Below are 72,089 nucleotides of genomic sequence, written 5' to 3' on the forward strand. Positions count from 1 at the left end.
GAGAACACACCCCTGAGGGGCACCAGTGCTGAGTGACCGGGTGCTGGATGTGATGCTTCCCAGCCTTACTTGCTGCTTCCTGTCAGTCAGGAAGTTGGTGATCCACTGACAGGTGGAGGCCGGCACTGTGAGCTGGGTGAGTTTCTGGTGAAGGATGTCTGGGATGATGGTGTTGAACGCAGAGCTGAAATCCACAAACAGGATCCTAGCGTAGGTCCCTGGGGAGTCGAGGTGATGCGGGATGTAGTTCAGTCCCATGTTGACTGCATCCTCGACCGACCTGTTTGCCCGATAGGCAAACTGCAGGGGGTCCAGCTGGGGTCTTGTGATGTCCTTCAGGTGGCTCAATACCAGCCTCTCAAAGGACTTCATGACTACTGACGTCAGGGCAATGGGTCAATAGTCATTGAGTCCTGTGATGGCAGGTTTCTTTGGGACTGGGATGATGCTGGAGCTTTTGAAGCAGGAAGGTACTACACACAGCTCCAGTGATGTATTGAAGATCCGTGTGAAGATGGGGGCCAGCTGCTCAGCACAGGCTTTCAGGCAGGAGGGAGACACTCCGTCTCGTCCTGGAGCCTTTTTGATCTTTTGTCTCTTGAATAGCTGGCACACATCTCTTTCATTGATCTTCAGGGCAGGTGGGGGAGTCAGAGGGTGAGGTAGGGGGGGAAGTGGGGGGAGCAGGAAGGGCAGAGCCCAGGTGATGGGCTGATGCTAATTAGCTGGGGGGTGGGTGTGAAAACCTGCAGTAAAAGCTATTCAGGTCTTCAGCCAGTCTTTTGTTACCTGCAGGGTGGGGGGAGGATTTCCTGTAGTTAGTAACCTCATGCAGGCCTTTCCACACTTCTGAAGGGACTTTGTTTGAGAAGCTTTGTTTTAGCTTCTCAGTGTAGCACCTCTTGGCTACTCTGATCTCCTTGGTTAGTGTGTACTTAGCCTGCTTAAACAGGACCCAGTCCCCACTCGTGTAGGCTTCCTCCTTAGCCTGACGTAGCATCCTAAGTTGAGGTGTGAACCAGGGTTTGTTGTTGTTGTATGTGCAGAAAGTCTTGGTCTGCACACACATGTTCTCACAGAAGCTGATGCAAGATGTCACAGTGTCAGTCAGTTCATCGAGGTTGTCTGACGCAGCTTCAAAAACACTCCAATCAGTGCATTCAAAGCAGTCCTGTAACTCCTGCTTTGACTCCTCTGTCCACCTCTTACCAGTCCTTACTACAGGTTTAGCAGATTTAAACTTATGCCTGTAGGTCGGGATGAGGTGAATCAGACAGTGATCAGAGAGCCTCAAAGCTGCACGGGGAACAGAGTGATATGAATCCTTTATTGCAGTGTAGCAGTGGTCCAGTGTGTTAGCACCCCTGGTGGGGCACTTTATATGCTGTCTGTATTTAGGGAGTTTGTGGGTTAGATTTGCTCTGTTAAAATCCCCGAGAATGATAAGCAAAGAGTCTGGATGTTTTTTCTCCACGTCTGCTATCTGGTCGGCCAGGTGCTGTAACGTCTCTGTTACGCGACCCCTAGGTGGGATGTAAACACCGACCATGACAAACGAAGAGAACTCCCGCGGAGAATAAAACGGTTTACAGTTTATGAAAAAACTCTCCAGATTAGGGCTACCCGTCTGCTTCAACACTGTGACATCTGTACACCAACCTTGGTTAATGTAAAAGCATATACCGCCTCCCCTCGTCTTCCCAGAGAGCTCTTTTACACGGTCCGCTCTGAGGAGCTGAGAGTCCGGTAGATGTAGAGAGCTGTCCGGGATGAGTTCACTGAGCCAGGTTTCAGTAAAACACAGGGTGGCGGATCTGCAAAAGTTCGAGTTTCTGGTGTTTAGGAGCAGCAGTTCATCCATTTTATTTGCCAGAGAGCGGACATTCGCCAGGTGAATGGATGGAAGCGCAGTGCGTAATCCACGCTGCCTCAGTTTAACGAGCGCGCCTGCTCGTTTACCCCGTCTGCGTCTGCGGCGTCTCCTGCAAATCCATAGAGAGCTGCTGCTCCTCCGGTGAGAATCTCCGCATAACTTTCTGGTTCAATGAGAACCGGTGAAAAAAGATCAGCAGAGGACTGTCCTCCGTTTATTAGTTCTTCTCTGGTGAAAGAGACCAGAGGAGGGGAGCAAGAAACTACAAAAAAAAAGAAAAACACAACAACTACGAGGGAGCGCAGTACCGAGGCAACCATCCGCGGCGCCATCTTGTAAAGATACAAGATAGCTTATTTGAATGAAAAGTGGGCAAAAAAACTTGCAAAAATTGACAAAAAAATAGGGAATAAAGGGATATTTATTGGCAACAGGCAGCTGAACAAAGTGTCAGAAAATTTTGAAAATTAGACAAAGGAGGTTGCAAAATGGCCAAAAAATATAGGTCAAAAAGTTAACTTAAGACATTATGAGCTACATGTTGAGCATCACTGACTTAATAACAGCTTCTACATGGTGTTTGCTGATAATGTAGTGATAATGTAGTGGGCTGGTCTGAATAGAAAATGCAAGGGCTGAATTTTTGTCCCAGTCCACCCTGACCAAAACCTGTCCCCTATTGTAAAACCTGAATTTATTGATAGCTACACTTCCCCAAAAGCCAACGCTAACTCTCTCTCGTTTACTTTCAGGCCCTTTCACTTTCTTTCCTTGGTTTTTGCTTCCTTTCCTTGTTTCTAATGTATTCTCCCCTTCTGGTGGCCTCCAGCCTATCCCTTCCCTTATGTTCTTTAACAATGGAGAGAAAGAGAGCCATGTCTCTCCATGCAGCTTCACAGCTCTCGTTTACTCTTCTTATTCCCTAAAATTCCATTCTTGTTTTCCTGTCATCCTGTTCTCTCGGTGACCACCCCGACCCCCCCTCGCCTCTCCAGCCCTCTGGCTCAGGTTGTCCCACCAGCGTTGTGAGTCAGTTTGCTCACTCACCATCTCACTCCGCCTCTCTGGATAAAAGAAAGAGCTGACACGAGCCACACACAGCAGGCATGTTCTTCACTGGAAGTCTGGATTCTGACCAAAAGGATGTTTAAAATTCCTCTGCCCTGGTCTTGTTTGGACAGAGACTTTCGAAGCAAACATGACAACACTGTGTGAAGATAAACACGTCTAATGAATGAATGAATGCTTTTATTTTGGTTTAAAAAAATAAATAAAAATAAAAACATGTTTTTACAAAGAAAGGAAAAGGCTGAAGCCCCAAGGCTTTTTTTTTGCCTAAATAATTCACAATAAAACATCAGACACAAAACACATAATAGGTTAAACTGAAGAATCGAAAACAATCATATTTCATTGTAACCTTGAATAATTTTAAGGTCTTCTTAAAAACGAACATAGAATTACACATCTTTATTTCATCGTTTAGGCCATTCCATAATTTTAAACCCAAAAATGACACATATACAATATCCTAAATTTTTAACGTGTGAGATCTTATAAAAAGCTGATTTGTAGAATCACGGTATTCAACTTCATTTACTATCCCAATAGCTCTTTTCTGCCATTTAAATATTGGATCTAGGTTTGTTTTATATGCATTTCCCCAAAAGTACAGCAAATGAAGGCAGTTCTTATTCAGTAGTCCTCTTGTTTTGTAAAGAATAGAGATAGACCTGGATAATTTTGTTTTACATGTTTTATGTGAGGCTTCCAACAAACTTTAGCATCAATTATTACTCCCAAGAATGGGGTTTCATAAACTCTTTCAATTTCAACATTGTTTAAGTTCAGTTTTACCTCAGTATTAGTCCTTTTACCACCAAACAGCATAAATTTAGTTTTCATTTCATTCAACGATAACTTATTTAAGGTAAACCATTTGTTTAACTTCTATTTCAACAGTTTTTAACAACTCCTTTTTGTTCTCTCCAGAACAAAATACATTTGTGTCATCTGTCAACATAAAATTTTATTGTATCACTGTGAAAATATCGCTTATATAAAGTATAAATAACTTCGGTCCCAAAACTGAGCCTTGTGGAACTCCACGTTACCTGTTTAAGATGAGATTTAATATCATCAGTGCTCACATATTGAAACCTATTATATAAGTAACTTCTTAACCAAAGTTGTGCTATACTTCTTATGCCATACCGTTCACATGTCTGTAGAAGTAAGGAGTGATCGATCACATCAAAGGCTTTACGCAAATCAATAAACACACCTACTCCAAACTGCTTATTGTCTACAGCTGTTGCAATGTTTTTCCAAAAATTCCATCACTGCTAATGATGTTGAGCAATTGCTCCTAAACCCATACTGGTGGTCATTCAAGAAATCGCATTTCTCAATAAAGTAATCTAATCTCTTTACAAACAGTTTTTCGAGAATTTTAGAAATTCAGTAAATAAACTTGTCTGTGACACAAATTGCTTCTCTCCATTTTTATAGATTGGCATTACTTTGGCTGTTTTCATCTTATCTGGAAAAATACCAGTGTGAAAAGATTTGTTACAGATATATTGTATGTTAATGGTTCAAGGACGTAGAAAATAAAATTTTTAGTGACATATTTAGGTCATTGAAATCAGTAGATTTTTTGCTCTTGAATCCTCTACTTCTAAAATGTCACTTTCACAAACTCCCCCTAATGTACAGTGTGTGAATGTAAGACTAAAAAACTGAAATGAAAACTTGTTTGCGAGGAAGTTCCAGACCATCACAGACACTAATTTTAGGATTTGACTTTCATATCAGTCAAATCTTCATGATCTAGTGTAGCCTGCATGTCACACAAAGCCAGCTGGGATAGACCAGACAGAGAGAAGTGTTGGTATTTATTACCTCTGCCAAAGAGGTCATATTTTCAACATTTAATAATTTATTTGTTTGTCTAAAATATGTCAAAAGAATTTTACAAATTCTGACAACATTATACCCAAAGCTAGACCTTATGCCATTGAAGATTCTATTAAATTGTGGAGGGAATCTGAAACAGAATACTGATTGTGAGTAGCTAATATCTCTCAGTATGGACGACATTTCAAAAATTCATATCTCGGTTTGTAATTGATCGATCGTCATGAAATTCGACTCAATTATGTTGAGTTGGTTCCTCAATTACCAAACCAAGTTTCATCCAGAACAGATCCAGATTGTTCATTTCATTGTGATTCTTCGAAAAACACAGGATTTTTTAAAGTGTGAATGATCATGGTACCATGATCAGGATCATTAATCCAGATAACTGCCATTATCTGACAATGAGGATATTTGTTTGTGTAAGTTCATTATTATTTGAGCCATAATACTGTAAAGATCCTCATGTTAAGGATGTAAATACTTGTTATCGGGGGCGGATCTAGAAAAAAATCAGTGGGGTGGCAACAGGGGGGCAGGAATTTTTTTAGAAGTGGCAACATATAACAGACGTACATAAAGTATACTGAATTACAGGGCTGGGTATGGCCAGGTACCTCGCGAAGCAATATATATCGCAATATTTTTTGCCTGCGCTAACAATATTATCGCGATAATTAATATATTGCGGGAAAATGAATGACGGCAGTGGAACGTCAGTCACGGAAGGAGGGGGCAGAGAGTCCGGGGCCGTTACTCCGTTTGGGAACAACTCTTTCTTATTGGAGTGATACAAATGTGCCCTCACAGCAAATGTGTAAGGGTTGGCAGCTATGTTTTTACCTCTTTCCTCCCGTGCGCTAATGTAAACAACGCCCTTTCCGTGCCGCTCTCACGATACTTCCCCGTCTTTGTCGTTGATGTTTTAGAACTTTGGCTCCGCAGTCAGGAAGCGGCAGCGGGGCATTACTGGTCGGTGTACAAATTAGGGTGGCAGCAGTGGTGGTAAGGCTTTGTTGTGGGGTGGCATTTGCTACCCTATGCCACCCCGATAGATCCGCCCCTGCCTGTTTTCATCAGAAAGAAAATGGGTTAAACGTGACAAAAATTGTGGAAAATGGGATTTTAAAAACCACAGAAATTGGTTAAAAGTTACAAACTAGAGTAAAAGGTACGGTAAGTGGTAAACTTTATTTATATAGCACTTTATAACCCCCGAGGTTGTCCCAAAGCGCTTCACAATATCAGCTCATTCACACTCACGTTCTTTGGGTTCAGTGTCTTGCCCAAGGACACTTTGACACATTGACAGGTATACACTGGGATTGAACCCCCAACCTCTGGAACAGTGACAAACCTTTAATGTATTTAATGTGTTGACGATATAATGAACTTTTAATCTCAGAATATTCAGGCCTGACCAAGTTACACCAAGTTCACCAAAACTCATAGACTTGGATGAAATATTGCATTAGTGAGGATTTTCACCGTAACGTGTGATTCTCTGTTTTTTGTGGCGTCTCCTATACTTGCATCAGGAGCCAGAAGCTGCAGCTGCTGCAGATTGAAGGACGTGTGTGGAGTCAGCAGAGGAACTCCCTTCTCTTCCCAACCGCCCAGTCCTGGTCCGTCCTGGCGGCTATGATGAATGATTCATTCCTGCAGCAGAAACAGCTGACTCATCTCTGCATTTTAGCTCCATTTTTCAAAGTGAGCACCGCCTACCAAACAAGTACTATTTCTGTTTTTAAAACTGCACACGCCGTCCTTAAAAAAAAAACATCAAGAGTCGATTAAAATTGCCCGAAGCTCATTAAAATCTGTAAACTTTCCTTGACATTGAACATGCTTTTTATCAGTTGGACATTAGATGATTAAAGTCATGACCTATCCCTGACTGTTTATGAAACCCACCTCTTTAAAGTCTTGGTCATTTGATTCTCTGACCGTCGCCTGTCTGTCCCTCTGAAGATATTGGATTTGAAAACTAGTAAATATTCACATCTTTGTGCTCAAAGTGTGATATTCTGAGATGAAGGGCGTTTCAGTTCTGCTCTGCAGCAGTGGAATATTGGTCAATAACCCGTTTATTTGCATCACAGTGCATGTGTGTGTGTGTGTGTGTCCCTCACTTCCTTCTCTGTCAGTTATTATGGACATTTAAAATTCTGTGCCAGCTTCTAGATTGAGCGCGGATTACTCATCAGGCTCAGACATTGTGCTCATTGGTTTGCAGCTGATTTAATGAGAGTGGAAGGCTTTGTTGTTGTGAATTTCTCTATTCATCCAAAGGAGCAGGAAAAGGTGCTCCACTGAGGAGGAGGAGAAGAAGAAGAAGAAGGAGAAGAAGAAGAAGAAGAAGGAGAAGAAGAGAGGGGAGGGTGAGGCAGTGACTCCTAGCTTCTTTTCCTGGTGAAAAGGAATGACAACTAATACCTGAGGGCACTTCCTTATCTACAGCCTGTCAACACAGACAGGCTGTATCGTTCACCGGGAGCTTTTCTCAGCGGGGATAGAAAAAAAAAAACCTTCCTCCAATGAGAATAAGCCATTTCCTAAAAAAAAAAAAAAAAAAAACTCTGACGCTCTATCTTCTTCTGTGACTCTGTAACCTTTATCATAACGTGTTTATGGATGAATGGTTCCTCACCCTGCCAAATACTGAGACTTTCTTTCATTTCCTGATTTCAAAGTAAAGCTGAGATGTTCTCTCGGCTTAGAGGAAAACAGGATGAGGACAGAAGGCAGGAAGTGCAATGTGGGACAAAGATGAGATTATCGGCTGGGCGGGGGGGGGGAGAAGATTCAAGGTGTGATTCAAAAGAGGTGCTGACCACCACCAGCGCTAAAGATGGGAGTTTTTGTGCACGTGGAGGTTTATAAGTACATTTTGACGTAGTTTTGAAACTCTGCTTGGACACAAAATGTGCTTTTGAAACATGATAACTGCACTTCTGACAGAAAGGGAGGGACAATTTTGCTACAATAGAACTGACCTCAGCAACCATGACTTTTTAAAAAATAAAACTGGGCAGAAACCCAAGCAGCAACATCCTTCAACAACTTTCACAATAAGAGAAACACTTAAAATACTCAACAACAAGGTAAAACCTAACAAAACATCTTAATAAAAGATTGGGGCCTGGCTGGGCCCCTCAGTTTCTTTGTCAGTTTGGGGGACCTGTCGATATATCGTACTGTTTATTTGTTCATTGGATCCCCATTAGCTTCTATAATCTTCCTGTGGTCCATAAAAATAAATAAATAAATCAAGATTCTAGTACATATCAAGACACATTATTAATACACCAACAAATTAATTTAGAAAAAAAAAACACGATATATACAATAAGGTTGGACTTTCTTTGTCTTGTATGTTAAAAAAAAAAAAAAAAAAAAAAAACAGTAATAAAAAACGAATTACTGTAGTAGACCATATTTAAATCTAAGATTATTTGATTGGACTGATTTAAGGTAATTTTTTATCCATTATTTATTAATGGAGAAATTACTATTCTTTTGAGGGTACTTAAATTTCTTGAGCATTTAATTATGAGTGTTACAATTCAAGTTTCTTCCTCTAACTCAGTGATTTTCAACCTTGGGGTCATGACCTTAAGTGGGGTCGCCTGTAACTTAAATGAGGTATCCTGAAATGTCTAGTAATTGATTAAAAATAATTACTGATTGAATACAAATATAGTATAATATTTAAAAATCAAAACATGACAAATCTTAAACAACTGTATTCTATAATTTCACTTTCTCAAATATAAATCTAGTTCAAATAAAGTACAGTATAAAAATATCTGAGCTGGTGCAATTTGTCGCTAATCCTGGCAACACATGATCAAAAAATAATTGAAGAAAAAAAAAATGTCTGGGGTCACCAGAAATTTGTGATATTGATCAAAAAAGGTTTGTAACCACTGCTCAAACTCATCTTCCTCAAGTAAATAATTTAAAATTACAAAACTTTCACTATGAGCTGAGCTGCTAATAGGCAAATTTAGAGCTTCAGATTTTTGAGTTACATTTTTGAATGTGTTGGATCATTCCCCCAAAATGTAAAAAATGATGTTTTTCTAATTAACAGGGGCTTAACAGTAAGAACAATAGGAAAAAAACATTTAAAAAAAAAAAAAAAGTAGAATATCATGATTATTTAGGTTTTGTTTGAGGTTTCATCAAATCTATCTTATTGTTTCAAGAAAGTAGTGTGGACGTCAAAAACTGGTGATAATGTTGTGGTTTGTTTTCATATATACAAACATGATTTCTTTAAAAAAAAAAATAAAAAAAATGACATTTCCTCTCTTGTATTTAGTGCTTCCCTTCTGTTTTTTTTTTTTGCTTCCCTCAGTCCATTTCCTTCCACAGAAACCTAACATCACACATCCTAGAGGTCAATTCTGGGACAAAGGCCTATATAAAAAAAACAAAAAAAACCAACAAAGCTATAATCCCAGTCAGATCAAACCAGATGGTGCGTCTCTTGTGGTAGATTTGCAAATCACGTAAGATTTGAATTGTGAGTAAAGCTTGATCGTGTTCCTATAGTAAAGGACTCTCACATGGTGAAGTCTTAGCAGCATTCCCTACATGTGTGAGGTGCACACATGTCTTTTCTTCTGACCTCAACCACAAATACTCACAAAAAAAAACCCCTATTGGACTCATATCTTTGCTGCTGCCCACAGAAACCCTGAGACAAACACTGTCCCTCCCACAGCTGAGCTGACCCTTGGGCTCCTGTTTTCAGAGCAGAGAAAGAAATGGTCAGACTTGTACACCACGTGTGGGTGGTGACCTACAAATGAGGATTGATCAGACGCATTGAGTTTGAAACCAACACCTTTCGCTACAAACATCCACAAAACATCCAAGAAGAAGCTGCATCACTCACTTCAATACAGTTTCTGACATCACACCCACACATTTCTCCTCTCATACTTTTATTAGTCGTACTTGATGTTTTGCTGTCACCAAGTATCTACTATTCTCTTTACTTGCAAGAAAAAAAAACAAGCTGTACAAATCTAAATACATTATTTTAGTATTTATTTGAGGAGTTTGAATGTTTTCCTCCTGATGTACTTTCCTTTTTGTTTTGTTTTTGTCTATATCTGGCTTCTGCCAATGATCAATAATTATTCCTTCCTACTGCGGTATTGACTTGGGTGCATTTTGAATTGGACTAAATTTGAGAACTACAGCTATGCATGGTTTATAATAGGGTGTGCATTGCCATGAATCTGACGATACGAGACGCGACTTGCATGTCACGATACAATATATACTGATCTTAAACAATACGATACACCTAGCGATATCAATAATTACAAATTTCACCTTTACAAGTACAAAATGGTATGAAATACAATCTATTTCTTTTTTTACTTGTGAGAACAAGTAAATGGTAACAAACTATATTTCAAGTACAAATGTAAAAAACAAATTTTTCAAAAAAAAAGTAAAACTTTTGCTTCTACAACATATTCTGATTTGGTTAAGTTTTTAAATTCTTTATTTAAAAAAATAAATAAATGAAAAATAGCCACATATAAAAATAATGTAAAATTGCCAAGTATGTTTTATGAAAAAAGTTCCAAGCTAAAATGCATTGAGGTAGTTTAACAAGGTCTGATGTAGATCACTAACATCTAGTGCTATACATATGTTAGCACAATTAAATGGTTTTTCGTCAAAAAACATGATTAAAAAAAATCTATTTGGACGTCTTTTAGATCTATACGATAAACGGGCGGAGTCTTAAGTACAAAGATTAAATGACCAGATGATGTTTTTATTTTCTTTTTAATGCCTCTAACTATTGAGTAAATGTGGGCTTACAGATAAAAGTTTTTTTTTTGTAGGATTCTATGTAGAATTACAAAAACTTGAAGCTATATTAATTTCGTCGAAGTGTTATGCAGTCGGTCTCTAAAGAGTGCAGCACTTTGCCCTGCAGAGCTCTGTCGATATAATGATTATCATTTCCCCACAAAGAGAAAAAGAGACAAAGAAAGAGACTGAAAGCTGAGTTTCTACCATTGCATGCAAATGATGCTTATTCTGAAGGTTAAGAGCCATTCATCAATCACCCAGAGGACGAGAGACTGTTCAATAGAAAGAAAAGATGAACCCTCCTACGATTTTTCTCAAAATTAAATCTGGAAACGAAATGTGAACGCTACAATCTACATTCTAACCCGTCATATATATATATATATATATATATATATATATATATATATATAAAATTTGTACAACCTCTGCCGACCATCAGTGTAAAATCTTTTCAGGCTTCCTCAAAAGCCACCAATTGTCAAAAAATATATATGTGTAACACATACAATGAAAGCAAAACTCACACAAGAACTTAAAAGCTGCATCAGAAACCTGTATGAGCTGAGAAACAACAGCTGTAGAAATCTTAAAGATACAACAAACCTCTCCGTTTCTGCAGAATCTTGACCTTCTGCAGGATGACCTTCTTTCTTAATGTTGCGTACGTTTGTTTCCCTCTCTGACGGCACAATTAGAATCCTTTTAGTCTGACGATATGGTTGAAGGTTAAGCTTAAATCATTGAAATTCCCATACAACAATGGGATTTACCCCTTTTACGTCGTTTGATATGTAGTAGGGATGTTCAATATTAGGTTTTACGTATATTGCCAGACAACATTTCCGATATTAACCAATACGCCGACTGATATTTACATTGAATTTGTTAAATAAGTATTTGGACAATGATTGCTGTCAAACACTTTAGCACAAAGGTGTCAAACTCAAGGCCCGGGGGGCAAAATCTGTCCATTCAGACCATCCAATCAGCAGGCAGCAGAAAGCAAAAGAAGTCAGAGAAGCCATGAATCACTGTGTAAATTACAAACTAATTCAGTTGTAGATATCTCCAAATGAATACACAAATTCAATGAAACTCCATCCACAATATTAGCAGGGCTTATATTTTCCCCATGCTTATATCAAATGATGGCAATCATTTTTTCATCTCAAATTGTTAAACGAACTCTCAATTGTCCAAATATCCTGCAATTGTCTTCAAATTATTCCACCAAATTAGATAAAAATTGGTCACATAATCAAAAAAAATGAAAGCGGGGATCCTGCAGGGACTGATATCTGTCACTTATTGCTTTGATATTATCAGTGCCGTACATATTTCATCATTAAGTTATACGTGGAAGAGTGAACTATAGCACAATGATTAAATTACTAATTTTCCCGCCTAAAATATGCTCCGTATTTGGCCCCTGAACTAATAGGAGTTTGACACCCCTGCTTTAGGAGGTAAATAAACCTGATTCCACATCTTTAGTCAAAGTTCCTTGTCCTCTAAATGGTTTTTATTTCACCAGTGCAGACATCTACTGATGGTAATGACTCTTTATTCCAAAAACTTGTTAAGATTCAGTCATTTATTATTGTGAATAAATGCTCATTTTGCAGAACATAAAATATACCCGGTAATTAATCTACAGGTCAACTTTGTAAAGTCGGTTCCTGATTGTTAGAACACCTATAACGTCAAAATCTGTGGTTTGAAAAAGGCAATCATTTTCTCGTCATCTATTTCTGATTGTTGTCGGTCCATTACAAAGTTCCCTATCCAAAGAACTATTTGTTCTTCTATCTTTGTAAATCCCCATGCAGCCAGACTCAGTGACATCATTGACATTCCCTCTGAAGGCTTTGGAGTGCTCTTTAGATCTTGGCATGCTGACAGCACACACTTCAATGGTTGGGGCGAACATGCGGAGTTTGAAAAATCAGTGATAAAAATAAGTCAAAATCCACCTGCCACTCTTTGACATGGTTGGAGTCACACATGGGTTCATTCACTTTGATTGTTACTGGTCTTTTTTTTTGCTATATGTTTAAGTTCTGATCCAAATATGCAGTTTGTATGATATTCCTCAGCATGTTGAGTTTGCCATACATTTACCCATATGTAGCCTCATCTCAGTCCCCACTGAGGAATCCTGGGTCAGCTCAACCTGGTTGGCAGGGTTGAACTGACCCACAGTTACTGGTTTTAAGGTTGCATTCCTTATTCCCACTATACAGATCAGATAGTGGAGCCCAGAGCTCACAGTAAACATGGTGATGCTGCTTTTAGTTGTTATGCTGCAAAGAAGTGGAACAAACTGCCAGCAGAGCTGAAGTCAGCATCCAATGTGAACATTTTTAAATCAAAGTTAAAGGCACTTTTTTTCTCTACTGCATATGATTGAGAGAGAGATTTTTTGTCATGTTGTTGATGTCATGATGATTTTACTGATGATTTTAATTGATTTTACTGATGATTTTAAATGTTCTTATTGATTTTAAACAATTGAATGTTTTATCATGTAAAGCACATTGAGTTGCCTTGAGTATGAAATGCGCTATACAAATAAATTTGCCTTGCCTTGCCTTGCCTTGCCTTGCCTTGCCTATAAGCTTGGTTTCCAATGCACTAAAACCCAATGGGAATATTGGGTTTCAAAGGTCTTGAATAGAACCTCACAATCATTGAAAGTAAACACAGCTAAAGAACTGCACACATCAATTAAAGCAGGGGTGTCAAACTCATTTTTGTTCAGGGGCCAAATACGGAGCAGTTCTATCACAAGTAGGCTACAGGTTTTTGGCGGGAAAACAAGCAATTTCAACATGGATGTGCCCAAGTTTGTACTTTGTGAATCCGTGTATCATTCGTTGATTTGTTTTTCATTATGTAACAAAAACGCCTTGTTTTTCAAATTCAAGCTCTGTTGCTTCAGTACAGAATACAACAAACGGAAAACGAACACCTTTATCCGTTTTCTCCGTTACCCATTGGCAAAAGTACGTGACCCTGGAAGTGAAGCTTTACACATTCCGACATATCTTTAGCTCTGCAACACTTGGGAGTCTCTAAATCCTCCGAAACGTCCGTGAGGAGGTTCTGTGCCCAACACCAGCTAAAGCGAAAAGGACACGTTTCGGATGCACAGTTGGAAGCAGCGATCTTGTCATGCCGTACTGCCGTTAGCATAGCCGTTAGCGTCGGATGAGAGTACACTTCCGTGTCACGTACTTTGGCCAATTGGTCATGGAGAAAATGAATAAAGGTGTTTGTTTTTTTTGTTTTCTGTACGGAAACAAAAGAGCTTGAATTTGAAAAACAAGGTGTTTTCCATTTTTGTTTTGTTTTTGGTACATAATGAAAAACAAATGAACGAATGATACACAGATTTTTGTGCTATAAATTCGACAAGTCTGGAACACTCGGCTGGACTATCCTTCTATCTTATTCTGTTTGACCCTCTGTCCACTAACCCAACCAGTCAAAGCGGATGGCTGCCACCTCTGAACCTGGTTCTGCTGGAGATTTTTCTATAAAAAAGAGGGAGTTTTTTTTCTTTCCACTGTCACTAAATACTTGTTCATGTGGATCTTGTTGGATTCTTTCTTTCTTACTATGCACTCTTTATTTTGTTAAGCGCTTTGAGATGTCTTTGTTGTAATATGCGCTATATAAATATAGTTGAAATTAATTGAATTGAATTAAAGTATGAAAAGCATCAACAATATCTAAGCAATAAGTGACAGATACTTAACTGTCCTGTGATTTATTTATTTTTTGCCCAATTTTTCTTTAATTTGGGGAACATTTGTGTAATCATTTGAGAAAAATTGCAGGCTTTTTATAAAACAAATTGAGTTCTTTCAACAACAACTTATAACTGAATTATTTGGTAATTTACACAATGATTCATGTTTTATCTGTAATTTTCACTTTCTCCAGTGGGCCAAATCAAATGCTCTGAAGGGCCAAATTTGGCCCCTGGCCTTGAGTTTGACACATGTGAATTAAAGTATCGAGGATTCTCTGAAATATACATGAAGACATAATCATCTATAAAGTAAATCTACAAATTATTGTATCCAGCCTGTGAAAGAGGAAGAATTTTCACCAATGATCCCCTTTCAGTCCTACTCACTGTTCCCTGTAACACTGTGTCTTCTGGCCTGTGTCTGGTAATGACAGTGATGATGAAGTATTGAGGACCAACAGTCTCCAGAGTTCTCAGTGGCTCACATCCACTTCAGTCTTCCTCTAATATGATTGGTCACGGAGTTAATTGTGAAAGTCACAGATGGATGGGGAAATGAACTTCTTCCTTGGAGACAACAACATCTAGATCACAGGAAAGGAGACGGCATCATTAAGAGTAAACTATCACAATAATAATGATAATAATGAAGATTGATGGTGACAATGTCTTAGTGCTTTATAGAGGATCATGGGGTGAAAATTACCGTTACATAAGGGAGTTTACTTTTACTTGTTGTTTACGGTTTTATTTTCCATATTAGCAAAAACAAGGAAACTGTTGAAAACTGGCCCTTGTGCTCAGATTTAGTCCTCGAGACCACCTACACTGTAAAGAATTTGTTTTTTTAAGTGTTGCAGATTTGGTGTATGAGTTGTGGTATGTTATATATAATATATTTTAAATGTCTTTTTAAAAACAAAGGTGGATTTTTGTAAAATATGACATAATTGTGACATGTTATATGATCAGTTAAATGTTGTTTGTTGAAATAGGAAAATTATCATTTTCGATGATGTTATGAAAATGAAACAATCGCATAAATTAGGAGAAATAAAGTGTAGCATGTTGACACTTAAACGTGTGCTACCTTTCTAAAATGATTACTCGACTTCCTTATTATTTTACCTAGGGGCAACCATGACTCGGGGGTCATCCTCTGACCAAGAGGTTGAGGGTTCGATCCCGGTCAATGTGTTGAAGTGTTCTTGGGCAAGACACTGAACCCCAAGTTGCTCGCAGTGGTTGACTAGCGCCTTGCATGGCAGCTCTGTCCCATTGGTGTGTGAATGTGAGTAAATGTAGCATTAAATTCACAATTTAGCACTTCTAAAATGTAGTATTTAAGAAGTGCTGTTTAAACTGGTTGCCCTTAGGACTACACAGTACCTATGAAGTAGCTTACAGTTTCGGAAAGGTTCTGATCTCAAACAAGGAGGATAGGGGCTCTCCAGGACCGAGCTGGCCACCCCTGCATTATGGACTACAGAATTAGCAACATGTTGTGGAAGTAAGTGATGAAATTTGAGGATATGATTTGAGCACAAAATGTGTGACTCGTTTATTAACAGAAAAAAAGTAGTAACTCACTTTGGCGCCTGCACATAAAAACACAACCACCATCGCTCAACACGCCGTACAGGTCCTTAAAGGGACCACATTGTTTACACCAGACCTTAAATCCTGAATACAACCATTTCCATGTAATGGTGAATAATGTTAATAGTAAAGTCTGCAGAGAACATTATAATGTCTCAATTAAAATATATGCTTTCATGACTTCTGAGATTTTGTCAAGTTGCATTAATTGTTCTACAATTTCATTTATGCTTTTGTCCAACATACAACACAACCAAGGGCTTAGACTGGAGGAAAATCTCTTGGCAAGTGCAAAAAGTGCACTTTTTTATACCATAATGTAACCACAGCTAACCACAACTAACCCAGAGTAACATCCATCCATCCATTTTCTGACCCACATGCTCCTTTTTTCAGCGTCGAGGTGGTCTGCTGGTGCCTATATCCAGCTCTCATTGGGCATTAGGCAGGGGTACACCCCTGGACAGAGACTCCAATTAACCTAACAGTCATGTTTTTGGATTGTGTGCGGAAACCAAGGAACCTGGACGAAACCCACTTAAACACGCAGAGATAATGCAATCTCCACAAAGAAAGGACCTAATTGTCCACCCCAGCTCTATGCTCTGCGGCGGACGTGCTAACAACTACACCACCGTGTGCCATACAATAACAATTCAACATCTATTTCAACAATGTTATTTGTATATTAACTAAGATTTCAACAGAGTGTTCTTAACAGACCCAGGCCTACGGTTTAAACCTGGTTTAGCCAAGCCGTCCGTGACCATGCTGGCTTTTAGCATTCCATCAAACTCTTCTCAGCATGGAGCTCCCCAGCTGAGCCAAGCCAGCTGACAGTGTTTAGCTGCAGCTTCTATTGGCTGCTTATTCGTGGTAAAAGCTGCAGCGCATGCTACAGCTTTTACCATGAATAAGCAGCCAATAGAAACCAATGCTGAGACCAACAGGACGTGACGTCACCTGTTACTGAGCAGTGAGAACAAAGGACGGACACGTTAAAAAAAGTAAAAATAAATTAAAAGTAGTAATGGGTTAAACATGATGTTATTTAGTCAATGTATCACAGAAAATAACTGAAGCATGTGATCACACACTGATCATGTGAGTTTGATAAGTTTTTTAACACCCGTCTAATCATCTAATCAAAAATATGGTACACATTAAACACGTAACAATGATTCTATCGTGATTTTGATTTAAAATCATATTTAAACATTTACCATGATAATCTGTTTAATTTCCTTTTAAAATACCATATAAAAGTGGTATTTAAAAAAGAAGTATAACACAAGTCTTTTTGTAGATCTTTGTCGAGTGTTCTAAAGCATCACTAAATGATGATTCTTTCATAATGATGACATGGTTTCATGACAGTGCGTCTGCAGCTTAAGCCAAGCCTGCTGCTTAAACCAGATCGGGACCAGGTGTGACCCATGCACTGTGTTACTATAATAACCAAGGTGTTTTCTCTTTGATGAAACAGCCGTTCCAGTTAGAACCCGGCTTAACGAACCCTGAGCTGGGTTTGATGAAATACCCCTCTGGTCTTAGACCACCTGACTCCTTCTACCCCTAAGGACAAAGAGGAGAAGCGTCAGATCAAGAGCCTAAGTGTTCCAAGAATAGTTGAGTCTTTAGACGTCTCTTGAAAGTAGAAAGAGACTCTACGGGTTGTTACTGTAGTTTTTTACAACTGCCAACATGGTTTCTATAGACATTAGGTAGTAAAGACACTCAAAAAGTCTGTACTGTAAGAAAACAAATAAAGTTTACATTATACCTTACGCTACGCACTAAGAAATAGTAAGATTATAGAGATCTCTTGGGTAAACACAACACTTGAAAAAACAAACAAGTCGTAATTAAGTCAAAGGTACAAACAGTGCATATAATTGGTAGTAAAAGGCATTTCTAATGTATAAATGTATATATCCTTGCTGCAATGCCTTGACAATTTATTCCCTCCAAGCTTGTCAATGTTCTCATTCAATCACACTGAGAGGTGCAGGTTTGATCCAGTTTAGTCATTCATATCAGCTTCAAGTGATAGTTAAGATTGCTGATTGAGCTGAAGTGGTTGAAACAGGGAAACATACCTCAGAGAAGTATGCAGCTTTAAATACTGATGCATTGAAGAGCTGGGATCAAGCTGGAGTCACCACATCAATAGAAGCCTCTCATTTTCATATTGAAACGCTCTGTTGTTCATTAGCAGGCATTGTGTTGGCTGTGGAATGAAAAGAGACAATATTTGTCGTATCTGTTGCTACCAAGGTTAAAGATAGTGAAGGCAAATAAGTTTTAATGCTTCTGCCCATTGGGAACATTCTAATGCTGGTCTGTAAATGTAGCTGCATTAGTTTGCTTTAATTATTTTTTATTTGGCACAGTTAAAAATACAACAAAACATAATAAACAGTGGAAAGACATTAACAGAAATCAATACACTTTAGAGGCATGCCAGGGAAAACCCAAAAATCCCTCTATGGGCTTAAAGAAGAGAGCTGCGCTGTATAATATTGAAACTTTGAATAAATAGGAAAAAAAATTAAAATGAAATAAAATAAGGGAACGTCAAGACAGCAAAACTGTGAAACAGAGCAGGAAACAGGAAAAAGGGAAACATTAACATCAAAAGTCAATCAAAGATTAAATCAACATTGTTCCTGGTTTAAAATGTTCATCTTATTTGGTATGAACGATGATATTAGAAATTGTACAAGTGTAATGGTAAAAATTGAAGTAGATGTGGAAGGTGTAATATTTTTTTGGTTATTCTACAGAAATATTGCAAATTTAGAGTTATGAAATATTTAAGCATGTAAAGTAAGGGGCCAAGTTTTCCCTGAATCCAAAGCCACACTTAATCTTCTTCTTGACCTTAATTAACTAAATGTCACTGTGACAAAGTGGGTGAGAACAATTTTATAGCTTGTACTAACTTAGCATTGCTAATTGATTGCTGAGTATTAGTTATCTATTTCATGGCACTGTATTCTTTGTTATTTACCTTGCCTACCACGTGTTCCATGGACCAAAGAAGGGGCGGAGCCTATCATTTCCTGTGTTTATACCCTAGGTGACATCTCCAGTGATGTCACTCGGTGAGACCAAGTAGGAGGGGTGGAAGGTAAAATTATGTTTGAATGATTAATTGATAGAAGTTATTCAAGTAAGCATAGAGGTAATATTTGGCACTTTCTAACAGTCACCAACCATCAAAAGCATTTCTGACTTTAAGCAGACTCTAATGTTGTGCAAAGTATGGTTTGCCAAGGTTTGAACAGAGAAGGATGCAGCATTAATTAACAGAACCAACACAATGCATAACAAAAGTAAAAAAAAAAAACATTAACAGGAATGAGACTTACAGTGTCCAAACACACCTAGAATCAGTGAAGGAGGAACAATCAGGAAATGCAAAACACTGAGGAAGTGACACAAACAGGAAGACACGACCTTAAAGCACAGAAACACACATGATTAACAATCAAAAATATTAAAAAGAATCTAAAAGCTACAAATAAAACCAGACTGATTGAAAACATTACCAAAAGGGCTCAAACGCTAATCGTAGCAAACACCTCTCAACAGGCCATGGCAAAGTTAGTCCACAGGTGTTTAGGGAATGATTGACATTTACCCATCATGCAGCAGTTTGTGAATAAATAAATGGATTAGGTTGAACTCCATTCAGCTATGCTGCAAACTGGAGCCCCCAAACAATATCTTCTATAGGTAGAAGGGATCCCCCAGGATTGCATTGTCCATTTGGCATACCGGGCATTGCCCCGGTGGGCTTTTTTTTTTTGACGAGCAAGTAGAGGTAGATATGGTAACAGCTGGTGAAAATGGTCCAGAAGTGGCGAAAATGTTGCAATAAAAGAGTGTAAAGTGACTAAAATTGGTCAAAAGCAGTCTCGACTGGCCAGGAAAATTTGCAAATTAAGAGGAACCAGGTGGTATATAATGGCAAAGGGTAGCTTTAAAGGGCGAAATGTGGCAAATAATAGTGAAAAAAACAAAAATGTGTAACAAAAAGAGGCAAAATGTAGGGAAAAAAGGAAACAAGTGGTATTTATTGAGCAAAGGTTAGCTTATTTGGATGAAAAGTGGCCAAAAAATGAAAGAAATGACAAAAATTGGATAAAGGCAACCAATGAGAGCGTAGACTTCCCTGTTTTAAAGTGTCTTCCTTGTTCAACAGGAAGGCATGTCTGTGTCTATGGTAAGATGGCTGATGGCAGATGAAAAATAGCCTTTTGGCTAATTCTGGTACATTTTAAGTATTGATTTTACTGTACACTGTCCCTGTTAAATAAACCAATAAATGAAATTAAATAGTTGCGTCCAAATGCTGTACCCACGGATTTTTTCAAAGTGTGATTTTTTTTGTTTTGTTTTTTCGTAAGTGGAATGTCAAAACCTGGTCTTCTTAGAAATAAAGTCATAACTTCTACGGAAATGGAAGACATAAGCTAGGAGCAGAAATACAAAGAGTTAGAAGGACGTGACGTCTGATTGGCTGAAATCTCTAAAAGAGGCAAATCCCACATTTGGTATATATTATGTGTATTTGAAGGCTAAAAGTTGATATGAATGACTTGAAAGATATTTATGATACAAGTTACCAGTAGTAACAAAGTTTTATATTTAGCTTTCAGTGCATTCATGTGGTAGGTTTCATTACCCAGTGATTTTATTCAAGTGTGTTCAAACTTGGCTGCATTAAACATCTCTTTTTTTCTGATAAAGGTGCGATAATGCGGCTCAGATGTGTTGGAGCATCAAACTATCTAAAACATGCAGGATGAACTAATCCGAACGTGTCTATGTGATGATATGATGTGTTCTTTGACTTTAATGTTCTTTCCTTCTTTATTCCTTCTTTTGATTGTGCAGCTGTTGCATGAAGAAACCGAGGTAGAAGTAAAACCTCATTATTTTTTGCCTTTGATGGAAAACGAATGCTAAGGGCTGGCTCCTGCTTTCCTTTCTTTTTGGTCGGGCTTGTGCATTCCTTTCCAGTGGCAGGTTGGGTTGGTGCGAGTGCCAGGCTGAGCTGGAGGAACAGATGGTTGCTGGAGCAAGTCTGGCCTTTCCTTTCCTTCTCTTCTCTCTCACTCTTGCCTTTCACTTCCTCTCTCTGCCCACAATAACCTCACTGCTGTTCTCATGGTAACACTGTCTGAAGGACTGGATTTTTTTATTTTTTTTTTTTTTACAGGACACATGAGCTCAGCACTGTTCCACTGGAGGACTCTCAGCTCCTGTTATCTGCTGCATGTTCATCTTTTTTTTTTTTTTTCCTGCCTCCGCTGGATGTTTCATTCCTTCCTCCTCGTTGGCCCCGGGGTCCCTTTGTCTGCTTCATCCAGGGCTCCTCCTCTCCTCAGCTCCTCATCTGTCATCACTGCATGTTGAGTCAACAGTCCCCCCCCACTATCCTCCTCCTTCTCCTTCTGGTTTTGTTTCATCATCCAGAAATCCCAACCATGACTTTGCTTTATCAGTTTGCAGGAATGAATCTCGCAGCAATATAGTGTTCTGCATCTGCTGTGCTATTGTTTTCCACTTCTTTATTTTACTGTATCTTCTATAGCCCCATGTTCAATGTATCACGTTCTTCTGAATAGGGCTGATAGGATTGTCACATGACCAGGGGTGGACCAAAGTGGGCCGATGGGCGAGTGGAGGCAGATATAGTAACAGGTGACCAAAAAATGTCCAAAAGTGGCAAGAAAGCAGTGAAAAGTAACTAAAATGGGCCAAAAGCAGCCCAGAGTGGCCAAAAAATTGGCAAACAAAGAGGAACCAGGTGGTATGTAATGGCAAAGGGTAGCTTAAATGGGAAAAATGTGGCAAACAATAGTAAAAAAGGGCAAAATGTGGCAAACAATAGTAAAAAAGAGCAAAAATTCGGAACAAAAAGAGGCAAAATGTAGGGGAAAATTGAAACAAGTGGTATTTATTAGGCAAAAGTTAGATTATCTGGATGAAAAGTAGCCAAAAAAATGAAAATAATTTGATAAACGTGTCAAAATGAATTTGCAAACATGGACACAAATATGAAAAAGGGGACATTTATTGGCAAAAGGTAGCTAAGGTCTCGAAAAAGTGTCAAAAAGGGGCAAAAATGGGACAAAGGAAATAATTACACAGCTGATGGTTTGTGGTGTTTTGTGATGGGTTAATCAGACACATGCACAGACCCACACAAACACACTTATTAAGGACATTAGATTTGCACACAGGCACAGCGTGGTGCAGGATAGACAGCCAGCTGTTATTTCTACCAACTTGAGCCATCTGTGGTCCATGCACTGATCCCGGGGCTGACCATCCTATTCAAAACATCTACAAATCAGATACAATAAGGCCCCAGACGCACACACACGCACACACACACGTCTTCACCCATCAAAGCAGGAATTCAAATCTGCCGAGTGAGGAAGATGAGAAGCTGCCTCCCTGTGCAGATCTTTCCATCTTGCAAGGTGAGCTCTACTCAGCTGCTCTTTAGCTCCTCGTTCCCTCTTTCTTCCACTGACAGCATTGTAAATGGAATGAGTCTGGTTGCATTGCTGTATTACGCTGGGATAAAGTATCAGTCCTGGTAATCTTCTGTGGATTAATGGCTTCTTCTTTATCTGCTGTGCCTGCTACGCTCAGATGTCTGGCTGGGGCCACAGGAGCCTCCTGCTGGAATACTAATGACAGACGGACAGACAGACAGACGTGCACGTAAAGACAAGAAGCCCACGTGAGAGGTGCATATGTAGATAGAGAACTGCATGACAAACAGAGGAAAGGACTGCAGTGTGTGTGTGTGTGTGTGTGTGTGTATTCTGCCCTTAAGACCCTGTCGCCTCCTTTGTGAGGTGGTGGCTGTCCTCCTTGTCCTGGCTGACACCTGCTTTGCATACGGGAGGGGCCAAGTAACTATTAGGGGAGGGGAGGGCCATAGCAGAGAAGTGAATGAGGGGCTACACACAGGCAAGGAGAGGAGAGGGAGTGAAGGAGAGGAGTGGAGATGAGGAAGATTCTGGTGGTGGTGTGATAAACAAAATGTCCGCACCAGAAATAAATACCTGGATCCAGAGGTTTTCTCTTTTTGTGTGAGGTGACACATGTTTAGGGAAAAAAAACCTAAGCAATAGTTGGTAGTCTTTTTTTCCACAGCAACTCTCCACGAGGTCACGTTTACCTCATCGACCCTTCACAAAGAACATCTACTGCAGCAGGTCTTTGAGAGGGAGTGCAACCAACAGCAAACACCATCTGTTTCCTCTGTGAAAGAAGAAAAGAGGAGGAGAAGAGAAGGAGGAGGAGGGGGAGCGGCCAAAGCACACCATGTACCATCTACTGGCCATGTGAGAAGAAAGATGGAGGAGAACAAAAGCAGACCACAAGCTATGATCTTGTCTTATTTTTAGCAGTGGAGCAGAAAGAAGAAGCTATAGCAGAACATCTGGGCATGTCAGGAAAAATGCACCAAGGTTCAGTATTGATGCTTTACAGCTCCAGCAGCCATAAGCAAAGCATTACTGTACCTCCTCAGTATAGACATGTGTCACTAAGACAGAGGTTCCCAACCATTTTCGGGTCGTGACCCAAGAGATATTTTCTTTTTCCAGATTTAGTTTTTGATCATGGTTATTAAAGGTCCCATGTCATTCTTCTAAGAACCCCAAAAACATAATATTTGAGGTTTATTTTCTCAAACTCGCCTGTTCTCCAGAGTTTTAGCGTCTGAAAAGTCACTTTCTGAGCAACTCTACACAAACAGGCTGATTTGCGGCCTACTTATGCATATTCATGAGTGGGCGTGTCTATAGACTGGACACTGACTTCCTCCTCCCCGCCCCCCTCCCACCCACTCCGTAGCTGAGCTCATGCTGCTTTATAAACACGAGACAGAGCGTGGGGGCGGGGCGTTCGCCGGTACATACATCGACTGTAGAAAATACATACATATCACTGCGCGAAGGACGCTGAAATGCTCTCCTTTGTGGGCGTGTCTGTTTACATGTCAATCACAGCAGAGAGCTTCCTGGAGGCGTGGATTCTACAGCTCAGTGCCGCGTCAAATTCGTCATCAAAGTGGGAACGTGTCATCAGATTAGAGCGAGGTGTTTGTGCTCACCCTGCAGTAAGAAAGGAGCAAATCACCCTCTAACTAACGATTGAGGGAATCAATGAAAAAAACACTTTGGTCATGTGTATGAAGCCCATATAGCACTTTATGATGTTTAAAGCACAGAAAAGTCAATTTAGCTTAACATGGGCTCTTTAAAGAGTAACTAAAACCCTGCTTTTTCCTAACCTGCCACTAGGAGGGAAATTGATTATGGGCGGGTTAAGACACGCCCACTCAATACTATAAACGTGATATTTGATTTGTTAAATATTTTAATAGTACACATTTAAATATGTTACTGCTTTGTGGGGTTTTTAATTGTTAATAATAATAAAAAACGAATAAAAAACACAATACACAACATTGACAATCTAAAAAAAAAAAAGAAAATAAGATAAAAACCAAAATAAATTGGAATTCACACAAAACATACATTTTTGATTCTTTTTAAAAAGCAAGGGTTTTAAACTTTCAAATAGTACACATTGTACAGTGTTGTAAATTACAAATAAACTAAAATAACTATGTTTATATATAAGAAATTTTAAGTATAGGGTACAGTTATTTCATATTTATTGTGTGATGTGCATATTATTTGAATTTAAGTTTTTTTTCTTTTTTTTTTCTTTTTTTTTTTTTTTACCAATTACTAGACATTTCAGGTGACCCCAATTTAATTCCAGGCGACCCCGCATAGGGTCCTGACCCCAAGGTTGGAAAAACCCTGCTCTAAGTGCAGACACATGTCCTGTTTGTAGCCAATCTGATGAAGTCCAAATTTAGCTAAACACCACTAAATACATCCAAAACAGCACAAAATACATTTTAATCTGTAACCAAAATGTATTTTCTGGCCTTTGGTAGATGGAACCAATAATCTACAATAGGTTCTTAAACGCATAATAAAAAAAGGAAGAAAATAGTCGTCAACTCTTTTCCCTGGAAATGAATTACAGTATGTACATGAGTATAAAAATAGAGAAGTGACAGCTTTAAGACTATGAGGGAGGATTTAGATGTTTTTAAAGCTTTCTAATGATGATGATGATGATGATGATGATGGAGGTTCGAGGCTGAGATTTTGTATGCGAGTGACTTGGATGAACAGGATTAGACACGAGTGCATCAGAGGAAGAGCCAGGGTGGAGCATGTGGAAGATAAGGTCAAGGAGGCCAGATGGAGATGCTTTGAACACGTGTGGAGGAGAGATAGAGGTTATATGCGACAAAGGATAGAGCTGCACAAGCAGCCAGGCCAGAGGAAGAGAGGAAGACTACAGAGAAGCATTATTATGGATGTAGTGAAGCATGACATGAAGATTTCATTATTGTTATTTCTGATGTTGCAAAAGACAGAAGGAGGCGGAGCAGGAAACCCTGAAGGAAACAGTAAAAAAAGGAATAATACATGATGTAAAAGGTGTTGTTTCCATATTACCTAAATTCAGAGCTGAAAGTAATAGATTACAAGTACTCACATTACTGTAATTTAGTTGCTTTTATGGATACTTGTACTTTTTTGAGTATATTTCTAAATCAGTAATTTTACTTGAACTTAAGTACATTTTAAAAGGAGTAAAGTAATTAATTACATTTCTACACCCAACCGTTATTAATAAATTATATATATTTTTGTTTTGAAACTACAAAACTTGAAATGACCAGACAACAATCAAATGCATCACATAACAATAATAATAATAATAATAATAATAATAATAATAATAATAATAATAATAATAATAATAATAATAACACATACATATACATACATTTTATATTGAGCTTTTTTGGACACTCATAGTCGCTTTACAGAATTAGGGATTATTCTTTCACTCCACACTTAGTGGTGGTAAGCTACTATTGTAGCCACAGCTGCCCTGGGGCAAACAGAAGAAGGTTATTTTATCTTCTTTAGAGTTCGTAAATGTATTTATAGCCTGAGAATTTTTTTTTTTTTTAATTTTGAATTGAATTAATGGGTTTTATTTTATTTAAAAAAACATAATTGTACATTTTGACAAACCTCTTATTTTACACAGATGCTTTTGTGGAAAATAAATGACGTTCCACGTTGTGCAAGACCTGGTGCTCTTCGTTCATAAGTTTATACATGAGATGTTTACTGTATGCAAAGGAACCATGGCAAGATTTATTACCAAAAATAAACATGGTGGGTGCTTCAGTAGGATACATCAGTACTCTTTAAATTATCTAAAACATGTCAGTTTAAAGATGTTTGTGCAACAGATATTTGTATTTTAATGTGTTTTTTTTCTTAGATAAAACATGATTTATGATTTCATTTCATTTCATTTAAATGCACTGATGTTACTTCTGTACTTTAACTCTATGGGCAGATTTTTAATAATTTTAGAAGCCGGTCGTCTGACCTATTTATTTATTTTTTCAGTATTCTTCCTTCATTTTCTCTTTTCCATTTTTTTTTTTTTTAGTCTGCTTTTCTCTTTCTCCCTTCCTCACTGGCCTCACGGAGTCTTTTCCTGTGTGGTCCCCAGCATTTTGCCTCTTTCTTTCATCTTGTGAAGAGCTAATGAGTTTGATTGCATCACTCGCAGAGTCGTTTGTCAAACTCTTAAATATAAAACACTTTGATCATATGAAAAAAAAAAGAAGTCCCGAAAGAAAGAAGAAAAGAAAATGCTTTTACTGAAATAAGTCACCCTCAAAACTTTTTCATTACGTTTCCCTTTTTATTATTATTATTATTATTATTATTATTATTATTATTATTATTATTATTATTATTATTATTATTATTATTATTATTATTAAATTGATGTCATCATCAATGAACACAAGCTCAGGAGGAAATGTGTGAATATGAGTAAAATGGAAAATATCATCCGGATTTCAGGTTATGTTTAATCTATTGACACAAATGGATTTTACGTGGTACGATAATCACAATTTATTTGTTTATTGGGTAATTTAGTGTCAAAAATTAAAACAAACATCCAATGTTTTCTTATTTTTTTTATTTTATTTTAGTAAATAACTCTCAAATGTGTAATCTAAGAGTTAACATGGAACAGCTCACGTACTGTCATATTACATCAGCTGGCTTTAAAAGAGCTGCAGTATTTGGAGACATTATTGACATTTACGGAAAAGTTTCAGACATTTTTATTTATTTTTTTTTTTACCATATTTGTTCTGGTTTCTTCCTTGTATTCCCTGTGACATCAGATATCATCTTACTGCGCTAGGCATCCGTTGATGGGACTCCACGTCCCACAATGCAATCCGTGGAACTTTCTCGAAAATGTCAACAAACAAAGTGTTTACAGTAAAGATCAGAACAAACTTTTAACTTTTTTTTAATCTTTTTTTTGAGCAAATAACCTTTGATTTATTGATCTATAAAGCCTATACGGTGTCTTTATCGGATAGAAAATTGATCGTCTCCAGCAGCTTTAGGTCGCGCCATTAATTGAGTAATTTAAAAACGTCTACAAGAAACCTTGAAAATTTCATTTTTTGCATTAGTAAAAGATATCTGAAAGTCATTATTTTAGTTCTTTAAGGCAGAAGTTTTCAACTTTAGGGTCAGGACCCCATTTGGGGTCACAAGACACTGGGAGGGAGTCTAACTAAGAATATTTTTTGAACAATTTGAGCCCATTTTTGCTTAATTTTACCCTTTTTCTGCAACGACACCAAACTTTCTATATTTTAACCTATTTTCATCACTTTTTCTAGCAATATTTGTTGTCCTTTTGCTGCATTTCTGCCACTTCGCCATCAAATTTCAATGTCTTTTCTTCACTGTCAAGACATTTGCTGCACTTATGAACGCTTTTCACCACTTTTCCACCTAATGTTGCATATGTTGACCCATTATTGTCACTTTTTAACCTCTTTTCACCATATTTCATGCTTATTTTTTTGCCAATTTAACAACATTCATGATTTGTCATGCCCATTATTTGCCACTTTAAACTTTTGACTTTTTGAACCTTTTTTTTTTTTTTTTTTACCACTTTCTGTGTCTGTTTTTGTCCCATTAGTGTGTGAATGGGTAAATGAGTTGATTTTTGGAAGTACTTTGGGAATAACTCAGTGGTTATAAAGCACTATATAAATCCTGTCCATTTACTATTTATAATGTATTCTAATTTGGAACTTTTAACCAATTTTTGTGGTTTTTAAAATCCCATTTCGCCACCTTTTCCAGCATTTTTGGTCACATTTAGGCCATTTTTATTTCTGATTAAAACAATGATTTACATCTTTCAATGACTATATACTATTGTGCAAATAATAATACACTTCCTGGATAACAGTGGATATTATTCAGATTAATAAATTAATGTGGTTATCACAGATTTATAGAACAATGGACCATCATTTTGCTGACTTTATGGATGGGCCCCAAAAATATCTCCCCTTTATTCCCCCTTATAGATGGCCCCGCCTCCACATGACTGTTCTTTAATGTTCATGTCTGTGTTCAACCACCTTCAGGTACAGTGGGGGTCCCCGGTCTCTGGGACCTTTAATGTGGGCGTGAGAAAGTTTGAGAACCACTGCACAAAGGTACTTATTGAAGATATTTTGAATGTTTTAAACCCTTCTTTTGCAAAGTCTTACCAAACCTGACAGCCGAGTAAAAACACACTCGGGTCAGATGAGTGACAACATCTGGTGAGGATACAGATGGTTGACAACATCTGGATTAAATAACGTTATTCCATTAACCCATTCCGTTAAAACTCCAGGTTGGTAGTGGTTATGATGGGGGTTTTGCTTGGTGTGGTGAGGTGTTTGATCGTCTATGACAGCAGATGAACCCTGACAGTCAGTCAGTCGTCTTCAGTAGCTCTCACAGTGTCCACATGAAAAATATCTACAATATGATAGAGCCAGTGAGGTCAAACAGGGGAATCAAAACGTCCCAGTAAGCACACTAACATTCATATGAGGAGGAATATATTATGGTAGAATACTTGTGATATTTGTGTGTGTAGTATGACTGCTTGTGTGCCAAAATAGAAAGTAACAAAAGGAACAAAGCTCCTCGGTCCTCCTAATGTAGGTCTGAGGGATCTGGTGAGTGTGCGCTTGCTCCTGTGCCCCAAAGCTCTTTGTGCCTTTTTGATTGACTCAGCCTTTGTTGCCCCTCTACATGTCACATGCACACGGACACGCACACACACACACACACACACACACACACACACACACACACACACACACACACACACACACACACACACACACGTCCAAAGGAAAGTGGGCTGATTATAAAGCAACCAAACCAACTGAGATGTTTTTTGTGGGGGGCTATGGTCATTTTACATTTATTTATTTTAACGCACCTATTATCCTTGGGTTCAATTTGACCCCATTTATTGTTCATCATTCCAAAAACAATACTTGACTTTTTTTTTTTTTTTTTTGGTTTTTGCTTCACATTTAATGACTATTCTCAATCTAAACAATTGATTAAGCATAAAATCATCCTGACGATATTTTTTTCAATAATGCTCACATCAATGTTCCTCTGGGGTCAATTTGAATTCAAGCTGTGGTAAAACTTGCTAATCTCTGTGTGTCTGTGACCCATGTGTGACCTTACATCCCCATACATACTTATGAGTAGATACATGTCAATGGGGAGGGAGGGCGGGACTATCCTAATTTTGGAACAGCTCTTTCACAGTGAAAGTGATGTAGAGGAGGTGAGACAGGGGACTTTATAGTGAATAACCCTAAATATGTTACAAAAAGAAGATACAAAAATAAGTAAATAAATATGTTTATAAAAGGAAAGGGGGAGTTCAATCAATGTGGTTCAAATGAGAAAAGATTAGCATCCCGATACATAAATCACGATACGATATGATACAATATATCCCAATATTACAGTATAAGGCGATTTGTATTTTTTTAATGTAGGACTTAAGAAACAACTAATCTGTAAATGTGTACACCTTCATGAGAACATTAATAATGAAAAAAAAACACAAGCTGGTCAATATGCCCAGGTTTCAGCGCACTTCTTTGTACAGTTAAAATATCTCCTGCAGTGGAAAAGACTTTACTGGTTAAATAAAGGTTAAAAAAATGAATTAAGTTAAAAAAAAAAAAAAAAACTTAATAACAAATTGATTAGGAAGCATTTTGAATTGATCTCAGAATCACGCACGATATATCGGAGAATCGATTTAATAAATTGTCATTCTAATTTACAAGTTTGGCCTGATGGTGGCACTAGAGAGCAGGACAAGGTTTCATCATCAAAGGGTTATTTATGTATTCAACCAATAAACAAAGTGTCTGAGCAGAAAACTTGGGTCAACATTTTTCTGAAAATCATTTTCTGGAGGCAAATATCTGTGGGGTCAGATTATTAACATCATGTGTTGGTAATATTTGAGGATATTAGGAGGGTTAATGTATTTATTTATGACCGGGGTTGACCTCACAAGTGCAGTAAGACAGAGCAGTGAAACCAGATCTCTCTCTCTCTCACACACACACACACACACACACACACATGCACAGCCACCATTGGCTCTGCAGAGAAGGTCTCCTCCTGTCCCCATCCGTTTCTGGCCTGCAGCTGCTGGCCAGCCTGTCACTTTCCCAGGCGTCAGCTTCAGCAGAGATGAGATGAGATGAGATGAGAGACGCCACCAAGCGGTGAGAGCTTGAACTGCAGCTTTCATTAGCAGGACATGTGTCCCCAAGGCAGCAGTGATGGAATGTATTCCCATTGAGGTCAGGGAGGGAGTGGTTTGATAAATGCAGCTGATTATTTATTAGACCTCTGCAAGCTTTTTCATGACTTCATTCATTTATTTACCTATTTATTTATTTAATTTACCACAGAACGCCTGTGGCGATCAAACCGCATAATGCATCACTGTAACCTAACATATCTGTGTCATATTTGCATATTTGTATTATTATTATTATTAGTATTATCTATCTTACTTTACTTTATTTTTTTACTACTGTAATGTCTTTTACTTAATCATAAGCTTATTTAACGTTTATTCTTTCTTTCGTCTTCATTTAATGTTTATTCCTTTATTTGTGATACTTTCTTGAGTGGCTGTAACAAAAGCAATTTTCCCCAGGGATTAATAAAGGAATAATTCTGATTCTGATTCTAAAAACTCTTTTTAAATATGGTTTAGTAAAATCAGAACTATTTAGTACTTTATCAAGACAATGTCTTCCAGATCAGTGGTTCTCAAAGTTTCACTTTCTCTTATTTCTGAACCCCAATTATCCCTTATGTACGACAACAACCTTTTGCTCAAAATACTGTAAAAAAAACACCTTAAAGCATAATGATGGAATGAATGAGTGATAACACACATTTTAAAGAATCTCATTTTGTAAATAAGTGGAATGAAACAGTGTTTAGTGCCTCCTGAATAGATTTTTTTTCTAAAGTTTGTATCATTTACGGTCATCTCCCACCACACCTCTTGTATCTACAGTTCACTCTCTCATCAAGATCATTTCCATCAGCATTATTATGATTAGTATCAATAAATACAAAATAAAAACCCTACATTTTCACGCTTTTATTTCTTAATTTTCCTCTCTCTCTGTCATTCCCTACGCGTACATTTGAGAAACACTGTTCGAGATATTGATATTGATCAGATTCTGATACACGTGTCCATAAAACTGTGGTAGATGGGTGACGTTATGACGTGGGGATGCAAAAATACCCCCATCCCCCTCTTTTTTATTTATTACAATACTGTTCTAAGATATGTAATTACGCATTTTATGTTATTCTCATGAGTTTTGAAGAAGAACACTCGCAATTTTTACACTTTCCAATAAAGGTTACTTTTTTACCCATTTTGTTGAAATTTTGTTAGACTAGGGGAGGGGGAGGTTGAAGTTACTTTTTTTTTTCATTCTTTAAAGGGGGCTCTGCCATTAAATAGTGTTGCTTTTGAGAAATTCCAACAATGTAAACAATGACTGCAAATATGAGACCTGGCAAATATTGTGGAGTTTTAATAAATTTGTGTATTTGAAGGAACTGCGATAACTAATTTACCTGATTAATTGGTCATTTACACAAAGATTCACAGTTTCCTACAGGCCAAATCGTGTACCCCTTGAGCCTTTTTGTCATACCGTGAGTACCCCCTCACTCATACGTGTTCATGATTCTCCAAAAGTAGAACATAACACAACTGAATATTCAACACAAGTCATTTTACTTCATCTTCATTAACTGAACAATTAATATTCAGGCGTTATCTTCTTATTTAAGTCAAATTAAACATAAAATGATGATGCCTTCAAGGCAATAAAAATGATAAATATAAGAAATAATAATATAGTAAACGTTTGTAATATTAATATTGTTTTATCAATACTAATACATTATGATGATATTGTTATTAAAGAAAAATAATACTTGAAATTAGAAAAAAAAATAACAAGTAATATAGATAAATAAATACAAAACATGAATAAAAATAAGTAATATAAATAAATAAATACAAAACATAAATAAAAACAATAAGTAATATGAATAAATAAATACAAAACAAATAATGAACCTGCCTGTGTTATATATACAGTAGCTTTTATGACATTTACCACAAAAGGAGCTTCTTTGAATTCTTGTTTAAACAGGCATTTACATTTGAAAAAACAAGTCATCGCACACACGTACCATTTTATTGACGGACTTATGAAATGACTGAGAATATTTTTTGTATTATCTTGTAAATAAATTCTTAATATTTTCCACTTACCCCCTGCAATGTGCACACGTACCCCTAGGGGTACCTGCTCTAAAGGGCCAAATTTTTTCCCGGGCCTTGAGTTTGACACATTATTTAACTAGATGTTGGTACAGAAGCCAATAGACTTGCATTACTTCTTTATTAAATGTGGATGTGTGAGAGTATTATAAGCTCTATGTGTAACTCCATTTGTGTGCACATGTGTGAGGATTATGTTTGTGCCTCTGACACACACAGACAGCAGTGTGAGAATAACAGGAGGTCGAGGCAGGTAAAGAGCAGAGAGGTGAAAGAAATAAAGAAATATGGGGCTTCACTGTAGGAAGGGGAGGGGGGGCTGCTCAGTTCACTGAGTAATTGTGGTGGGGGTCACAGGGATCCAGACCTCATTAAGGGGATTGTCTGCTAACACTGTGGCTCAGTGCTGATGTTGTGTCACCTGCTTTCCTGTCACAGTTTAATACTGTGCCTCCTCAGGTTTTAGGGTCACATGGGCCACCTTAAGAGTCACAAACATCGACACACAACAACACAAAGTCGTCTGTGTTGACGTGCATGCATTACTCCTTTATGAAATGAAGGCGTTTTTTAAAGACAGGTACATCATCTCCACCGGCAATCGTCTTTGAACATCCTGTCTCTTCTCTCCGACACCCACCCTGTGATATTAATTCATATTCACAGAGGGAGTTCATCACCCTCTGAGGTTACATAGATGAGAATTGGGGGGGATTTGAGGGATCTCTCTCAAGCAGCCTTTTAAAGCCAGCGAGGTATCAATCAGGTGCTGATGTTACACTGATGCAACGTTTCAGCCTATGGAGGAGCTTTCTTTTTGGATGCTGTGCAGCTTTCATATCAACTTACAAGCATCTTACGGAGTATCTGTTACTATCTCTGTGATGCAGCATTCACAAAGTTATTTTAGGAAAATAAAAGATGCAGCCCTAACTTAATATTAAAACAATAATGGGATTTATTAAACATGGGACATGATGTTAATGATGTGGTAGTTACATGAGGTTTATCATTTGAGAGTAATGTGGAAGCTTTGTATTTGCACTTTGAATCAGGGGGTGCTTAAAACACTGGACACCCTCATCAAAGGTGGTCAGCTACAGGGTGATCAAGCCTGAGCGTGCGTGCGTCCCAGAACGGTTTCCCAATAAAATATTTTTTACTTGTTCTACATCATCTTTGTTAATTACAATAAGTGTTCCTGTTTTTTAAAAAAATATTGAGACTCGTACCATTTGTTATCATCATTGTGTAATTTTTATGATGTAAATTGAGGGGGCAAATGCAGTATTGGCTCCAAATATCGGTTCAAAAAAATCAGCAGTCCGTATCGGTCATCGGCTAAGGCTGATGGGAAAAAAAATTGGTATTGGCAATCGGTCTATCCCTACTCCTCACTTTTACTGATGCAGTTTGCGAAGTCCTCAATCATTGTTTCCAATGAAACCAGTGTTTTTTGCGTAAAAAGGGTAAAACTTTAATTTATTTCTTTTGAAAACTTTGTTGTTCTCCAGCAATAAACACATGCATTCCATGCAACCATTTCTCCATAGAATACTGTTTTTTTCCATTTAATTGGTTCTACATGCAGGTGTTACCTTTAAGCAGTTACATACTGTAATAGTGAGAATTTGAGGGAAAAAAAAACACAATTTATTGTAAATGACTTCTGGATTTTTTGTTAAAATAATTATCCTGATAAATGTTATATTTGATCACTTCCTTTGATGAGTTCACAAGCCAATTAAAACTCACAACACATTTTACTCAGCATTAAATGTTGTTAAATGTGTTTATTGTCACGCTTTCACATCAGATCATTTAGATTTCACAGACATTCTGTAGAAATAGAAGAAAAATAGTAGCACGTCATAGAATACATTTTTTTTTATAAAGTTTTTCAGAGTAAGAAAAATAGAATTTTACGTGAAGCAGAATATTTACAGATGAGGAAACATGCAGTCAGAGCAATAACAGCAAGTGCTCAACACTGGTCCCTGAACCCTGAACAATAATTATCATCTGTTTTCAGCATAAATGTACAGATTGATAATCAGAGCAAAGCTACACGTTGCACTGAGCGAGGCAACAAAAGGTCAAAGTTTAAACAAACTTCACTTCAAACAGCATTAACGTCATGAACTTTAAGGACTTGGTGATTGTACCGCAGAATAAAGTGCAGAATAATGATTGGACAGATTGAAATCGCCATTTACAAGCAAAAAAAAAAAAAACAAATAAAAATAAATATTGAAAAAGAAAATCGGTTTTTCAGACTGCCAGATTAAAATATCAATGTTTAGGAGAAAAAGAAAAGTAAACAAAAGCAGAAGGTTCTCTATGAAAATCTAGCAGGACAAATTTGAATCATGTGACTCAACAACAATGCAGAGAAATGAAACGCTGACTAATCATCTTTGCTTTACTCCTCTTTGTCTTTGAGCGAGCTGCTTTCTCCGTTTGCCGCCCGTTGCTCTGCTGATCCGTTCTGTTTGGACTCCTTGACAGAAGAGGAAGAAGTGCTTTTTCTGTTTGAGGCTACATTTTCAATACAAGAAGGTGTGATTTCTCCAGTGAGCACGGCGTAGGGGGAGTGGCCAGCAAACAGGGTTTTATAGATGGCTGACTCGATGGATGTGAAGGGTGAGGTGGATGAGCCTGTCAGCATCATTCTCGACTAAAAACAAAAACACATTTGTTAAGTTAGAGTCAAAATAACAATAATAATAATAATGATTATTATTTATAAATAATAACAATGTGACAAATTATGGTAAAACTCATCAGGTTACGTTTCATTTGACCAAAACCCCAATTTGTATATAGAAGAAAAACTAAACACTTCTAAAATATGTGATTGGGAACTTTATGCAGTTTTTTTTAATTAGTTTTGAAGATGAATTGTAACACTTTTTTTTATTTTACCTTTTCCAATAAAGGTTAAACAAATGAAACCATTTAACAATGGTAATACAAATAAATAACCAGAATAAGACTATAACTAAGACTAAGAGTAGAAGTTGGATTAAGAATAGGGTGGAGGAGAGCTACATCTGTATCCACAGCACACGCATTATATTACATTATAATATGATTCAAGGTTGCAAATCATTTGATAGAAATATATGTTAATTCTAATAAATGTTGCCCATTTCTCTATACGACATATAGAAAGATGAAAAAGAAGTTGCAATGTTAATCATAATTTAGAAAAAAAAAACAAGTTGTACTATATTGAACTTAAATACTATCTATGGCATAGATATACTTTTAAAGAATATGAGTATGTATGTAAATTAAGACGTATATGAACATCTATGTACAAATAGGATTCAGCAAGTGTATGAAAGTGTGTTTGTGTTTCTAAACTTATAGTAATCAAAGTTTTAGAAACATATGAAGCATTGAAACATCTGCACAGTGTGATGATTGATCATAAGCTCTAGCTTTAGTCAAACTAAGTATTTAAACGGTGAGATTCAAAAGGTTCTAAGTAACTTTTAAATAATGTTTTCACATATTACATTAGGTGAAGTTGATGTACCGGAACTTTGGATTTATTCTGCTTTTTTTACTGCTTGGATTTATTCTATGCATTCATATTCATACAGGCAGCTTTTCTCTTTGAAGTCAGCAATTGTTTGTTTTTGTTTTTTTTAATACCAAAGTAAAACTGGTCAATATTTCCCTTCAGAGGAATATCCAAAAAAAGTAGTAATAGAGTTTGTTTTTTTGTTTTTTTTAACCTGTAGAAGTGGAAATAACACCGTTGCAGGTTTTATAAATTGCTAAAAAAAACATTTTTTGAATTAAAATGACAACTAACTTTGACCCTATAATTGATCAATCATTAAAAAGCTCACATTTCAACTTGAAAATGAAATTGAACCATTTTGCTGTTTATTACACATGAGCAGAAAATCATAAGCAGGACCAAAAAAAAAAAAGAAAAGTTGTGAACTGAACCGACTCCTATATCTGATGAAATGGTGGGCTGTTAATTTGACAGATGTGAGTGTGAGGGAGCTCACAGAAGCAAAGAGTTGAAAGAAGACGCGCTAGATTTATCGGTGTCTCCGTCAAGAGCCTAAGTTTCCCAGAGAAGAGGAAAAGGGAGATGATGCAAGCTGCTGAAAATGATGCAAAAGCCTCAGCCCTATGGGTAATACCGAGCTAATGTGAGTCACGGCAACTTCAGAAAAGCAAAAAAGGCAGAAAAGGTCATTTATAAGACGATGTGGTGCACAGGGAGTATGGAGCAGTGGTCGCACAACACGAGCAACGTGCAATACACGGTCAGCAGTGCTGGGACTCAGTAAGACATGACTTCCTGGGTTAGACCGCAGTGATTGGCGGCTCGTGTTAGTAGCACGGCACTGACCTTATTGGCTACAGTAAAGATGGTGTAAATCAGCATCAGGTGGTGCTTCTTCAGAGGCAGGTAGTGAGTCTGCTGCAGAGCAAACAGCACCGCTCCAATCAGAGTGATCTTAGTAGGGCTTAAAACACAAAAGAAAATGATCAGTGATGAGATGAAAACCTGTGGAGGACCTACAGCACGTCAAACCACTTCATATGGTTTATATAAATGAACAGAAAACAGAGTTGGGTAAATCAGGGAGTCGTGCTGAAGACGTACTAGGACATTTTGAGGAGCTCGTTGGTCTCTGGCTTCCACACGCCTCGAACAAGCTGCTCAAAATTACTAATGAGACCTCCTCCAGCTCCTAGAAACAGAACAGAAACCACTGAGAAATAGAAATGTATTTTTAAACAGGAGCATTGAGAGTAATGTGCCTGTACTAGTATCGGGAGGGGCCACGATACGCCCATAAAAACCTATTAACACGTTGATGTCGTTTACAGTAACAAACTCTTGTTCAAATGCAGCACCTTGTGTTGTTCTCTCTCCCAACTCTCAATGCTGCCCTGACTTAAGGCTGTGCAATTCATCAAAATTCTATTATGATTTGATTATTACCCTCAACGATTACAAAAAACATAATTGAGAAAAAACCAATATATATTTATTTATACATATGTTTAATTTGCTAAATAAAACAAACAGGATTTAGGATATCTACAAAAAATAAAGCTTGGCACACACAAGAAAAAAAAGGATTATTAATACTAACTTTGAGTTGTTTAAAGGAGCATAGGACAAGATTTAGAAACCAGACTCCATAGTGACACCACAGTGGTTAGTGCAACTGCAGCCATCAGCCAAACCTCGGCGGGAACGTGCATCCAATGTTTGTTTACCACCGGAGCACAGCTGATACTAGAGGAAGGATACCAAACCGAACCCTGACGGGACCCGATGGCACAGGTTCAGACAGATATTTAGAACTGGTGCTCGGGTTCGGTCACAGAGTCGTTTGCGCTGCAGCGTTCTTCCTTTCCTGCTGCAGCAGCCACGCAATGATCCACAGATGATGTAAAATGGAGCAGAGGACGATTATAAAGGAATACACAGTTGAAACATTCCTTTTTCTGCACAATAACACAGATTATCTTTATCTTTGATACATGGATTATGTAAATAGATCTGATGGGCCTCTTGCGTGTCTCTTGTTTGTGTTTCACTTTCACTTTTTGCGTGTGCTGTGATCTGATGTTGACATGAACAGTTTTTTGTTAAGAAAATCGGTGCTTCCCATTAAAACAAACGTATATACTGTATGTCATTTCTTTGAGAAAAAAAAGAGGTGTTCTACTGTTGGGTTGGACTCGGGTGAAAGAATGTGGCCCGATCCGCACTCCAACTGTGACACGGTTATTTATTTACTCTACGTTCATGTGATTGTTTACGGCAAGACCTCTGCACATGCCTCTGCGTACATCTGTAGAACCAAACAGTAGTTTAGTCCACGGTGTTCTTTTTTATTTCAGGGTTATTGTGACGCCTCTCCAAGCCGTCATGAATGCGCATCATTTCACGTCACCATTGGCGGAACTGTACTGCTGTTTGTACCGTAATAAAAGTACAAAATGTATCACAATGTGTGTGGACTCATTCTCTTTGGTTGTGAGCGCTTCATCACCCATTAGCATTAAAAAAAACTTAAAATGAATGTTTTTTTTTTTTCTCAAATCCTACCTATGCTTCTTTAATGCACGCGCATGCTAGCCCCTCTGCCCCGCCCCTCTCAAAGCTAAGGCTAGCTTGCAGGCTAGGAGAAACGCAACAAAAACACTTGGTAAACAAGCAAGGCAAGTGAAATTATATGTAACTGTATTTTATTTTAACTAGATTTATATTTGAGAAAAGGAAAGTATAGGATACTTTCGTTTGAGATTGTGTGTGTGTGGTAATGACTAATAATTAGACATAATTTTCTAATAATTTAAAAATATATAAATGTGCAATTTAATTAGTATATTTTTTATCAATTACTAGACATCTCAGGCTACCCCACATGGGATCAAGACTCATGTGGGACTTTAAGTCTATCTTTCTTTAAAATTTGATCAAAATCTGTCAACTACTTTTGACGTACAGTAATCCTGCTAACAAACAAACAAATAAATAAATTCTGATTTATACATTAGTTCCTCGGCGGGAGTAAATATGTCAGTATTTAAATGGTTATGCTTGATCAAACACATGCAGATGGTCACACACTGACCTCTGGCCCAGCCGATAGCGATCATGACCAGCAGACCATCCTTGTATTTTCCATGTGCCTGCGTCACTCCTCCCAGCACCTTCCATGTCCGGGTCACTTCCTTCATCGCTGACAACAGCAGCCTGAGGGGCCACAGGGCTGCACAGCAGTAGACCAGGTCCATGGGGCAGTAGAACACTAAATACCTGCACACACACACACACACACAAATTACATTGACATACACAGACACACACACAGAGTCAGATATAAGCTGCAAGGTTGAATCATGGAAGTTATTTTGACTGTAGCAGCACCTGATCTGATCAGCAGAGGTCACTGTGGGGATTATCAGGGCATTGTATTGTAACTATACAAATCACCTCTAGGGGGAACCAAACCCAGCACATTTATTCCACAGAACAAACCAGTTTGTGTGTGTCCTTTTCTGCTGAATCACAGGTTTGCTTCCTCTTATTTTGTGCTACTCCAACAGTGTCTACACGTATGGGGAAGGATTTGTCTCAAAAATATTCACAAATAGAGCCGCAATTTTCACATGCAGTTTTTCAGTTATTCACATTTTTTAAATCCACAAATATATCCACGTGTGTTTTATAATGTGTGTGTGTGTGTGTACTTGTCATGGATTATCGTGTGTAAATCTTCAATTGTGCTTGTGAATAGTATAAAATGTGTTTGTGGATTGGCCAACGTGTGCATTTATTTTTGAGACAAGCTCAGATTCACACATACACACGTATTGAAAGCTCCACCCCTCCACTAGGAGGCACTATTGAAGTCTCTGCTGAAGAGACATTTCATTTAGCGATACAAAAACAGATGCTACAAGAATATCTAATAATGTCACTGGTATTCACTGCAGTGTCACCAAAGTAACAACAATAAAAAACATTTTCTTAATTTGTTTGGATTTTTAATAATTAAGAAAAATTGAAAAAGGCTATTTAATCAATTCAAGTATTGTAGTAATCAATCAATAATCAATTAACACTGAAACCGTTTAGGAAGGTGTCTTATTTTTATTTCCTCCCATTTGTCAGTACAGTAATGGTGTCTGATTCTCTGTGTGGTGAGGATTCTAAGTTTAATTACTATACACTATCATGTATTTGGCCAAACTGGTTCACAGTGGACCTATGCCATTTTTACTGGCATTTATGAAACCCTGACATTTACCAGGTGACTGAAGCCAGCAGAACACTGGTGCTGTTGGACAAAGGTGCCACTGGGGGCTCAGCCAACATGATCCCAGACAACACTGCTCCTCCGAAGCAGTAGAGCATGGAGCTGAACCAGCAGGCGATGGGACTGACCCGGGACACGTCCTGAGCTCCTGCACAGGAACACAAGCATGTTACACCATGTAGGTCATCATTTATAGCTCACAAAGGTTGTGATTAATTACATTTTTCAATTACAATTACGTCTCAGATTATCCATGTTCAAATACAATTATAGTGACACACATTTTGTCCGATTACAATTAAAATTCTTATTTTTTCCCTTACAATTACATTATCGATTACTTAAGTTCAATTAGAGTTAAACATAATTAATGAGCCTTAAAATAAACAAGAAGACACTGTCATCAACATCCCCCATGACATTGGTTGTCATTATAACTCACAACCTTTTCCTAAATGTCCTAAATCTATGAACTTAGATCTATACATAAGAAAATATTATCACATCAGAATATGAAATGACTAACTATCTTTAACGGTTTCTAAGAAAAGCTTTGATGATAATTCGAACACAGTAAAAAAAAAAAAAAAACGGCACAAGGGCAATAACTCTGGAAACAATATTTGCGCACTTCTCATTTTCGAACTCCATCAAGGTATTTATACCCTGAAGCCACACACCAAATTTGGTTATCGTATCTTAAACGGTTTCTGAGAAAAGCTCAAACCTATATCCCCCCTTCACACTTTGTGGCGAGGGATAATAAGTCCCATAAAACGTAACCTTTCTCTTAGCATCTCTTGTGATAATGGGTCAGTTTTGACCCATGTCTTAAATTTGCTGTAAATTACACTGAAAAATAATATCTATTATCTAATTTGTTTCGCATATCTTGGTTACCTTATTTTTGGTGTGGGCGTCTGATCCTTTTTTCTGTCAGTGGTATACCCCTAGATTTATTTATTTTATATTTTCATTAATGGTAAAATACTGAAAATAACTGAGAGGTAATGGGAAAAGTTTGTCTGGAACATATTTTAATGACTGTTAAATAACTACGTATGTAGTAACATGGTTCCCCAGGTTTAAATAAATTGTAATTGACAAGATTTTCATTGAATTTCCATTCCATGTTTGAGATTGTGTGTGATTGCAGAACATGAGCAAATAAAAGCGAGTTATATAATCCCTTTTATTGGCACAATCAATGTAAATGTAGAGAAAACACTCTCAGATAAACAGAGTTGAGGGAGTTTGATACTTTGACCCGGACTGATAAATTTACCACCCAGTCCTTAAATATTAACTAGTTCAGAGTCATTTTCTACACAGTATTTGCTTTTTACATTCCAGTTAAAAGTGCAGACACTGATTACATCCCTTCAGAAGCTTTGTGTGGTCTTGGTGTCTCCACCCTGTGTAAAAGGAATACTGCGTTCCTTCCTGCGTACAATCTATTTGCACATCACAGACAGGACACTTAGCACACGCTGAGGTAAAAGCATGTCTGATGGTTGTGTAATTTATGTGCCACATATTCTGCTACCAGTTTCCGAAGCCCAAAAGTGAACCTAGTATTACCCCCAGTGTCACTGTAGCTGTACACAAGACCAAACAGTTAATCTGAGGATTACGGAGAGAGATTAGAGTCTCCTGGAGGAACACGGGATAAACCTTGAGGATTTACAGCTCCTTCCACTTCCTCTGCAGTCTACTATGGACTCAGCCTGCTCAGATAATTCTTCAACCCTATATTCCTTCTCAAAAAAAATAAATAAAAAATGGTACTTCACCTGTAGTACTCCACCTCTTGGTCATGGGGAGGTACTTCCTTCATATTTGCATTATTATAAGTCATTTAACAGCACAAGTTCCTCAATCATTATCTACCTTATTCCTGCAACATCTACTGTAGATATGATTGTGATTTTAAAAAAGTAGCCAAATTATAAATTATTGATAATCCTTTTCAAAATTAGGATGTTTTATAGTTTTAAAACAGGAGAAAACAGTTCCACTTTGTCTGTTTACCACACACAGGAAGTTGCACCCATAATCAGGAAGTCTCAGCCCCAGGAATAAGGCTTATGTTCAGATTCCGGGATTATTCAGAATAATAAGCTTTTCATGGGAATATTTTTTTGGAATTAACCTGAAAATGTTTAATTATTTATACATCAAAACATAAATGTCAGTATCCATGCAAAAATAATACAAATAAAAAACAATATTTCCGCAGATTCATTTGTAAGATGAACTTTACAAGTATCCAAGTTTTGTAAATATCTTGTTTTTTAGGGCTTGCAAAAAAAAAAAAGTCAAAAATGTCAAATGTGATCTCAACTCAATATCTTTATAATGACAGAAACAGCAGCACTAATACCAAAACCTGCTCTTCAAGCACAAACAGTGCAGTGTTTGTTTATTTTTTCAAACAATCAGAAAAGCAGATGAATAATTTTAGATTTGGGCTTTATTTAACTTTTAGGGTTAGACAGGCAGGGGGCGTGGCCTCAATCTCTCTGCAGTAATCAACAGTGTGCCATGTGCAGGTGACTGAGAAATAGCACAGATAATCCTAATCTGGTTGTTAAAATTCAGGAGATGCTAGAACATATTTTCTTAAATATATTTAACATCCCTCTTAAGGGCCAACCTTTAAATTTGTAAATTCCCAGTGTATTCCTGTTTAAGTACAGTATAGTGTTTATACAATATGATAAGACCTAACAAACTAAAGATCCACTAATAATCGGCACGGTAGATAACATTCGCCAAAATTCAGCCTTTTTATAATAATCTGAATAATATAATCTGTAGTTTATTTTAAAAAGCTCCCCTTTGACTCTTATAGCCACTTCTCTGTCCCGCCTACATGAAACTAAATTGAACATTTTTATGCTGTTTTAGAATGTGACAAATTTTATTGTGCTAATGGTAATGAAAAATAGCCATTTGGCTAACTCTGGCACATTTACTGTAATGTTGATTAATGTACATTGTCCTTGTCAAATAAACAAAAAATAAATAAAATAAAATATCGGTTTTAAATATTGATTATCGGTTTCCTTGATTTGTAATATTCGGTATCAACCTTAAAAAATAAATCATATTGTTCGACCCTCATAACAGACCGTCTGTGATTCACATAATGATAATAGTAGGGGTGTCCCCATCTGATATTGATATTGGATATCGGTCCGATATCAGCCAGAAAACAAATATCGGATTTTATCGGACTGCATCTAAAATCTCCGATATATATTATATTATAATTATTCAATTGTTGAATACTGTAAATATTATGTTGAAGGTTAAAATGTATGTAACCAATTGCTTAATAATAAATGGGTCAGTTGTTCTCATCCCTACTGCTGCTGACTATTGTTCTCTGTTTGAGTAACATCACTTGATCAAGCCTTTTCTAAACATTACACACTACAAAATAATTAATAAAAGTACGTATGATTCGTGCTGATATCGTAACTGATCGATATCGGTATCGGCCAACACGACTGGCTGCAATATCGGTATTGTATCGGAAGTGAAAAAGTTGTATTGAGTTAATAGAGGAAACACACTGGTTGTTATTTACTTCCTCTGTGATATTCCCCAGCACAAATACTTTATACTGGCGTTTATGCTCAAACAGCGATTGTAGTGTCCACAGGAGTCGTGTGTTGCTGTGTGTTATTTACTCAGTAAACATAGTGGCCCTGTCTGTCATCAGCTCTTTATTCAGAGCTAAACAAACTGCTGCAGTCAGTGTCTAAAGCTAAAGAGTAAATGTAGAAGCAGAATAAACGCCTGTGTTCATAGACGTTTACAGGGAGAATGTGGACAAATGAAAACACTAACATTTTATATTTATATTTCGATCCCTGGCAAAACAAATACAGCTTGACTTGATCATTTGCATTTTAAAGACAATGCAAAGGGAAGAGATTTACAAGTAAAATCTGTGCAGCAGTCAAACAACACTGTAAACAATCATGCTGTGTTAGGGCTGGGCAAAAATAAATAAATAAATAAATAAATAAATAAATAAATAAATCGATTTAATGAATTTGTAGATGAAAACAATTTTTATTTAAAAAAAAAATTAAATATATATATATATATATATACAATTTTATTTTATTTTTTTCCCCACCAGTTTTTTCAGACTTTTTTGTGTTCCGTTCTTGTGGGTCACCGTAGCGCGATGTGATCCAGCCCCCTCTTTGTTTACATTTGTTTACCCTTTGAGTAGGCTATATGTGTGCCACAGGCATGTTTATTTTCTATTCGCACTATGCTGAAATGCTAAGGGAAGAGTTTATTATTTTTTTTAGAATTGTAATGTTATATGTTATAAAATATGTAGTTATCTGATTCCTTAATCAGAAAATTGAAGCCACAGTGAAGTTGATGTTGCACTTTTGCTTAATAAACCTGGGTTAAAGCTTGAAATTGTTGAATGACAGAGCCTCATATACTTTTTATATTGCACTTCTGAAAATATATCTGACGTCTGGAGTGATTTTCAAGTACATTTAAAATAATAAAAAAAAATTGAATCAAAACTCAAACTTTTCTTTAAAAAAAATCAGATATTTTTTTTTTAGGGCTAAACGCCCAGCCCTATGCTGTTGTTTCGTCTTCCCAAATCCTTCCTCTAATATATATCTTTTTTTCATTAAATCTCTCACATATTCTCTTCTATCCTATCTTCTCATATTCTTTACCACAGAACCTCTTCATTTTCTTTCTTTTGTTTTTAATAATTCAAATTTACACACACAACAACATACCGTAAATAGGTCTTGTAGATGAGAAACTGATAATTTGTTTTATGGTAGCACTGATGAAAAAAGTTATTCATGCACATTTACAACAGTCTTCATTGAAACATCCGAAGAAAACCCCAATCATCTGACTCTTATAGCTAACTATGTCTAATGTCTACTTAAAGTGAGATGTTTGTAGTTAGGATATAATCTTCTTTAGACACACAGGCAGAAAAAAATAAAGTGTGGCCAATAAGAACAAGTGATGGATAAATTGCCCTTTAAAAAATTTAATGGAGGCAGATGCAGGAGTTTCTCAAACAATTCACACAAGAAGCTTCAGTATTTAATATCAAACTTTACTGATAATCTTATGTTTCTAATGATTGACTGGCTAAATTGTATCAAAATAAATCATAAAATGTTCTTGTTTTTATTCCAAAATACGCAGCCTTGAGTACTTACTGCTTATTACATATCATTACTGCTCATTAAATATAATTACATATCATTACTGCTCATTAAATATAATTACATATCACTACTGATCATTAAATATAATTACATATCATTACTGCTCATTACATATAATTACATATCATTACTGCTCATTAATATAATTACATATCCATACTGCTTATTAAATATAATTACATGTCATTACTGCTTATTAAATATAACTACATGTCATTACTGCTTATTAAATATAACTACATATCATTACTGCTTATTAAATATAATTACATACATTACTGTTTATTAAATATAACTACATATCATTACTGCTTATTAAATATAATTACATATCATTACTGCTTATTAAATATAACTACATATCATTACTGCTTATTAAATATAACTACATATCATTACTGCTTATTAAATATAACTACATGTCATTACTGCTCATTAAATATAATTACATATCATTACTGCTCATTAATATAATTACATATCCTTACTGCTTATTAAATATAACTACATGTCATTACTGCTTATTAAATATAACTACATATCATTACTGCTTATTAAATATAACTACATATCATTACTGCTTATTACATATAATTACATGTCATTACTGCTTATTACATATCATTACTGCTTATTAAATATAACTATATATCATTACTGCTTATTAAATATAATTACATATCATTACTGCTTATTAAATATAATTACATATCATTACTGCATATTACATATTACATATCATTACTGCTTATTACATATTATTACATATCATTACTGCTTATTACATGTAATTACATATAATTACTCCTTATTACATATTATTACTGCGTATTACATATAATTAGATATTATTACTGCGTATTACATATAATTAGATATTATTACTGCTTATTACATATTACAGCTTATTACAATGTGAACACTAGTCATACTCAACTGCCCCATGATGCATTACCAGTGGAATGTAAAATCATCCTGGGAGCCACTTCAAGCTAAAAATCAAACATCCCCTTTTCAAAACAAAAGCATCTCTTCTGGTCTTCCATTAGTTTTTTTTTATTCTTTTGTAAATAGGGCTCTTGTTTTGAAGTTAACCGGAAGTTTTGTCAGTAGCACAATGGCAAGTCGCCGAAAATCTCAGAAATGTCGGAATGAAATGTGTTTTCGTGAGTTTTATGAATCAAATGAGCACATGTTGATATTCTACTTGGTCACTTTCTCACTTCAAATGTTTTCTGAACTTTCAAACGTGGAGAATCAACAGATATTTAGCCTCAGTGTGTTTCAGGTTTTTGTCTTTGTAGGTTCGAAATGCATCTTGGTAAACTTAATCATATATAGTAGACAGTAAATACTCATTGAGTTTGGAGTGTATAGTACAGAGTGTGCTTTTTCAAACACAGCCGTTCCTTGAGTCCAGGCAGGCTTCTTTGGTTCTGGTAGTTGAGGGCATTGCAGCTGTGATTTTCTTTATTTTGATTCACAAACATATTTTCCTTATTTAGTTGTTTGTTTTAAAAAGTTTAACTGCAACATTACAACATTACTTGTATTCATCTTTGAAGTAGCAACCAAAAAATACGCAAGCAAGAATTTTTGAAACATTTAAGAGGGTGAACAATCCTTCCTTCAGTGTTTACAAGTTGGCCCAAAATAACTCCTCATCAAACACACGAGAGAACCGACGAGCTCCTTCAAACTGCTTTACAGAGAAACTGCTAGCATAGCATTGGCATGTGTCTCAGCCTTTACGTCAGGATTTCCAGATTATTTTGTTTAAATTAATAACAGTGAGTGAACTCAGGAAGGAAGTCAATAAACATTGGATAGACATCAGAAAAGCCTACAACGGTTAATTCCATTCCATTCTATTTTAGGGAAAAGTGGAAGTGCATTCCCCCCACCGCTTATTTTAAAGGTCCCATGTCATGCTATTTTTCACCCATCTCCATTTGTTCTAAGAACCCCAAAAACATTGTATTTGAGGTTTATTTTCCCAAACTCACCTGTTTTCCAAAGTTTTAGTCTGTGAAGAGTTGCTCAGAAAGTGACTTTTCAGAAACAGGCTGATTTGCGGCCCAGTTATGCATATTCATGAGTGGGCGTGTCTATAGACGGAACACTGACTTCATCCTCCTTCGCACAGTGACGTAGGGCCAGAGGACGGCCCGCCCTTGTCCCACCCACTCTGTAGCCGAGCTCATGCTCAATGAGCACAATCGTGTCTGTTCACATGTCAATCACGGCAGTGAGCTTCCTGGAGGCGGGGCTTCTCCAGCTCAGTGCCGCGTCAAATTTGTCATGAACTTGGGAACGCGTCATCAAATTGGAGCGAGGTGTTTGGGCTCACCCTGCAGTAAGAAAGGAGAAAATCACCCTCTAACTAACGATTGAGGGAATCAATGAAAAAACACTTTGGGCATGTGTATGAAGCCCAAATAGCACTTTTATGATATTAAAAGCACATAAAAGTCAATTTAGCGTAACATGGGCCCTTTAAGGCTGTTTATCTTGAGTAAAGTTCATGATCCTCATTGAGAAAGAGAAAAGTTTCTTTAAATACATTTTCTAAAAACCTGTTTCCTTCTTCAAAAAAATATGCATCCTCCAAGTATCAACATTTGCAAAGTAATCCCTCTTAAATAGCAGAGTATTTTCTATAGGGAACTCTGTGTACGTGGGCATCTTGTCTGCATATCTCACTGTGATTGATGGGATAGGGCAGGACAAAGGGTTAGGGGTTCACAGCAGCTCAAATGCTTCGCGGGGCAAGTTCAGAAATAGACTCTAGCTTTACAGCGGGACTACAATGGGCCACATGGATGTTCTCGTCACTTGCGTATGTGAACGAGACCAGTTGAAAACCAACTCCCGGTGCAGTTAAAGTCCACCTGTCACCAAACGCTATATCTGACATACTTTGGCTCAGTGCCAATGTGCCATACATGCAGGCTAAGCTTGTACAGCGTGTAACACTTTGCTTTTTTCAATGCTTTTGTTTATTCTGTGGGTTGTAATTATTAAACACATTAAAGATCTATTCTAAATGGTGACAAATTTGTGTGCTGAAGGCAGCATCAACCAGCTGATGATGCTTAACATCTGTGGCTAACTATAGAACGACAGAATGCTGTGACTGTTATGTTGTGCCCTAGGCACTGCAGTATGCTTCTGTTTGTTGAACACAAACCCTCACAACGTTTAGCACAGAATACACTAGTTTATAATTAAAGTCATTTCGTTTGAGCTTTTGGGCTAAATTAAAAATAGTTTTGTTGTTAGCACTCACAGCAAGAAAACAAGGAAACGTCCAATGTAAAGTTTGCAATATGGTAGTATGCTATAAATGCTAATGTAGATTTTTTTTCAGGCTCTCTTTCTTTTTTTCCAACAGCTTTTTTAAAAACTGCTATTTAGTTACAATCAGACCGTAGAATGCTTCTAGTGTCCAAATAATAGCATAATAACTTTACACGTCAGAGTAGAAAGTTGGTGGCATGTTCCTGGCTGCATAATAGTACGAAATAGTAAAACAACAGCACCAAAAGAAAACCCAAGTAAACATTGGAAGAACATGCAAACTCGGATCAACCTGAGAATTGAAGAGTTGAATTCTATATACATTGGGGGGAAAACATTTTTGATTTTGTTTCGTATTTTGGGGATATAAAAAAAAAAATTGAATACTACCGTAATTAGTTAAAACGTAGAAATATGTTTCTACTGTTTAAAAGAATGATAAATAAATGACATTCTTTTTAACCCAAAAACAATCTAATATTGTTGTTGATTGGCTAGATTTTTCTATGTAATCACACTGTGACAGGCTGACAAGTAACAACCTGCTAAGGCTAGTGTAACCTCCCTTCTACTAGTTGTTAGCTGCATTAAGCTAAGGCCTTATCAGGTTTCACAGTATACAAGATAGGATCAGTCAGTATTCAGCCTGGTCAAAAACACATAACATTAGAGGAGAGTGCAGTAAACAATTTCAACAAATCACAACACAATTCTGTAACCAATGACAGCTCCCAAGTATATGACATCATTCGTGTTTTCTAACTGAATAGGATCTAGATGTATTATTAAGTAGTCCCCATTTACCAAAAGTTAACATAACAGTTTTGATCACAAGTTAGATCTTCTTTATCTATCTTTCTAGGGATGGTCGATAAGGACCAAAACTCATATTTCAATATTTTTTCCTCAAAATTGCGATATACAATATAAATCTCGACATTTTTAGCTCAATAAAGTCGTACCAGAAAGACAATTTTGGATTAAATTTGCTGACAAAAAATGCCACACATGCACATTTATTCTTTCTCTACTGCGTATGATTTAGAGGGAGATTTTTTGTTTGTTGATGATTTTAAATTTTTTCACTGATGATTTTTAATGGTTTTTTTGCCGACTTTAATGTTCTTATTGTTTTTAAGCTGTTGAATGTTTTCGATTGAACTTTTTTGATCATGTAAAGCACATTGAGTTGCCTTGTGTATGAAATGTGCTATACGAATACATTTGCCTTGCCTTGCCTTAACAAGCAGCTGCACAATATGTGCAGCATCTTAACCCATAAGGGACAGCACGTGCGAGTAAGTTCTGTAAGTGTGACTTGTTTAGGGGAAGGTCTGGATTAGGTTGCACTCATAAATCCTTCTAACTGTGCTTTTCATGTTGTTCTGAGAAGTAATGAAAGCAGTGACTCCTAAAATGAGTATTTTAATCCAAAATAAGCAATGAAATGATCACCAATACTCGATATATCTTGAATCTCGATATATTGCCTGGCCCTATATCTCTCATTATCTAAAATATGTTTAGTTAAATAATGAATTTTTAAAAAAAAAATGCTTTTTAAGAGGCATTATGGTGATCATAAAATGATGCAGTTGTTGTTTTTGTAACATTTGAGTGCAATGGGACAAAAACCAAAAGTGATTTAGTGATATTTGACTTAGAGCAAAAAAAAAAAAAAAAAAAAAAAAAAAAAAAGTTAGAAACAAGTTAACAAGTTATTTATTTATTTATTTATTTATTAGTCATTACATTAGTTTGTGTGGCTGCGCGATAAATAAAGTAGTCATTGCAAACTCAGGATAACAAGTTAACACCGGTTAGCACAGCTTTCTTACCTGGCTGTTCCCTCAGAGCCATGATTGACACGATGTAGTGCGCCATTTCAAAGTATGGAAACATGGACAAGTTGGCCAGTCCATGGGACAGTTCGTCTAAAGCAAACACTTCCAACAAATCCATCGTTTAGCAAAGGCAGCGAACCAGGCTCCAGCATCCGGTAAACACTTGGTTAGTGTTGGCCCTCAGTCCCGGTCCGACTGTCACCAGGAGCCCCGCACAGGTGTTCCGTGAGCACGGAGGGGGGCGCTACAGCTGTGAGCTCACCCTAAAGGACAGACGCTGGTCGCCTGGCAACATGAATGTAACAACCAGGAGACGCAGACGGACATGACTGGAGTTTTTACTCCGTCAGTGACGCTGTCATCAGCGAACAGGACGCATTCCTGCTGCTGCTTCCGCCATGCTGGTGATGTGGCGGGAGGAGCTAAAGCTGCTTTGTGATTGGAGGAATGTTGGCACTGTGAGCCAATCACCTGTCAGAGTGGGGCTGCGAGAGGGATTTGTACAAAATAAACAAACCCCTATTTCTAGTGATGTCACTGCTTTGTTTACACAGCAACATTTGGACGTCAGCTTGGTAAAAATGACATCAGATTTGACCGCAATTCACATTTATGATCATTTTAAAATCCTTCCCAAAATATGAAGCAACATATTTCCCAAGATTAGTGTCTTTTGTATAGGGACCTTTAACACAGGGATTATTTTAGGAAGTTATTAATTTTATTTGTTTTCCTTCAAAGTTTATTTAAAAAAAAAAAAAAGGTAAGTATTAGTGATAGAGCTGAATAATGATAACTAGACAACAGGTAAAGACCATCTCTAAAACTGCTGCTCTTGTGGGAATTATTCAGTATGCAGTAGAGGTGGGGCGATATACAAATACGATAACAATACGAGGTGATATTTTTTTGCAAAGGGAAAAAAAACCCAAAACAAACTGTGGTTTAAAAAATAACCATGCTTTTATTTGACTAACTTCACGCATACTTAATGTGGATGGGTATAACATTTTAATTGAAGGGAATATAAATAATAAAATTAATAATTACATGAAGACAATATTTACCTAAGGCTGTTAAAGATTCTAGTGGTTCAGACATGTGACTCAAATGCCTTTTTTTTTTTTTGTCACTTCATGAAATTTATTTTCAACTTAGAATCGTAGAAAATGAAAATATTTTAGTAAAAAACCTGATTATTAGTTTGTCTTTGGTGTTTACTTTAGAAGTGAAGGTGGAAGGGCAGGCAGACGGGCGCTGGGGCGCAGCCCCAAGACAAGTAAAATTTATTTGTGTAGCACATTTCATACACAAGACAATTAAATATGTAATTAGACTACTGATTACACCTTTAAAAAGCAATAACTTGATTCTAAAAGTAACTAAATTAGATTATAAATGACTTTATTAGTAAGACTGAGCAACTGCCGACAACACCCCTACCACCTCAACATAAAAATGATAACCAGTTTTGCAAATACTCACTTTATTGGAAGAACATTTTTAACAATAACCTGAACAATGTATCTCCTGACAAACTATTACCTAGAAAAAAAATACATGTTTTTATAAAAAAAATTAAATAAAGACAGTCTTTTTTTTACTTCACTTAACATAAATACATTTTGTAAAATATAAAATATAAAATAAAAACCTGACATATTGTTTGTATGTGCAGTACCTCTACTTGTTGTATTTTGTTTGAGTAAGTAACACATGACTCATGCTGAAAACATGACTTAAAATGGTAAGTCACAGTGATTTGGATAAGTATCTTTAATCTGATTACTGGTTTGGAAGCAGTAAAGCGTTAAATTACTTATTACTGGAAAAAAAGTGGTCAAATTAGAGCAACGCCTTACCAAGTAACCAAGTCACTTAGTTATCTATGCATCTCACTGATGTGTTCTGGACCAAACCCATTCACAGATTTATACACAAGCAGCCAAACTTTAAAGTCTATTCTGAGGCTAAAAGGGAACCAGTATAAACACATTAAAACTGAGTTAAATGCTCTGGCCTCTTTGTTTTGGACAAGCTGTAACTATTTGCAAGAGAGTCCAGCTTCTCACTATTTGAGGCTCTTTTGGGGAATCACAAAACCAACATCAGTTATAATCACATATCTGTGATCCAAAGCCCCAACCTGCCTAATGTTCAGTCATGGACACATCATTGCAATAAGAATTTGATTAATTCAGACAACACTTGACGTATTATTCGTATCTTCTATTTATTTAAATTTTTTAAAATTTCACTCAAAGAATTCAATTTTTATGCCCCTCCAGCAGATGGCGCCTCAGGCGACTGCCTGGTTCGCCTATGCCCAGAGCCGGCCCTGTGGTCACCAACACGGTGCCCGTGGGCCCCTGGTAGGCCGCATGGACCATGTAAAGTGCCCCCAAAAGCTCTAGTCACCATGAGTTCCATCTAAAATCTGATTTACTTTCAAAGATTCGAACTCAAAAAGATAAATAAATAAAAACAAAAACAAAAAAGATAAATGTGACAGATGTGGTCAGAACTTAGAAGAGTTAAATACTGCTGCACGTGATAAAGTTTTATAATTAAATTAACTATCTTAAATGCTTATTTTCACTGAAACATTGTGTATTTTTTTTTTTTTTTTTTTTTTTTGTAGCTAGTAAAATACCAACATGGGGATTTTCTATGAAATGTAGAAAATGAAACAATTGAATAAATTAGGATAAATAAGGTGTTTCATGTTCAAACTTAAACATTTCCGACCTTTTTAGGTGCCTGCAAGCCTTTCTTATTATCTTACCCTCTAAGTAAAGTGAAACCGTGAAAATGTAGTATTTAAGAAGCTCTTTTCAAACTGATAGCCCTTCAGACTATTCAGTACCTGGTGATCCCTGGTACTGCAAATTGTATTTTCAACATTTAACCAGTAGATGGCAGCAGGGGGCCATTCATTACAAGCCTCAAAATGAACAGAATGGCCACATGTAATTTAATTTATATTAATGACATTATCAGCAACAGGCTTGTATCTATAGAGTTTGATTAGATTTAAATGGAATCTTGGAACACAATCTTTTTTTTTCCTAATGGTGGAAGTTGAGGTGAGTGAGGAGAAGATGTGAAGCTTGTGATGGATAGCTTTATTATTCACCCTCTTGATTTAATATTCTACAACTCAATGTTGTGCAGGTAAATCTCTCCTTATAAATGGTGAGATTTCCAAGGTGATCTCTGACATGGTTAGCTTTGTATCTCAAAAGAATTTATTTGAAAAATGAGTGTTTGCAGGTGAGGTAATCCCACCATTCACAGTGAAACTCCACCCTGAGCCACTCCTGTTTATATTGGAAGTCACCGATATGTGTATCGTCTTGTTTAAAGCTCTAAGTTGCTCACTGTGTATACGTCGCTGTATTTTCAGGCTTTGTATTTACAGACTAGCATTAGTGACTGATCTAACATAAATACAATGTACAGGAGGAACATGTTAGTCTTTCAGGTTCATGGCTCTTTGTTATTGTAATTGGCATGGAAATTAAAAAATTAAAAACTGTCAATTACAATTGAGTGAAACGAAAAACTGAGAAATCACGTTACAGTTCTAATCCTTACCCATATGTAGTTAATGATTCTAAAATTATGTTTCATATCAAGTTTTCATGCTTCCATCTTTTAAAAAAATGAAATCTATAGAGGGTTTTCACCGACGTCACTTTCAGGGCAGTAACTGGGATGTGCGGCCATGTTGGAGGTAAGCGGATGTTGACACGACATGTTGGACGCTCACAGAGCCACATATAAGCTCCTCAAAATGCATTATAGATGTAAAGGCATACAGGGAAGGACTTGGTCCGCAGGCGGGCATCATATTTGGAAAAAATATGGTTGATTGGTGGTGCAGCGCCATACGAGTCGGCTCCCTCGTCTTGGATCAATGACGAACCGGAGAGTCTTGAGTCCATTATCTATCCTGATATCGTCAACTACCTGGATTTCACCAAGCCATACGCAGCGGAAGACCTTAAATCTTATAGAAGTTTGGAGGTCGGCTGCGGCTGCAGAGGCTAGCATTAGCAACGGATATACTGTATATTGGCAGATAACGCAGTCAGTTCTAATAATTTCACAGTGAACCTTCAGCGTAGCTACTCCAAAATAGTATACGACTGCCAGGCAATATTAGATATAGGCAAATCAAACAATTATAGTCCGTTATATGCAACTATTCTGGACCTCAAGCCTCGGATTGCTACGCCGGCTACATCCAGCGGCCTGCGAAGCAGCGGAGCCTCGTACCAGCGGTGTACTCCAGCAGAGGAGACGTAAGCGGTGTGATCCGAAGCAGGAGCAGGGCTAGCAACCAAGCTAAAAGCTAATCCTCGGAGAACACCAAATCCTTCAATCCTGCGTTCTAATGTCCGCTCCCTGGAGAACAAACTGGGCTACCTGAGGCTGGATTTAAATGCAAGACGGGAGATGAGGGCGGCGGTGTTTGCATATATACCAATAACAACTGGTGCAACAACGGTGAGCTCGTCTCATATAACTGCTCTCCTGATGTAGAACTATACTGACTATAAAATGCAGACATTGTTCTTCACTGATATGTTATAACTTTTGGCAGTCTATAAAACTTCACGTTTTTCACGGTCTGACCGATTAGTACAGCCAAACACATGGCAATACTTCACCATTTCCTCTCAAAGTTTGGGATTTGCTTGTGTGTGTGCTGTTTGTAAACCGGCTGCGTATCTTCGAAATGGCGACTTCCGGGTTGATGACGCGCCATGAAAACCCTCTATAGGGTATACTGACACAAAAAAGCTTCAGACGCCCACACCAAAAATATTAATATCAATATTTTTCATTGACTAGGAAGCTTAACAAGGTAACCAAGAGATGAAAAAACAAATTACGTACATGATAAATAATATTTTACAGCTAATTTAAGACTGACCCGTCATCATAAAATATGCTAACACAAGAAGAAGGTCAGTTTTTTACGATTGATTATTAAAGACTCAGTAATTGTGATTAATTGTAATTTAACTTTAATATTTGGGGAGAATGATGTTGTAACTTTAATTATAATTGGGAAAAAATGATGGTCACCTTAATAGTAATTGAGTTGTAAATGATCATGGATATTTTAAGAAGTAATTGTAATGGGAAAATGTAATTGACCTCAACCATGGCTAACTCTAATAAGTATTTTCTCATTAATGGTGGGTTTACACAGTTGCTTCTCCTCAGAGTTCCACGTTCTATCTCGAAAGACCAAAGAACAAAAACAAGAGAATACTACGGTTGGCAGATCAGGTGAAATCTTTATACTTTAACTTTGCATTTTAAGCCTGTTTCCATCATGTTACACTGAAGATCAGAGTCCTGATCCATGAGGAAGTGAGGCTGGGTGGAAGCCAGATGAGATTGTGCTCTGGTATTTCCAGCAGTAATGCACACGGGCATCTCTCCTCTTGGAACTTCAGGGCTCCTATTCATGTCAAACAATTGAAGGTCAAGTAGGTAGCGCTAGGAGAAATACCACAAGGTGAGCCGACAGCTTAAAATAAAAGATCAATTGTATGGCCTGAGTGAAATGGGGAAAGAATGTCTGTGTGACACTCCTGGATAAATAACACTGTGGCTAATTTCTTTAACCATATAACAACGTACAGTAGTTTATGCTTTTTCCAATGTTCAAACTGTACAACCACATCATTTGTTGTTCCCAAGTTGGCCTTAGGGGACGTTCCCCAACAATTGTTTCCTGAGCTCCTATTAAAGTTTAAGCTTTAAACTATAGCACCGTTTGATGTGGAGCGAAGGCAGTTGGCTATACCTTTTGTAAATTTTCTTTTAAAACCAGAAACAGCTGCTTGTTGCATCTGGAATCGATGATCCTAATGAACGCACTGAAAGCAAACCATAAAAAGCCATTAAATTCAAACCAGAGCAAAAAGATAAAATGCTCTATAGAGCGTGCTGAGGAAAAGAATTACTCAGACTGAAGTTACGAGTTACAAGTGATTCCTTTTGTTTCAGAATCAGAATTCCTTTATTAATCCGAGGGGAAAATTGTTTTACATTACAGCCACCTAAGAAAAAAATCACAAATAAAAGAATAAAATGTTTAACAAAGATGAAAAAAAGAGTAAACATTAAATAAGTGTATAATTAAGTAAAAGATGGTTAAAAATAAGGATCAGAAAAACATACATTACAGTATTAAAAAATAAAGTAAGATTAATAATAATAGTAATAATACAAATATACAAATTATATACAAATATGAGGACAAAAGTGATTTCAGGAACGTATTAAACAATAGATTGTTTTTGTTTATTCATGTGTTCTAGTTAAATCAGTAAGACATACTCAAGGTCAGAAAACTTACAGTAACACAAAAACAAATGAATTAATTATATAGTTTGTCAAACGTTCTTAAAATAAACTTTTAAACTTGTATTGAGTGGTTTACAGTTTATCACCAGAGTTACTGAATTGTTTTGGATCATACATTTACATATATCACTTATCTTCGAAATAGCTTTTCTTTTTTTCCTTTATTTTCTTAGACCATTAGTTGATCCAAAAGGTGAATAATGATTACTGGTCATGAGATATCTAGAAATATTTAGATGGTGGCAACATTCTCATTTTCTCTACCAACCCAGTCTCACTCCGAGTGTAGAATGATTACGCTGGGAAAAAAGAACAATTTTAACATCATTGTGCCCTAGTTTTCAATATCAGTTCAAATCTTGATTTTGTTACAATTTTTTGTGTAATTTGGAGGAATTTTGTGCACTTGTTTGTAAGAAAATTGCAAGATTTGTTGAAATATTCAGAGTGTTTTCCACAATTTGCAATTAAAATTGACTGAATTCATGTCATATAAACAAATTAAAAATGTAAACCCCTAAAACAATTGTAGAGTTTCATTAAATTGGTGAGTTTGAGATAACTACAACTGGAATTTTCTTTGGTAATTTACACACCAATGAATGTTTTCTCTGTCATTTTTACTTTCTTCTGCGGGCCGAATTGAATGCTCTAAATGGCCGGATTTGGCCCCCGGGCCTTGAGTTTAACACAGGTGGTAAAGATTCTTCCTGCTTTATCCTGTTGCTATGGTGTTGCTAAGAACGTACCGGAAGTGATGTTGAATTACGGACCGTTTTTAGTATTTAAAACCTGATTACGTTATTTATTCATTTATTTATTTATTTATTTATTTATTTATTTATTTATTTATTTATTTATTTATTTATTTATTTATTTTTATTTTTTATTTATTTATTTATTTAAATTTGAATATATTTCCACACCTCGAGGCTAAAGTGTACAGCATAACTTAACTGACTTAACAATCAGTGAGAGTTTAAAATTAGTTTAAAAAAATATGGGGTTTTATGATGTTTCTTTTTAGTTAAAATGATAATCATAATAATGATGATGAAAATGACCTTGATTAGAACATGAACTGAAAATACAAGGGTCAGTCTTGGTCTCACACCAGGTTGGAGATGACCAGAAATGATCAAATCTGTCAGGAGGCACTAGACACTGTTTCATTTCACTTATTTACAAAATGAGATTCTTTAAAATACAGTATGTGTTGTCATCGCTCATTCATTTCATCATTTTGATCTATAGTTGTTTTTTCACAGAATTCTGAGCAAAATGTTGAAGTCGGACAAAGGGGGTACTTGGATTCCGAAATGAGAGAAATGGGGTACTTTAGCCAAAAAAGTTTGAGAACCACTGCTCTAAACACGAAGCGTCAGAATAAAGACACAAGGATAGTTTGATGACTTTGGACGATGGCCAACTGGTGAAGTTTTGAACACTCTCACGGGTTTCGTGATCAAGCTTTCTCTCACGTGAATGATCACACAAAGACCTGATTGTCTGCTTCCCTAACGCCCTGTTTATCTGAAAACACAAGTGCCCCCTAAATGAGGACAGTTCCTTTAAACAGCAGCTTCACTATCGTCTTCGTGACAAGAATTGCTGCATTGCATTATTGTGTTGATTACCAATCAGGAAGTAATTCATAATAATAATTCAAAAACTAAATTATAATGGCATTGTGTAGCCATTCTTCCATTGTTTCCATTTTCAGTTTTAGGATCACATTCAAATTAAAGTCAACGAATAGGTTGAATATGGCTTTAGTAACATGCTTAATTATCCCTTAAGTTTATACAGACAGGGCATCCCTAAAGCTGATATCAGGAGTTTCTGAGAAATCTATGTTTATGTCTCATTCTTCTGAAATGTGAAAAAATACCTAACTAGTCTTTTACTATGGTTTACTGCTGGTGGTCATTCATATACATTAATGTATATAAGTCCCTCCTTTGTCCTATAGACCCCTATACAAATGGAAATGATCGCAGAGTGCACCCAGCCAATAGGCTTCGACTTCCTGTTTTTGAGACTGTCAATCAAAGTGAATGCGGAACTGTGCACGGAAACAAGGCCGCAAACAGGTAAATATGATTTTGGCTCTTACCTGACCCATAGATCTATATCAATGCGACCCAATGCGACCTTGTTATGTTCCGCGATGCACGCCCAGAAAAGTAGAGGCGTGGCTTCTGGTAGATTGGCAGAGGCTGTAGGAGGAATTGGAGCTGTTTAGGGCGGGACATTGAGGTGTTTCTCAGAAACTCCGGTTATCAGCTTTAAGGTCGCATTGATAAAGGTCTATGGGTCAGGTAAGAGTCAAAATCATATTTTCCTGTTTGCTGTTGTGACGCACGGCCTTGTTTCTGTGCACAGTTCCGCATTCGCTTTGATTGACAGTCTCAAAAACAGGAAGTCGAAGCCTATTGGCTGGGCAATCAGGGCGCTCTTTTCCATTTGTATAGGGGTCTAGGATGAAGGAGGGACTTATATACATTAATGTACATGAATGACTACCAGCAGTAGACCATAGTAAAAGACTAGTTAGGTATTTTTCACATTTAAAAAAAGAATGATACATAAACATAGATTTCTCAGAAACTCTGGATATCAGCTTTAACTGAAGTCAAACGTTTTCCGTGAAAAATGAATAAATCTGATTGGAAATGTGACTAGTGTCTCAATGTGGTCTGCAGCACAATAAAAGCACATTGGTCAGTCCGTGAGTCAGCTTGTTGTTTTACACTGACTGCCTCTGGCTCTGATTGGAAAACCGAGCTCCCACCCCAGACACTGCCTTTGTGGCACTAGTCTGAGCACACACCCGCGTCAGTCTGTGGTACACCGGTAGTCTTGTTGTAGACAGATAGTTTTAGTCTAGCATATCTAATGATGGCTTAGCCCAAACAACACAGCCTCTGCTTAAATTCTCATGCTTTCATTATGTAGCAGAGGTTTGTCAGTAATTATTACAAACAAAAGAGTCCTGCAAAGATTTAACCAAGAAGTAAAAGATCTCTCCCTGCAGTTTACATCACTCAATCTATTTTTGGTGATAATAACACACTTAAAGTTACAGGGAAACTGTGATAACAGCAAATGAGTCTCAGTCAAAGTCTATTGCAGTCATTTTTTTCTTACACACTGCACTGGGACACACTGGTGTACTGTGTACAACTGTCCAATATGAATCTGTAAGTACTAGATGTGTTATTGAATTCATTTCTGTATTTATTTATTTTTTTCTGTCAGGATCTTCAACATTCAATGAATGATTAAATGCTCCTCCAACCCTTTAGGGGGCAGAAGGGAGCACGATGGGGCTGGATTAGGGTAGGTCTATACATTTTTATGGTGGGCTGCAGGAGTTTTATTAAAACAGATGGAGACAATACTTTTTTTTATTAGATAAAGTCAGTCTGGGGCCTAGACTGTGTCTTTATCTAATAAAAAATATTGATCTATAAGGCCTATAGACTCAAGGCTTGGTTTATTGACAATGGCTGTGTTAGAAATGGCACACTCCAAACAATACACTACAAATATATAGGCTTATGTCTACTATATACTATGAGTATGATTAGGATGATGACCATTCCCACTGAAGTACAGTATACTTCCAAGTTTCCCAAGATGCATTTTGAGCCTACAACAACTAAAACCTGAAGTAAACTGAGGCTAAATATCTCAGTTGATTCTCCTTTGAAAGTTCTGAAAATATTTTAAGTGAGAAAATGACCAAGTAGAATATCAACATGTGGTCATTGACCCAATAAACTTGAGGAAACACATATAATGTTGACATTTCAGAGATTTTTGGAGACCCACCATTATGCTACTGACAAAACTTCCAGTTAACTTCAAAACAAGAGCCCTATTTACAAAAGCGTTAAAAAAAAATGGAAGACCAGAAGAGATGCTTTTGTTTTGAAAAGGGGACGTTTGATTTTGAGCCCGAAGCCGCTGTCATGTACTGAGTGCACATCGTATTGAGATTGTATATGCGCACATACGCGCATGAGCGCACATGCGCTACCGGAAAATGAATTTTTGCAAAGAAAATAATTAATTTTTTTGTTTTTTTTTTGTTTTCAAAGTGAAAGGACACGTGTTTTATTTGTTCATTGGATTATGTTAGGGTTTGGGTTATAATCTCAGTGCGGAGGTAAACTCAGACCGTGACACCGGTGTCATGTACTGAGTTCACATCATACTGAAATTGTATATGCGCATGCGCACTACCAAAAAATGAATTTTTGCGAAAAAAAAATCTTTTTTGTTTATTTTTGTTTCCAAAGTGAACGGACACATGTTTTATTTGTTTATTGGATTATATTAGGGTTAGGGTTATAATCTCAGTACGAAGGTATAATCGTGACACCAGTCGCAGGACGATTTTAGGTTTCGCTTGCAATGCATTATGTGGCGGTTGAGTATGACTAGTGTGCCCACCGTGCATACCTAAAAAATGTCCTGATATAGTATACATCCGGGTCATTTGCATGTGTCGTGACTCCCCCAGGTGATGATGTAGATGGTGGTACTCTAACGTGAACATGCATTACATACTACAGTACATTTGACATCAGATTTTGTATGAGTAGTTAGTAGTGAGTATGCCATTTTGAACACATCCAATATTGTTGGAAAAGTTTCAAAGACAGCATTGTGGGATGATGAGTCCAGTAGAATATTATAGATTATTTTACTACATTCTTCTTACTGTGATTTTTTTGTGATTGCCTTCAAAAAAACTCTTCCAAAGTGACATTTCTGTTTTTTTCACGAACCAAAAGTTGCTGCAAAACGATGGCGGATGTTCATTTTGTTGCTCATATTTGAAGATCTGAATTGAAGAAACTAGAATGAATGTCTCTTGGAATGACCCGGTCATATCGAAGGGAATTCCGGGAACAGACTAAAACAAAATTTACATAAAGCAGAACCTTTCCACCAATGTGGCGATGAAAACAAACTTTTGAGCGACAATTTTAATCTTTTACGCCTATTTTTTGTCAAATGATCTTTGATTTAGAATAGAATAGAATAGAATAGAAGGTTTTTATTGTCATCATAAACAATGTACAACAAAATTAAAGAACAACTCTGGTGGTGCAAGAGTACAGGTATAAAGGAAAATATATGAGTCCTATACTATGTATTTATCTGTTAAAAAATGTTTCGTCTTCAGATTTTATTCATGTACACAATGTGCTTAAAAAAGACCCCAGTGCTACATAAAGAAACAATGGAAAATATGTTGCTTGTGAAATAAAAGTCTAAAAAGTACATACTGTATGTTAATTTTTGTAAAGCTTATCCTCCCAATGTTGCTAAATATAGCAATGGTAATTAATGTTTATTTTTCACTATAACTTCTTGCAAATTAGAAAAGGAGGATTATTACTGTCTACACAGACATGTGCTTGCATGATTATATGTTGTGTTGTGCGTTTCCCTCGTAAATGCCGGTATGCCGCATCCACACAACAAATAACAGCTTGTGCTGCAGATATTTGATGCTGATCGCCTCAAACTTTCTTATATCCTCAGGATGCAGCTGTTGTTTCCGCCTACAACCAGGAAGTGAGGAGAGTTTAAGGTTCCTTGTGTGCTCATAATGCCCAGTAGAACACGCCCAGTATGTGAAATAATTGTATCATGTAAATGTAGGAAAAAGAAAAAAAAAAGGGTGGAGGGTGAAGTTACCTCCAACCAGATTAAAATGTTTCATTTGAGGACAACCAACCCTGGGTGTTGTCTTCTTCTGCAGAAACCACATATAATTGGTAAGGAAGGCTTACTGGTAAAGACCTCAACAGAAGAAACTGTGAGTGTTTGTTTGAAGGTTAAGTGCAGGGAGAAGTGGAGGCCACGCTCCACAAAAATAGGGTGTAATTTACGCCCTCTCTGAATGTCTGTCAGTGCAAGTGGACCTCCATAATTTAGTGATGACAGCGTTAAAAAAGTTTTAACGAGACGACATGTAGAGCAGCGAGAGGAGCTTAAGCAGACATAAAACACGCCCAGGGGGTCAGACCTCTCATATTGACCTTTTAACTTGTTGACCAGCCTGGTGAGAGCCATCACACTGCATCATGGGAATTAAGGCCATGTTCTCATGAAATACTCTCACGGGGATCCTAAATTATCTCCACACTCCATTTTAATGCCAACTCATGGGCGTTGCTCAAATAGTTCAAATTCTCTCCTAATAAAATAAATCAAATGGGTTAACGTCTAATACAGTGTTTCCCAACCTTTTTTGTCTCATGTACCCCCGAGGCCTCTCTTCAGATGAGGAAAACCCCTTTGTCACTGCAATTTACATGTTGTTAATAGCTTGAAAATGTCAACCTGTACGCTTAACACACACTAAATATCAATTTTGTGCATTACAATTATTGTATAGCAGAGAATATATTTACCTCAATTAGTTAGTAACAATTAGTAGGATATTAAGGTCACAATATTGTTTATTTCCTTAATGCAATCCATTGTCAACGGGTGGAAAAGCTGTTGGATGAGCATGTACAGAGTCTGAAATAGGCTTAACAATGACTCAGCATGTTGGAAATCGATTCATCAATGTTTCCAAGTACCTCTAGAATGTGTTCAAGTACCCGTGGTTGGGAACCACTGCTCTAATACATCATACGTCATAAACTTCATGGTTAAACTTATTACGACTGATTATTTTATTTTTTAATGTTTTTTGTTTTATATCAGAAAAAAAAGGTAAACTGCAGATTCTGACGTTTCTTGTTTCTAAACTGCAAGTTTCCCTCCTACACTATATTAAGAAGTAGGGATGTAACGATTAATCGTAAGGCAGTTAAAAATCGATTCATAGGTATCACGGTTGATATCAATTTTATGAAAATTGAATCGCAGTACTTTTTTCCAGAAGTGTAGGCGGCGGGCGGAGTCTGCTAATACTTTCTTTCTGGCCGCCTTCTACTCTTAAATATGTTAATAAATGATTCATTGCCCCTTTAGCACCGAAAGAATATCTGTAATATTACTTGAATATCTGTAAAAGTCACGTTTTTCTATTAGCTCTGTCTGCTAGCATAGCATCTCTTCTTCACTGCTAGAATATCTGCATGCCAACCGACCACTGTGTTACCAGCGCCCTCTGCTGGTCCAAACAAATAAGACGTAAATCAGTGCAATGACGTTTTTTTTTTTTTTTTAAGTCCAATTGTTAAGGCACAAAATACATTTTCAGTTGCACTTTTAAAAAGAAAAAGAACTATTATGCAGTTTTGCATTGTTTATTATAGAACCAGAATTTAAATTAATAGGCTTCTTCATTTGTATTATTCCTTTATTTATTTCATTCAAGATTTATTTTTAGTCAAATTGCATTGTTTTGAATAGTTTATCAAGGGATTCTTTTGACAATAAAAAATAAAAGGAAAATAGTACAGTATTTTCTAGTTTTTTCCCCCCAAAAAATAAAGGAATATTTTTCAATCATCATTTGTCTACAGTCCCATTTTGTAAAATAAATCGTGAGAGAATCGTATCCTGAATCGAATCGTATCAGGAGTTGAGTGAATCGTTACATCCCTATTAAGAAGGACAGTTTTATATGCAAAATCATGCAAATGCAAAATCATGCAGATGGGAGATATTCTGTACTTAAACAGCCTGACGCTCCTTTTGGCCGAAAGCATTTTTAAAGATTATTTAATCTTCTCCACGTAGGCCCAGTTAAAAAAAAAAAAAAAAAGTTACTCATTTAATTGCTTGACATTATCTTTATTATTTTACGCCCTGTCTGCCAGAAAGTAATAATATCTTCTAATATTTACTTTGTAGATTGTGTGCATTAAATTATGTTGTGTCGACTAAAATTCTATCAATACTAGCATGAATTTTTACACTTTTTTGTTTAGTTTTCATTCATTTCCTTTTATTATAACCATATCTGCATGTCGTCAAAGGTTAACACCAGGGTAGCGGTAAATTATAATTGTAATTGCGTAATTGATAATTAATTACAATTATTGTGTAGCCAGAATTTAAGAAAAACTGTTGTTTCCGTAATCATAATTGAGTTCAGATAAATGACTTTGTAATTGTAATTGCCATAAAAATTCTATAAATATTGTCAATTATCAAGGTTTCCCACATTTTACCATTTTAAAAACATTGAAAATCGAGGGGTATACTGACACAAAAATAGGCTCAGACGCCCACACCAAAAATATTAAAACCTATATTTTTGATTGATTAGGAAGCCTAACAAGGAAACCAATAGATAGGGAAGAAATTAGATGATAGATAAATGTTTAAAGTGTATTTTACAGCTGATTTAGGACCAGTTATCATAAGAGACGCTAACAGAAAGCAAGAGGAAGGTTAACTTTTATTAGGTTATTTATTTCAGGCTCAGTAATTGTGATTAATTGTAATTGAACTTTAGTAATTGAGAACATAATTGCAATTTACTTTCTGAGGATAAAAAATAACTGCAATTTAATTGTAATTGGATAAAATGCTGGACACTGTAATCATAATTGGATTGTAATTGAACATGAATAATTGTAACTGAAATATGTATTTTGCCCTCAACCCTGTTAACACCATACATAGAGCAATTTATTCTTGACAGATATGCTATTTTATTATTGAAAAATAAAACTTTTATTATTTTTTGTTTAGTTGTGGCCATCACCAGCCCTAGGGTAAAGTAGGGAAGGGTTTCCATTTATTCTCATTATTTCTTTTTGCTACTGCATTAACCTGAGTTTCCCCACTGTGGGACAATCTCCTACTTTATTTTTCCATTTCATTTATGGCACATTTCTAGCAATACTTGAAAAACACAAGTCGGAGAAGAACCTGTATTATTTTCCACTGGGGAAAATGTGCTCTGCTGCATCTTAACCAAAGCACTTCACTCTCTAAGGCACTTTGAATTAATTACACCCGCTCAGTCTCAAGTGGTTGAATTTATGAGGATTTAAAGAAGACACTAATAAAAGCATTTCACTAGGTTTTTTGGGTTTTTTTTACATTTATTTATTATGGTTATTAAACATGGCTATTAAGTGATCAGGGGAAAGACGTCTTTTAAAAGGGACTTGAATGCCTGCGTCTTTGCGTTCACACTGATTACACATGCTGCTGCAGACAGACATTTGGATTAATCAAGGCTGACGTGAGCAGTTGTCGTGCTGAGGAGGAATGCTCCTCTCGAGCCTTTTTGTGTCTGAAGATAATTGGGTGTGATTAGCAGCTCTTACAGTGTGTGCTCACTGTTCAGTGAAGAGAAAAGGCCTAAAAACAAAGATGCTCCCAAACACTCTGTGTGTGTGTGTGTGTGTGTGTGTGTGTGTGTGTGTGTGTGTGTGTGTGTGTGTGTGTGTGTGTGTGTGTGTGTGTGTGTGTGTGTGTGTGTGTGTGTGTGTAAGTCCTTTCAGACACAAACTGTGTCATGCACCCATTAACCAGAACATTGCATACCTGCAGAGGAGGAGTATAACCTGCTTGTTTGAGCTGCTGTGTCTAATAAAGACATTCCACAGAGGTTTTCCCACTCTGATGGAGGAGGAGGTGCCACGGGCTCAAAACTGCAGATGCTTCGGACGCTGTGTTTACACTCAGTGGATGAACTATGGAGAATTCCTTGTCTGTCTGGCCCCTGATTCATAACGCACATTCCTCTAAGACATGTCCAGACATGTTAGAGAAGACCAAACAAGGACACAAGCACTTTCTCACGGATGTGGTCTTTTTGAGATAGGGAAGTGAATTTTTGGGCTGTTTGGTAAGGCAGAGGTGAGTCTCACAGCTAGAGGGTGGTAGGTCTGGTTCTGACGCCCTGGTGGGTATTTTTGGTCCTGTGCAAAATATGGATGATGTCCATGAACTAGGCCTATGATGAGAACCACTTTTTATGGATTATATATCATATAAGTATAGTTAAGATGATGACCAATGATGAGCGTTCCCAATGAAGAATACTTCCAAGTGTCCCTAGAGGCATTTCGAACCTACAACGACAAAAACCGGAAGCGCACTAAGACTAAATATCTCCATTATTTAATATACGTCAATGAAAGTCAGAATATTACTGTTTTAGCCTAGTGTGTGGGTGGAACGTAGAAGAAGAAGAAGAAATGTTGGAAATGGCATACACTACATACACCATACTATACACTACAAAACAAACTCAATGAGTACATACTGTCTACTGTATACTATAAGCATTTCATGCCGACATTTCAGAGATTTTCGGTGACCCGACATTATGCTACTGACAAAACTTTTGGTTAACTTCAGAACAAGAGCCTTATTTACAAACAGGTTAAAAAACCAATAGAGTAGAAGAGATGCTTTTATTTTGAAAAGGGAATGTTTGATTTTCAACTTGAAGAAGGTCCCGGGACAAATTAACATTCCAATTGCAATGCATCATGGGGAGTTTGAGTATGACTAGTGTGCCCACTGTGCATACTTCTCGATATAGTATACATCTGGGTATTTTTTGAGGGAACTCAATCTTTTCATACTATCTAATGTGAACGCACTACATACTAATTTTGACGTCAGACTTAGCATGAGTAGTACGAGCATTTTCATTTATTTTGCGATTTATTGATTTATTGGTTATCGTTAATTACTGTCAATTACTTATTGGTATTTCCTTCCTTCTTTTTTCTATTGCCTGTAGTCATACCCACAATCAAAACAAAATTTTCATAAAAAAGTGTCTTTATTCCATAGTTATACATGAGACCTGGGGTTTTGGATATTTAATAAGGAGTTGGGATTGTGTCCTGTCACATGTTTAGAGCACTTGCTGCGAGTAGTCGGAATGGTGTTCCAATCAAGGTGGAGTTAACAAGAAATGTTTTCCCAACAACAACAACAACAACAAAAGGCTATGTGTTGTACAATTTGTTCTTTTCCTTTTTTAAAAAAAAAAAAAGTGTAGAAATAATTTAAACTTTAAACCTTCTGGAAATTCACAAACTATTTTCTCAACTACTTTTTAAAAACTTTGACCTTTTTTTTTTTTAACCGAACAGGTGTCTTCCTTTCTCAGCAGTTGAATTCAGTGTTTAAATAAAGGGCAGCAACACTCAAGCTTTCTGGCGGATTTGGATATAATGGCTATGATTAGAGGCGCTGTTAAAAACAGTCGAGAAGATAGGTTGATGTGTAACATGAAGCACTGAAATAGATCAGTGTGGCTCCTGTTGCCAGACAGGGTGATGATGACAGACAAAGGCTTGTTCTGTCTCTTTATGCATAGGCACACACCCCTGTATTACACACACACAGGCACCTTTCTCACTGCAGCATCCCCAAAGCTTTCCCTGTCACTCTGAATCAGCAGCATGAACCCATGCACGTGTGATTCTTGAACAAATCATCCCTTTCAATATATTTTACCGGTTCTTTAACGTTGTAAAGTGAACCAGGGGAGTTACTGTGAGATTTCTTCACTGAATCCACAGTAAAACCATGAGACACTCTCTCTCTGTGTGTGTGTCAAGGTTTAAGATTTAGTATGTGTGTCTGTTTTATCGTCTCTCCTGATTGCGTAGATACATTTCCCTGGATGGCTCAAATAAATGAACAATATGTCAATACACAGATTAAAAGCAGAAACCCTTTTCCTTAGCCTTATTAAGCTCTAAATGTATATTTCTAATAAAAAATATTCATGTTTTTTAAGATCAAAAAGTCTGGAATTTGTGAAAACGATGTATTTGGCAGAGGTGTAAAGAGGACTGATGTATCCTACTAAAGTAGAAATAAAGTTATTTGATAAAAAAAGACCTCAAGTATAAGTACAAGTAAGTCATACATAAAATACTCAAGTACAAGTAAAAAGTAGCACAATTAGAGTAGTCAAAGTAAAAGTTACTAGTTACTTTCACCCTCCAAGTTTATTTTTTATAATAAATCTTGCATACAGCAAACATCTCATGTATAAACCAAATCTTGCACATTTGGAACTTAATTTATTTTCCACAAAAGCATCTGGATAAAATAAAAAAATTTTTTTAAATTAAATAACACCAATGAATTTAATTCAAAATAAAAAAAAATTAAAAAAAATAAAATAATATATATATATATTAGGCTCAAAGTATAGCTAAAAATATTTAGCTTATACTTATTTACGTTTAATCTGATTGGTCGGCTATGATGTGATGCATTTGATTCTTATCTGGTCATTTCCATTTTTTGTAGTTTCACAATGTCCGTTGATCATTTTAAAACAAAAAATGATAATTTATTCAGTAACGGTTGGGTGTATAAATGTAACAAATTATTTTAAAACTTACTTAAGTACAAGTAAATTTACTGATTTACTCAAAAAGGTACAAGTACCCATAAAAGCAATTCAATTACAGTAACTTAACATTTAAGTAAAATGTGCTGGTATTACACTGTAAGGGTTGCAGAGACAAACCAATGAGGAACACTATACTTTATATTGCACAGCTTGTGTTGCAAACAAACTGTAAGTCGTGTTTATTTTGCAAAGAAATAAAGGATCTACTTGCATCAACGGCAGTGACTGAATAAACCGTGTGACTGTGGAACTCAAAGGATACACAGCCTGTGTTCAGCAAAACAAAGATGGAAAAGCTGGTGTGAAGATTTCTGCATGAAACAATCATAAAATAGAAGATCATTGTGTAAATAATGTTTAACACAATCAGCATTTTCTTTAAACACCACATCCCTGTCCTGCTCATGGTCTCACTCGTCCCTTTCAGCGCTCCTCATGTTTCTCGTGCCCTGAAGGAATAGCTTGATAAAAGTTATACCATTGTGGGACATAGGGAGGGAGAAGATTGGGTGATAACAAAGAAAGGCAGTGGTAAGGGTGTCTCCCCATTGCTGAGTCAGCTCTTTGCCGACACCCATCATACCATCTATTCCAGAGTTTCCCAGGGGACCCCTTGTATTCTCATGACTGCACTCTCTATAAAGGCCAGATTCTCATAGGATGGAAAGCACTTAGTGACAAAGATCAGATTTCTTGGATGAATTGATCTGTTTAACTGCTCATGTATCCAGTAATGTAAAAACAGTAAGATCTATTGTGGTTTTAGATGTAATGCAGTGTCACGTTAATGTTCTTATTGATTTTTAATGTTTTCTGTTGCACTTTTTGATCATGTAAAGCACATTGAATTGCCTTGTGTATGAAATATATACAAATACATTTGCTTTGCAGTAACATTTCAAACAAGCACAGATGAAATTTAAAGTGAAATACTCTAAAACCTACAACCATGTCTTTGCACATCTATATAACCAGAGGTCAAAGTAATGGATTACAACTAAATAGGGATGTCCCGATACAACTGTTCCACTTCCCATACGATACCGATATTGCAGCCTTGAGTATTGGCCAATATCGAAATCAATCCGATACAATATCAGCACAAATCATACATACTTATTACTTATTTTGTAGTGTAGAATGTTAGAAAAAAAAAAAAAAAAAAAACAGACCCTTTTATTATAAACCAATGGATTACATATAATTAACCTTTTAGAATGAGAATAATCTAAGATTGAATAAAATAAATAAAAAAATAAAATAGAAGATTTGATTTTTGGGGGGAAAAAAGCATTAGGATCAGAAGATTACCATTGGTGATACAGCTATTGAAAATGTTTCAGAAATAACATTTTTGGGAGTCATGCTAGATGATAAAATGAATTGGAAGAGTCACATTGAATACATAAAGAAAAACATAAGTCAATGTATTGGTATATTACATAAAGTAAAGTATACTTTTGATGAAAGAGCACTGTTTAGAATTTATACATCTCTAATTGTCCAATAATTTCACATATTGTATTGAGATCTAGGGTAATGCATGCAAAAGTTTTACTGGCCAAGTTTTCCTGTTCCAAAAAGAAAGCCATAACAATTATAAATCACAAAGGTCCAAGAAATTTGCAGATTTTTTTCAGTTAAAAATTGTCTTGGCCATGTGGAAAATCAAAAACAAATTAGTTCCAGAGCACATTTATAATAAATGTATATGATCACAGATGAAAACAGCAGGAGGAAAGGAAACTTTTGTGTTCCATTTGCTCGCACTTCACTCAAACAGAGGTTTTGTTGTCACTGGGATTAGGTTGTGGAATTCATTGGATGACAATTTAAAAACTTGTCATACTATTGTTCAAATTAAACATATTTCTAAAGTGTTATTGATTGAAAACTACAGACATCTGTAAATCAAACATACGTTAAACTATTGACATCTGAAACAAACAAAATTGGTTTTCTGTTTTTTGTATTGTTCTTTCTGTTTTTGTTTTTTTTTTTGTAACAATCAATTGATTTGGTAACGTTGTGCCTGTTATAATGTAAAAAACATCTCGCAGAATTGATCGGCGACCATCGACTTGGACATCGTTTACTGAACAAAAAGGGGCATGTATAGTTCATTTATAATGCAGAAATTGTAAACAGGATTACATGGAAGAATAAATTTGATTTGATATTGAAAAAATAAATCCAAAAAAGCAATATATATTATATCGGAGATTTTAGATGCAGTGCGATAAAAT

General features: G+C 36.6%; 1 protein-coding gene across 1 annotated transcript; it reads right to left on the reverse strand.

Moving 5' to 3' along the window:
• Window positions 1–34,688: 34,688 nt before the first annotated feature.
• Window positions 34,689–51,530, reverse strand: tmem38b (transmembrane protein 38B). The gene is made up of 6 exons (XM_028462785.1): window positions 51,114–51,530; window positions 40,724–40,880; window positions 39,545–39,729; window positions 37,555–37,642; window positions 37,297–37,414; window positions 34,689–35,592 (listed from the first exon to the last, which is right to left on the reverse strand). The coding sequence occupies exons 1-6, from the start codon at window positions 51,235–51,237 to the stop codon at window positions 35,338–35,340; spliced, it is 927 nt and encodes a 308-aa protein (XP_028318586.1). The 5' UTR covers window positions 51,238–51,530; the 3' UTR covers window positions 34,689–35,337.
• Between the last annotated feature and the right edge of the window lie 20,559 nt (window positions 51,531–72,089).

Source organism: Gouania willdenowi, chromosome 12 (assembly GCF_900634775.1).
Source record: "Gouania willdenowi chromosome 12, fGouWil2.1, whole genome shotgun sequence".
NCBI classification, from domain to species: Eukaryota; Metazoa; Chordata; class Actinopteri; order Blenniiformes; family Gobiesocidae; genus Gouania; species Gouania willdenowi.

What these genes read in the sequence shown, in the direction of transcription:
- tmem38b (XM_028462785.1), bottom strand. Translation starts at nt 51,237, where the DNA reads ATGGATTTGTTGGAAGTGTTTGCTTTAGACGAACTGTCCCATGGACTG. An exon ending in GGCTCTGAGGGAACAGCCAG is followed by an intron (nt 40,881 to 51,113) that starts GTAAGAAAGCTG and finishes GTTCCTGTGCAG; the next exon opens with GAGCTCAGGACGTGTCCCGG. An exon ending in GAGCTCCTCAAAATGTCCTA is followed by an intron (nt 37,415 to 37,554) that starts GTACGTCTTCAG and finishes TTGTGTTTTAAG; the next exon opens with CCCTACTAAGATCACTCTGA.